This window comes from Homo sapiens, chromosome 9 (genome assembly GCF_000001405.40).
Source record: "Homo sapiens chromosome 9, GRCh38.p14 Primary Assembly".
NCBI lineage: Eukaryota > Metazoa > Chordata > Mammalia > Primates > Hominidae > Homo > Homo sapiens.
In genome coordinates this window covers 41,605,455-41,666,402 of record NC_000009.12, presented here as the reverse complement: position 1 = coordinate 41,666,402, position 60,948 = coordinate 41,605,455, and the positions used below count along the sequence as shown (strand labels likewise).

At 43.2% G+C, this 60,948-nt stretch overlaps 2 long non-coding RNA genes across 4 annotated transcripts, besides 2 other annotated features; one reads left to right on the top strand and one right to left on the bottom strand.

Annotated features, from left to right (window-relative positions):
- Positions 1–13,397: 13,397 nt before the first annotated feature.
- On the top strand, positions 13,398–18,789 carry LOC101928906 (uncharacterized). Of its 3 annotated transcripts, none has more exons than XR_929671.4 (3): positions 13,398–13,486; positions 14,289–17,863; positions 18,380–18,789. It is a non-coding gene; the product is annotated as an uncharacterized LOC101928906 (long non-coding RNA). The 3 variants fall into 3 exon arrangements; XR_002956841.2 differs by having other exon boundaries at positions 14,289–17,992; XR_007061514.1 differs by having other exon boundaries at positions 14,289–17,992; positions 18,368–18,789.
- Positions 16,963–18,729, bottom strand: FAM27E2 (family with sequence similarity 27 member E2). The gene has a single exon (NR_103714.2). It is a non-coding gene; the product is annotated as a family with sequence similarity 27 member E2 (long non-coding RNA).
- Positions 22,446–22,695: an enhancer, noted in NCBI's record as "active region_28430". NCBI's record gives its function as "activates an Ori minimal core promoter by ATAC-STARR-seq in GM12878 lymphoblastoid cells {active_cell/tissue: GM12878}" and the evidence as "EXISTENCE:reporter gene assay evidence [ECO:0000049][PMID:35858748]".
- Positions 22,494–22,674: a silencer, noted in NCBI's record as "fragment chr9:46112998-46113178 (GRCh37/hg19 assembly coordinates)". NCBI's record gives its function as "represses an EF-1alpha promoter that drives an FKBP-Casp9 reporter gene in an ReSE screen in K562 erythroleukemia cells {active_cell/tissue: K562}" and the evidence as "EXISTENCE:reporter gene assay evidence [ECO:0000049][PMID:32094911]".

Here is a 60,948-nt window from a genome sequence, read left to right as displayed (position 1 = left end):
CTCATTGACCTCTCCATGTTTTTGGCAGAACTTTGCATATGCTACAAATCAACCTTCAATGGGTCGTTTTTAAAACTGTGTGGTCTTAAATGCCACCTTTCCCAGGAAGTAATCTCTTTTCACAAAGAGAAAGAGATGACAGCTCTCCTCTCCCCCAGTGTGGTGTCTGATGGTTCATTCCCTCCCTTCCTGCCTCCCTCCTCCCTACCACCCTCTACCACTAAAGTGGCTCTCCACTGAAACTTGGCCCTGTCTCTGATGAGATATGTGACCTTGAGCAAGTCATTTAACCTTTCTGTGTGTCTGTTTCTTCATCTGTAATTGAGGATCCTGACCTTCCTCCCATGGCTCTTCACTTATGCATTTGTACAGCAAGCATGTATTCTGTGCCTGGTGCTGAACCTGGCACTGTGGATCACACAAGACAATGTATGTGAAGTTAATACAGAGACAGAAAGTTACTGCCAAGGCCTCCTTCCTTGGATGCTGTTCTGGGCTGGGTGCTCCAACCCCCTCATCTGGCATGCCCTTGGAGGAACTGCTTCACAGTCTACTCCAAACCTCTCAACTTCTAGCATTGCTCCTGGGCTGAAGCCGATATCCTGCTCTGCATGAAGGGTCAGGGGGTGCAGAAATAGCCTATTTCCCAGGCTTTTTCATTTGGTTAGATCCTTAGGTACCACTTTGCCTACAAGAAGGAATAATGCTGAAATCTGTCTGCTGGTCTTTAGTCTGGAATTTTCAGTGTCCACCTCTCTTGCCCTCTGTGGGCCTTTCCCTGGGACTTGGGCTGGAACAAGGGGTAGGAAATGGATTCTATCCATGTCCTCACTCTGCTCATTTCTCTCCTTTCCTGAATCCCACGCATCCATGGAGATTGGTACAGTGGCTAAGATTCTGGGATTGGAAACTCACATTTGTCTCCCTCCAAATGTAAGCTGGGCTGTGGAGGAAAGATGGTCCCTTCTTTAAAATGAACACCACCATCTCAGAGTATACAGGAGCTTGCTTCAGGCAGAGGAGGCAGAGCTGCCTTCCAGAGCTCTTGGCAGGAAGCTGTCCCCACTCCCTGCCTGACCACCGAGGATTGGGTGAGCATCACTGGGAGGGAGCGGTGTTTATAGAAAAAACGTGCTGCTTCAGCCCTGGTCATTGCTGATGGACCATGGCAGCAAGGAAGGTCAAGTCCAGACTAAGGAGGTACTTCTCATTATCAGGGACTGGGTTTAAGGTGAGAGGTTGGTTGGAACTACTCAGACATGGTCTTCCCAGAGCAAGGAGGAAGGATGAGATGATCTGGGAGTTGTGAAGGACTCAGGGGTTCCATGATGTTGCAGAGCTGGCAGTGACTGGGAGGATGCCAGGGAGATGTCAGTTCACCCATGTCTAGAGCAGAAACCCCATGGTCAGAGACCAGGTATCTGGAACCCCAACATTCCCAGCATAATGCCTCGCACAAGGCTAACTGGAGACTGAGGAAGACAAGTCCTTCCCTGGAAGATGGTGCCAACACTGTGCTCACAGAAGGACAGCTACTTTAAAGCCCCAGCAGGAAAATGATCCCACACTGTGGGACCTGGAAGTACTTCTTCATGTCCAGCCTCAATCCTCCTTACCACAGCTCAATTGGATCTCAGTCCAACCTGTGGGATTTGTCCATGCCCAGAGGTGAAACCCAGCAAGGAATATGGACTTTGCTTTTAGGCCTACGCTGTTGGCTGTGGGAGATAGAACAAGTTGGCCAAACTGTCGAGTACCTGTCTCCACACCTGGGGAGTCCCCAGGAAAGTGGAGAGGGAAGATCTTCCAGGGAACGGCCACCCTCCATGAGGAGATAAGCAGAACAGCAGAGGGCAAGGAAGGTTCAGTGGCCAGGAGAGGTGGGGCTCAGGGAGTCCCTCCTGGCTGGGGGTGAGGGAGCTTCCTGGATGCTCAGCCTCTCCAAGCCCCTGAGGAAAGACTGTAGCTTCTGGAGGGCAGGAGCTGATCCTGCATCATCTCGGCAGACCAGTGCCCAGCACACAGCAGATGCTCAAAACACATGGGTTGAATGAATGAGCCTGCGGTCAAGAGCCTGCCCAGCCAGCAGGTGGAGTGGGTCTTTGGAGAAGGGATTCCCCTCTCTGGGCCTCCATTTCTTCATTTGTAGAATGAGGGGCTGCAGTAGATTGTCTCTAAGGTTTTGTCAGCCCCTGACGATCTGTGGTTTCCTGTTTCCCTGCTCTCTCGTCAATTCCTTGCCTATTCTTTTTCCCTCTACAGCTTCTCTTTTCCTTTCCCTTTAAGGCTTTTTCTTCCACTAACCCCCAATCTCTGCACCCCCATTTTCAGTCTCTCCCCTCCCCAGACAATTTCTCTGGCTTTCCCCTTTACAGGTATTTCTTCCTCTCTGCTTCTGATAACTGCCCCCATCACTACCCTTCCCTGATGCCTTCAGTGTTCTGCACCCCCTGCCCCCCAAAAGCCGCCCATTCTAGTGCCCCTTTCATCCACCTTAGATCCCAGAGGCGGGAGATTGGAAGAAAAGGAGGAGGGTCCTAAAGCAGCCACTCCCCTGCCCCTGCAATGGCCCCACCGCGATGTCCCCGTCCCCCCGCCCCGCCCCCCTCCCCGCCACGCCTCTCCCTCAGCAGCCAGTGCCGCACTGAGCCCTCGCCCCACGCTAATGCGATCTGGAGAGACCCGGTCGGTGCCGGCGGCGGGCAGTCTGGCCCAGCGTCCAGGGCGGCTTTGATGGATGGTCCCCTGACAGTAATCGCAGAATGAGGATGCGCAGGTGACGCTCCTGCCCGAGGCCCTGCTGTTTGGCTAGCCCAGGAGTCTCTCCCTCCGCAGCGTCTGCCTTCTGGGCGCTCTCAACTCACTCGGCTTTGCGGGAGGCTCAAAGCCTCAGGTTAGGGCAGAGGTGCGGGCTTCCTCTGCTCTCTCTCTCCCAAGACACTGGTTTCTGTTTGGGAACAGATCCCTTCTTGGATCCACGCTGCTTCTGTGATTCTGAACAAGCCACCGATCTCCTGGAGTCTCAGTTCTCCCTTCTGTATAATGGCCTTTAAAGCCTGGTGGAGTGTTGGGGGCACGGGAGATAATACTGAGGAAAATCACGCTCTCTCTTAAGTAGAAACCGAATTTCACTTTTAGTTTACAATGCTCAGAATAATCTGGGCCAAATGTGCGAAGCCAAGTAAGAGCTGAGTGGCTACTCACACACAGAATATATGTTTATACACATACACATAATGTTTTTAGCATACCAGGACTGCTTAGACGTCTTTAAAGAGAACGCTAGCCCAGGTACTTCTCCAGGGAGGCGACTGTCTCCAGCAGGACTTTTTCTCCCCTCTACTGAGGCCACCTACCTGTCTTAAGCCCCCAGACCCCATCCCTTCTGGAGTTCCCCTGCAATCCAGAGCCAGGCTGAGGTGGTATGCGGGAAGATCTCCCTTTGAAAAATGTTTCTGGATAATTTCCCAACTCCTTGACCATGTTCTCCCCACCTCACCCACATTCAGATAACACAGGTTCTAAGGCTCCTTCACTCCTCCACCCCTGGGGGATACTCCTTGGGCCTGGCCCTGTGGAGGGGCTGGGAGGTGGGATCCAGAACCAATTGCAATTCTGAACGCACACCCAGCCGCTTCCTCACTCCCTTTTAACCTTTCCCTCTAGTCAGAAGCCAAATTGAGATAGTCTTGAGTTTTGATTTAATTCCTGAAATGGAGTCATAATCTGCTTAGTGTCCTTTCTCCCGAGTCCTAGATACTGAAGTGTGTGTGTCTGTCAGGGGGAGTTAAAAGAGCAGCTCTGTGACCTTTGGAGGACCCTCACACTCACTCACCTCCCAAACACCACCAAAGAGCAGGAGACGCCATGGCACTGAGTTGCTGGGTAGTATGATGATGGTACTGACAACTCACATTTACTAGGCACTTACCACATGCCAGTACTGAGACAGGCACTATACACGCATTTCTCACTTAATTCTCACAACTACCTTTCAGGTAGGTACCATTCATATCCCCAACTTACAGATGAAGAAACTGAGGCTTAGCGAGGTTAAGCAGTTTATGTTCCATCCTGCAGTGATCACAGACGGTCCTCAATTTATGATGCTTTGACTTACAATTTCTCAGCTTTATGATGATGCCGAAGTGATATGCATTCATTAGATACTGTACTTCTAATACTCATACAACCGCTCTGTTTTTCACTTTCAGTACAGTATATTATAACATGTTGAATCTCATGTTGAATACATGAGATGAATAAATATCTCATGTTGAATACATGAGATATTCAACACTTTATTATAAAATAGGCTTTGTGCTAGATGATCTTGCCCAACTGTAGGCTGATGAACGTGTCCTGAGCACTTTAAGGTAAGCGAGGCTGAACTATGATGTTTGGTGGGTTAGGTGTATGAAATGCATATCCACCTTACAATATTTTCAGCTTGCTACAGCTTTATCGGGACACAGCCTCATCGTAAGTCAAGGAGAGTCTATTATTAAGCGGCAGAGCCCAAATTTGAAACTACACAGTCAGACTGCAGAGCCTGTGCTCTTAACCACTTAGTTGTGTGACACCTGGCAGGGTATTTAACTTCTGCATGCCCTGTTCCCTCATTTGCAAAACACAGATAAGTAGGGATGATAAGACATTCCCTTCAAAGAATTATGTTGATTAATTGAGCTAAGGCATTCACCATACTCACAGTAAGCATTCAGTAGTTTAGGTGCCCTACACATTGGAGCAGGGTTGAGGAAGGGAAAGAGTACAATCCAATGGGCTATTAATTATTCATTGTTACTGTTGATAATAATAGTTATCATGCATTGAGAGCCAACTGAGCATAGGCCACCCTACAAGGTAAAAATTATGTCTGTTTTACAGATGAAGAAACTGAGTTTCACATAAATTACGTAAATTACCTAAAGCTATCCAGTTAATAAGTGACAGAACAGAGCTCTTGTTTAAACACTGGGCCCTTGACTCCAAAGCCTGCAGTTCCCAGCACCCCCAGGGTCACCAAAACCTGGCCTCTCCTGGGGGAGGTCAGGGCTGAGGCCAACAAGCCCAAGTCACACCCTTTACCACCTGGGACCTGATTTTCTCCAGGTGAGCAATGTTTTCTTAAAAGAAGAGGAGGACAGTAAATAATTAACCAAGACAGTTTCTCCCTCCCTGAAGCCAAGGTAGAACTTCCCCACTACAGCCAACCCCCACTCTCCTCACTGCTGTTTCCTCTGTGTTCAAGTTTGTGGCCATTAAATAGAAGAGGAGAAAGTTTGAGCCAGGCATGAAATATTTATCAGTTAATTACAATATGCAGATTCTGTTCCTAGGGGTGATTTATCTTTTTGGAAATATAGGAAAAGATCCTGGAAACTTGTATCCTAATCGCTTGGCCTATTATTGTAGCAACCAGGTAGAAACTGCATTTACTATGTAACTACAAATTTTCCAACTACTAGAGGTATCTGCCTCTGCTTCTATCACTGGTGATCTGGGGACCATATGCTTTTCGGATAAGAGATGAGCCTCTTAGAGGTCAATTTGTCAATTCCTCTGTCTCCTCTTGGGGTGGCCCCTTTGTAAATTCTAATAGCTATAGGAAATGAAAAGGGTGAGAGTCTCTGAAATTCTGGGATCTCAAGAGAAGCTAATTCTAAGTGAAAACCTCCCGGACTGAAGCAGTGCCTGTGGTGAGGGGATGTCCAAGGTTGAGAAGCAGCTCTCAGCTGAGTATCCCTCCCCTCTCTTGCTCTGGCAGAAGTGTCAGCCCTCCCCTTATCTCTTGTATCATTTCCTAGGGCCTGCATCTCAACCTCTGGCTACACATTAGCAACCTGGGGAGTTTTAAAAATCCAGATGCCATGGTGTATATGTGCTACATTTTCTTAATCCAGTCTATCATTATTGGACATTTGGGTTGGTTCCAAGTCTTTGCTATTGTGAATAATGCCGCAATAAACATTCGTGTGCATGTGTCTTTATAGCAGCATGATTTATAGTCATTTGGGTATATACCCAGTAATGGGATGGCTGGGTCAAATGGTATTTCTAGTTCTAGATCCCTCATATACACCATGGAATACTATGCAGCCATAAAAAATGATGAGTTCGTGTCCTTTGTAGGGACATGGATGAAATTGGAAATCATCATTCTCAGTAAACTATCGCAAGAACAAAAAACCAAACACCGCATATTCTCACTCATAGGTGGGAACTGAACAATGAGATCACATGGACACAGGAAGGGGAATATCACACTCTGGGGACTGTGGTGGGGTGGGGGGAGGGGGGAGGGATAGCATTGGGAGATATACCTAATGCTAGATGACAAGTTAGTGGGTGCAGCGCACCAGCATGGCACATGTATACATATGTAACTAACCTGCACAATGTGCACATGTACCCTAAAACTTAAAGTATAATAAAAAAAAAAATCCAGATGCCCAGGCCCTACTACAGGCCAACCAAATTGGAATCTCTGGAGGTGGGACCCAGGCATCAGTATTTTAAAAAACTTGTGGCTGGGCATGGTGGCTCACACCTGTAATCCCAGCACGTTGGGAGGCCGAGGCGGGCGGATTACCTGAGGTGAGGAGTTTGACACAAGCCTGGCAAACATGGTGAAACCCCGTCTCTATTAAAAATACAAAAATTAGCTGGGCATGGTGGCAAGCACCTGTAATCCCAGCTACTCGGGAGGCTGAGGCAGGGATAATTGCTTGAACCCAGGAGGCAGAGGTTGTAGTGAGCCGAGATGTGCCACCGCACTCTATCCTGGGTGACAAGAGCAAGACACCATCTCAAAAACAAAAATGAGCAAACAAAAAAACTCGCTGGGGGTTCCAATGTGCAGCGAAAGTTGAGACCCTCTAGAGCTAATAGAAGAGTATCACTGCCCGGTAAATGGGTCCTGATTATCTGCAACACTGTGTAATTTTTATCCCTCCCTCTCTGGTGCTGGAGGAGGCAATTCCTTCACTTTTTAGAATCTGAAGAACATCTCTCTTTCTTCACAAGAAGCTTGTAACACAATAACTACCATTTATCAAGCCCCTGCTGAATGCTTGGATCTATGCAAATAAAATTCAATCTGATCTACAGAACAACTCTATAAGGTCAGTGGGTATGTCTATTTTATGGATGGCTCAGAGATGTTAAGTAATTTGCCCAAGTTTGTACAACTAGCGAGTGTCAGATGAGGGACTTGAATCACAAACCCATGCTTTTAACCCCTGTGGTACACTGCCTCTCACTTTCTCAAGGCCAGAAGGGAAGGGCTTCTGGTCCACCATATGAAGTGCCTACGGAATGTCTTGGGGAAGGAAAGAAGAGAGAAGCAAGAAGTATAGGGAAGCAGACAAGGGCTACACATGCATAGGGCATGGAGGACAGAATGGTGGCTGGGAAAGACTGAAGAGGGTTTGTAGGGCTAAGAGGAGGTACCTGAAGGAGGGTGTGGTAAACCAACACGTGCATGGGAAGGGGGCCGTGGCTACGGAGATAGCTGGGGAGTGGGGGAACGGGGTCCAGGAGTGGACACCGGCAGTTGGAACATCCAGTGAGCAGTGCCCATCGTGGACTGGGTGGTTGGGGAGTGGGAGGGACCTCGTGTCAGAGGAGGGGTCTTTGTGAGCGTGCAGCAGTGAGGAATGCTCCGCCATGAATACTAAGGGCAAGAAGAGAAAGGGCCAGAGGGGGCTGGGTGATGTTTAGCTGCTGGGGTGATTAATGGGGGTGAACGGAGGGTGAAACTCAAGCCCTTCCAACGAAGATGGTGGGGAATGGTTGTCCAAGAACAACAGTGCACTGTTTCAAGGAGAAAGCCAATGTCCAGGGGACGGGTGGCTGAGAAGGACGCTAGGCACAGTTGCTCCTTCCCTTTTTTCCCAAGTTCTCTTTATTTACCACCAAACAGTAAATTAAACTATATTAGCCAGTTCCAGGGGACCCTCTGAATGGGCTTCCTACCTGCCTCCTGGCTTAGAAGAGACCAAGGAATGTTGGCGTGGCTTGGAGAAAGAGTGAGTGAGGTCTGGGCTGAAAGTTGAGATGACTCCATGGACCACCCCCCTCGTGGGGCACAAAATGTTGATGTGCTGGCAAGAGCCACTGGCTCCCTCTGGACCAGACAGGCACTAGAGATCCATGGGTGTTGGGCCCTCAGGTGTCCTGTAGAAAGTGGTAGTGTTCTTAGAGCAGTTTTTAGAGCAGCCCCTTGGCCTCAGGGAGGGACACAGGGCTCCTTTTCTGTGAGAGAGAGAGAGTTGGGGGAACAAGGAGAGAGGGCTTCCCATGGCTCTGGTTTCAGGGTGTTGACCTGGGTTTGAAGAATGGAGATAAACCTTGTGGGAAATAACAGGTTTAAGCCACTCTCCCCTCATTTCCTACTTCTGTCTCTTCCTCTAGGTACAGCTGTTGGGAGATGCCTCTCCCGCCCTCAATCTCCCTGTCTGTGGTTCCAGAGGGAAGAAGAGTGGGGAAAAAAGGATGAAGAGAATTGTTTCAGTGCTGGGGGAGGTGAGCTTATAGCAGGGATTTAGATGGGAATTACCTCATGGGATAGGAGCAGTTTTCTCCCTCTCCAGGCCTCTCACAGATGTGAAACAACTGGCAGATCTGACTTTCCCACCCCTAACCATCGGAGGGGATGATGTGTCTTGAAACCTGTGCTTCTCTATTGAGAGGCTGGTGGGGGAAGAGAGGTCAGGAAAAGGGGCCAGATGTGTGTTCAGGAGTCCCCAGAGAGTTGAGGGAGACTAGCATCTCCTTAGGGTAAGGAAGGCAAAATGCCCATTCCTGATCCCAGATTGCTTGGATACTGTGCCTGGGAGTCCTCCCACCTCGCCTTAATTCCTGTCTCCACACACAGCTTGGCCAAGTTTCTTCCCCTGTTGGAGTCTCACTCCCAGTCCCCTACTCTATCCCTCCAGGAGCCTACAAAGCACTTTGAAATCCAAAGTTTGTGGGAGGTGGCTCTATCGCACAAATACTCTGAGGTGCAACATGACTTGACTGGTAATGAGGCAACCATCCCACCTGGGGCAGAGTTCAAGGACTGCCTTCAAGAGGGGCTGGCCTCGGTTTGCCTGTTACAGAAGCCAAGGGCTAACAGAGGCTGCCCTCTGCCTCACAAAGAAGGAGATAAATGGGTCCACTGGAGAGCAATGGTCACAATTAAGTCTTAATGATGAATTAATAATTCATAATTACCCCAGACTTGCAGATAAGCACAAGCCCACTGGAATTATTTCCCAGGGAGGAACACAGTCAGAAAGTGTGAGAAGGGGACTTCAGTATAGACATTACTTCCAGAGGCCGTTAAGTTCATTCCTCTGCTTCCCAACCAGAACCTGGAAGAGATCCATTAGCTTCCTTGGCTGATTCCTCCTAACAGCTACCACCCCCTGAGCTTCTAAACAGTGTCATATTGCCCCTCTGTTCTTCATAAGGCCAGAGGACCATTCCTGCCAAAGTGACCTCAGAGCCTGGACTCTGGATTTCTGGGGTCTCTCTGTTCTCTGCTCCCCATTCTGCTATTTACATATGAGGTCCCCTGTAGGAGGGCCTGGTGCTAGGTGTCCCGGCGAGATGTGGACATCTTTCTGGCTCTTATCCTTCTCTTATCTAAGTCCTCACATGGTGGGAAAATACCTATGTAATGCTATGTAGAAAGAGAAGCAGGGAGTGCCCCTTCTAGCGTGGATGCCTTTGGTTCCCAGATCTGGATTTGAGGGGCTGGCTCTATCTCTTAAGAAGACATTTACCTAGCGTCGGTAATGGAGATAGGGCCTTAATAGGGCTAGGGAGGCACACCCAACTCCAGACCCAGCTCTCTGCTATTCCCCTTCCCAGTGCACACAATCCCAATTCCCACTCCAGAAAATTTTTAAAAAACATATCTTAAAAAAAAACCTCGAAAAGCCAAGCAGACCCTCAGCTTCAAGGTATCTCCTCATTCTCTCTCTCTCTCTCTGAATCTACAAAGAAGGAGTGAGTTTTGTCTCTCCAAGTACTCAGAGCCTTAGATCCTGGTCTTTGGGAGATCTTTGACCACCACCTCTGCTGTGGCACGACCATTGTCAAAATGCTAGAAAGAAGAGAGACTGGCTCTTAGACCAAGGGAATTTGGGATTTGAAAGGACTTCCAATTCCAGTTCTATAGATTTCCTTCCCATTAGCCTCTTCATGTGTATCAAATGTAAATGGCAGGCTAAACCTACAGGATGAAGAGAGTTGAAAGACTGCTGCCTAAAAATGCCCTTTTCCAAATCTGTGGGTGCAGAAGCACATTGAAAGGCAGCTACCCAGCCTGGCGGTGTGGCACATGCCTGCAGTCTCACATACTTAAGAGGCTAAGGTGGGAGGACTACTTGAGCCCAGGAGATTGAGGCTTCAGTGAACTATGATGGTGCCACAACACTCCAGCCTGGGAAACAGAGCTGGACCCCATTTCCAAAAAAAAAAAAAAAAAAGTAGTTACCCAGGTAAGGTGGATGATCAAGTACACCCAGTGAGAAGCACACAAACCTTACCCTTTACCCAAACTCTCTCCCTTACCTGGCCCATTTCCGGTCTCTAGAGGAGGATCAGTTAGGGGGTGTGACCCAAGTTACCCAGATAATTAACTGTGGAAGCAAGTTTTTTTTTCACTCCTTTGGCCTCTAAATATGAGAGATCTTTACATCTCTTGCCTAGCTCCCTCTTATTCTCTACCCTCTCCCCAACACACACGCAAATCCTAACAACAAAAAATCCTAAATATAGGAAGACAAACCTTCCTGACCTACCATTTTGGCCCACCTGCAACCCCTGTCCCCCACCCCCTCCCCAATTTTTTTCTCTCCTGAGCCTCTGCTCTTCGCTTCTAAAATAAAAAAAAAGAAGAAGAAGAAGGAATTTTCAATAGTCCAACTTGTCAAGCGAAGACCATCTTTTAACCTTCAACAGCAGCGAAAGCCGTGTGAACTCTTGGTGAACCAAGACTGAAGTCATAAATCACGCGTACAAAGGCGGCTGCGGAGGCTGGCGCGGGCTGCTGCACCTTTAACGCTTTCTGGGGCTGACAGGCGGCGGCCCAGCTAAAGTTCACAGCGCCCCGGGAGGGCCCGCCTCCGCCTCCCCTCCCGCCCCCGCCTCCCGGCCCCGGACCCCGGCCCAGGACCGGCCTGCCGCGCGGCCGCCTGAGCTGCGAGCTGAGGAGGCCCGTTGGCTGTTCCCGCAAAGAGTGGGGGGCGCATTTTCTCTCCTGCCAGCCCGCTCCATCCTGGTCGTTTATTCCCGGCCTTCCCTCACCCCCCACCCCCACAGCCTGCTGTACGTAAAGAGGCAAATAGATCTACAGGGACACAATAATTTAGCTTGGTTGGTCTTTGGCATTTTCTACAAGACCCCAAGAGATGGACTTTCCTCTCCCCTTCCTCCTTTTAGAAATGGCATCCTTCATCTCTGTCTAGGCAGGCCCAATTATCCAGATACTTGGGGCTCCAATAGGGTCTGAGTCATTGGAACCAGGAACACCTGGCTGAAACATGCCACATAATTAGATTTTCTTTTTCTTTACCTTTTCTTTCTTATTTTTATAAGAGGCCCGGAATTAGCCTCTTCGACTGGGGCGGAGTAGCTGGGGTGTGGGAAAGGAACACCTTCATACAACTTCCAGCTTTCAGCCCCTTGGAGAGATTTCCAAATTCCCCAGAGCCTCTAGGACTTCCTTTCCTCGATCTCTCGGCCACCTCCTCCTCCTTCTCCGATCTGTTTTTTTTTCCCTCCTCCCACTGTCTTCTCTATGGTTTAATCAAAGTTCAGCGACTCCACTTGCCTCTCCTCTCATTTCTTTCGGAAAGGGGAAACCAGACGACCCAGCGGCCACGGGACGAGTCGCCCCAACTCAACCCCAGCAGGACGCTGGAGGGGCCTCCCTTGCCCACCTCTCTTCGCTGGCACTGGCCTCCTGCACCCGGGTCTGCAGTCCCTCCGCCATCTCACAAGTGTGCAGCCGCTAGGCCTGGGGGATCCGAATGACTGGGGCTGGATAGGAATGCCTTCGTGTTTCCCAAGACCCCCGGGCCTGCTCCACAAAGTTTGAAGGGTGGGTACACCCCGACCCAGGCAAGTTACTCCCCCAAACCCATGACTGACTAATCTGATATGACAAAAGCCCATGATGGATTTGGTATATGTTAATTCACAATGCCCTTTCCTCCAGAATTTAACTATAAGTTAATACACACCGGAAACCACGCGCATGCACGCTCCTTAATGGGCTTAGGTATTAGCGAGTCCTAACGATGCATACAAATGTGCTCTGCGCTCTGTAGACCCCTCAAGATTTATGGGCCTTGAGCTCTCTGAAGCTGTAAACAAGGAGAAAAAAAAAAGAGAAAGCGAAAGCGACTGGGGGGAAGAGACAGAGGCCTGACTCGCCCCTCCAGGTTTTGGAGAGAAGGGATTCTTTATGTATTTTCCTTTCCTTGCAAGCTCGGTGCGTGTGGGTTTTGGCGTTGGTGTGGGGGTGGTGTTCTGCCTGAATGCTGGTGTGCGTGGGCAGTGTGTTGTTTGCATGCTGGGGTAGGATGCCTGCCTCTTCGGATTGCTGTGCAGGGGCCCGAACACAGCAGGCATTTGTGAGCATATATGCGTGAGTGTGCACTGTGTTAGGGTGTGTGTGTGTGTATGTGTGTGTGTGTGAGAGAGAGAGAGAGACAGGGAGAGGCAGGCTTCCCACTGGGCCAGGCTGCTGTCCCTTGAACGGTGGTGAACAAATCTCTAACGACAATCTTAATAACAATAAATAATGAATAATAATAATAAAACAGTAGTTAACAGTCCCTGCATAACAGAATAACAATAAAATGCAAGAGGAAATATTTTGAGGTGGAGACAGAAGGAGTCAGGATCACAGCATCTGAGGGGGAGATAGGAAAGGAAGGGAGGAAGACAGCTTCTTAATATGCTCTTGGTGGGGCTGGGGTTGGGAACCCCTTTCCCAGACAAGGGACGTAAGAGGAGAAGGAGAGCCAGGAGGCCACTCTTTATTGCTTTTTTTCTCAGGCTTCTGCTTTGTGTGATCAGGGAAGGGATCCCACATATGGGAATGGTTAGTGGATTTTGGGACTCTCTAGGAGCCCCTGTTTTAAGAAGGAGGCCAAATGTGCAGGCTCAGGCCAAGCAGCAGAGATGAATGAGGTGATGACCACAGCCTTGATCCGGCAGGAGCTCAGAGATGCCCGGGAAGACGGGGGGCCCGAATGGAAGCAGAAAAACACTTATGGCCGCTGGGAAGTTGGGAGAGCCAGGCTGGGACTCCGGCAGGCCCAGGGAAAGTTCCCCTTCTAGGCTCTTTATTAAAAAATTTAAAAGGAGGAGTTGAGGCGCCTTGAATTTTCCTTCGCGAGTTTGGAGACCAGCCGATTTTTCACGAAGCAAGCAAAGACCGCGGTCCCGGATCCTGCAACATATACCTCATTTTCTCCAGGTACAGTTTTCTGGTCATTTAATTGGTTTGTTTTCTTGGGGGAGATGGGAATCACAGGCGTAGAGATAGTAAGTTGGCTAGAGAGGAAGCCACCCCACAGTTTCGGGTCTAACGAAATCCCTCCTTTAAAAACATTTGTACCCCCAATAAAAATAAAATTAAAGAGGAATATAGAAACACAAATTAGCCAACTTTTTTAAAAGAGAAAAAAGAAAAGAAAATCATCGTAACAGATGAGCGTGAGAACTTCTAAAAAATTTGTCACGAACCCTTTCAGAGGTCTGGATTCTTTTTCAGTAGCCGGTGACCCATTTGGTCTGAAAAGAGAAATACACTATCCACTGAGTCACTTATTTAAAGCCAGCACACACACACACACACACACACACGCACACACACACACACACACACACACACACGCACATTCAGAAAGCCCTGGGTGCCCTCGCATTTGAAAACAACACCGGGTGGAGGACGCTGCGATACCTAATTGGACAAAACAGCAATAAAATAAGACCAGTGGAAGTGCTGAGCACAGGGCGCAGGGCTAGGGCCCAGGTTTTGTGTTCCAGGCCGAGGGCGAGGCAGCGGCCCCGGGAGATGGGGCGCCGGGCAGTCAGGCACCGGCTGGCGACTCTGCTCGGCCTCCGCAGCCCGGCCTGCAGCCCCTTACCCCCAGCCTCTGGGCCTCGTGGGCTCTCTACGCTCCGACGCCTGTTCGGGGCTTCCCTGTTGAGAGGGTTTTAGGCCGAAGGGCTGAACGACTCAAGCCAGACTCTGCTTTTTCATTTTTCTCCCTTAGGCCTCTCCACTTGCCCGAGCTCTCAGCCACCAGGAGACAGACGGAAGGGGCTTCTGGGCTGTGTTGGGAGCGGGCATTGTCCCCTACCCACTCCTGCACAGTTTCCCAAAGTCCAGCCACCTCCGACCCTCCTTGGGGGAAAAAATACCAGTACCCAGACACCTCTGCACCCTGTTATATGACTGGGCTTGCTTCAGGAATATCTTACAAAGAAGAAGGAGGAGGAGGAGGAACGGCTTGGAGTCATGTTTACATCTAGTTCTACTGATCCGTTCACATCTGGAGAGTTTATTTATAACTCCCTCTATAACTCTCTGTTTGGAGGCACTGGTGGCTCTACTGACAGACTGATGTCTAGGAAATATTGCTCTATGTCTAATGGTACCTAAATGTGCTGTGGTTGTATTTACAGATTTACGTTTGAGGGAAATATAATTATTTCCATTGTATTTGTGCATATACAGTAGTTATAGGAGCAGATTTATATATGGGAAAATATGCGACTCCCTTACAGCCATCCGGCTTTATGTACATTTGATATCCTGACAGATTTATATCTCTGAACAGCTATATAGATAAAAACGTATATTGTTAGAATTATGTATCAGGAGATATATACTTATTGATTGCGAAATAGAGTAGTTAGAGCATTCACTTAGAGCCATATATGGCTATGGAGATATTTCTATATTATTATCACTGTATATAGGCATATCTATTTATAACTGCATAGTTATAAAAATAGACATAAGTAATTATAGTCCTATATGTGCATGCTGCAATCTCTCTCTAGAGTTATAGACACTTTCAAATATAACTCTATAGAGAAATCTGTATGTATATAAGGTGTAATTATCCAGTGATGTGTTTACGTTGGGACTTAGGCCCATCTGTCTAGAACAGACACATTTATATGTAGGGGCTGGGAGAGACTTATTCACAGATATCTGCAGAGGGCCGACTGGAAACACTGTATCTGCCCTCTAGGAAACCAGCTAGGAGAGTTGTGTACTTATGGAGGGATGGAGTTACAAAAGGGTAAATAGAGCTCAGGGAGCCTTAAGGAGGGGAGGTGAATGGAGGGTGGGTGGGCTCGGTTTGAACAGATAGTGGGAGGAAAGGGGTAAACACCAGCACCCACCAGAAGGCGAGAACCAGTTTTGTGAGGGGCTGGTGCAGATGACTGTGGACAAGGAGCTTGTAAAATGAGAAGCGGCTAACAGTCCTGCCACCTCACCCTGAGACACTCTCCACCGAGGAAGCAGCCTTCAGTTTGGCTTTTAGTGCACTGTAGGATAGGGACTGTCGTGTCACTCCTGTAGTCCTAGAGCGTTTCTCTTGAACCTTAATTTTTAGGTCTTAAAGAGTGGGCTTCAGAGATAAAGAGGTTTCGGCAGGGACAGGGCGAGGAGCGTGGGGTGTACTTTCGCTTTCCAATAAGTAAGGTAATCCAGGAAAGTGAGTTAATTTGGCCAAATAAAGCTTGTTTTTATGTGGGCCTCCTGTGCCCTGGTGGGGATGTAGGATGGGACCAGAATCTGGTGGACTGAGGAGTGAATTTCCAAGTATTGGGCCTGCTCTGATGGGGGCTTGGGGAGGTTGTCCTCACCACCCGCCCTCCTTCTCTGAGGCCTGAGTGGCCTAATTCCCTCTGGGTACAGAGGGACTCCTTCAGCTCCCTAACAGTGCTGCCCTGGGTCTTTTCAGGGAGAATTTGACTTTAGGAACAGGGAACATGGACTTACCCCACTAGATCTCACTTCTCCTACTCACAGCTACACCACTCTTACGTCAGCCTCCTTCCAGGCGCCACTCGGCCAGGGGTCCACAGTTCTTCCCCTGCTACCAACCAGCCCAGTGGGGAAATACCTCCCACGACTGCCAGTTTTTGTGTTTTTGTGTGTGTGTGTGTGTTTTTTTTTTTTTTTAACCAGGAACTTACAGATTAACTTCATTAACTGCGTGAAGGAATTGTCCTGAACTCAGTCTCTGTGGCCAACCTAGCCTCCAGGATCTCTAGGATGCTAGGAAGGGAGTGGAGACCCTTGGACCAGGCTAACCACCATGTGCCATCCTCCACACACCCCTGCCCACAGGACTAGGAATTCCTGCAGTGTAGGGACTCTGTCTGCTGCCTGGCACAGAATGGTTGCCCAAACATACTTCTTGAGGTAAATGGAATGGCAGTCAATACAAAAACTCACCCTCACTCTGCACACCACCATAGCCACTGCTGGCTAGCAGGCACCCTAGCCAGGCTAGGAGATAACATGGCGGCTGGCAGCAGCTTGGGCTTTGACCGGACCGGTGGTTAGTAGGGTGGGAGAGCATCCTGAGCCTAGGATGGGGCGGGGACTGGAGCAAGGCACCTGGAATCCAGAAATTTGGGGGTAAGCCAAGGCAGACCCACCGCCCCAGTGAACTTCTGTTTTCTATCTCCAGTCTCATGGCTCCCTGGACCCCCAAAAGTTATGAAAACTAAACCAGAGCTGAGAACTGGGCTAGGATGGAATTGCCTGTCAACCCGAGGGATGCAAAGAGGAACCACCGTTGGGTCCATTAAGAAATCCACAAATAAAATAAAAATAAATCAGTGTGACACAGACCACCTGGCTGAAGGAAAGGTTTCTCTCTATGCCTCAGCCCTGCTCCAGGGCTACCAAACAGATCAGGCTTAATATTTAAAATGTTTAATAGTTAAAATTTTTTAACAATTTAACTTTAAAAAGGTCACACATTTTCTGATCCAGCAATGCCCCAATCAGATTGTTTCATTTTATTATTATTATCAACACTGTCCCCTTTTTGGCACCTGTAAAATAGTTCCTTTCGGGAGTTTGGAGCCAGGCCAGGCACCGTAGGTGCATGGGATGAGATGGGCAGGTTTGGAGCTCCTCTGTCTAGTGAGGATCACGGTCTGCAGAGAAGGGTTGGCCTCCCCGTCTCCCATCAAGGCTTAAAGCAAGGAGAACCATCCCGAATTTGGTTCCTTTTCCACTAAGTATCCTTAGAGGCGATCCACCCTGTGACTAGGTGACTAGGTGAAGGACTGAGGTCCAGAAAGGAGCTATCTTAAACCTGGAATCCCATTTCCTAGTCTGCAGCCTTAAGCAGTTTCCCTCTCAGACAACTAGCCCTCTCCTTCCTCCGCATGAAAACCCATGGCTTACAGGGATGGTTGTTGCTTTCCCTAAAGAAATTCAGGAAGGGAGATGTGAGGGTCAGTTCTCAGCGGTGGCGTTCTTTGAAGGGGACGCAGCCTGACTGCCAGGAGGGGAGGAGTCGGCCCAGCCAATGCGCATGCGCGAAGCACAAGCGGTTTCTCCCGTCACAGTGGTTCCCACGGTTGTCTTAGAAACCAGTCCCCGAGGCTTGGCAAAGGGGGAGACTTCCGTGGCAGTGCTTGGGTGTCAAGGCTCTGAGGCTCCGGCCTGACGACTCCACTGGGTCGAGGGGAAAGTCTCCGGATGCCAAGAGTCACAAAGGGCCAAACAGGGTGAGGAAACCCGACGCAGAGTCCGGAGAAGGCAGCATGGAATCCCTCCCTCAGGCCTCTCTGGACGGTGTTGGTGGGGGTGAGTCTCCCCAAAAGTCGTGACGCGGTGATCTCGAGGACAGGACGGCCTGCGTGCCCCTGGGGTGCTCTCTCACCGAAGGGTCGTTCTCGTCGAAAGCAGAACCCCACAGCCTCAGGGGTTGCCTGGGTGTGTGTCTTTCAATGCCTTTGCTATAAGACTCTGTGTGTGTGTCTGTGTGTGTATGTGTGTGTGTCTCCCATTCTCTCTTCTCTCTCTGTCTCTCAGTCTCTGTGTGTTTCTTTCCCTCTCTCTGTCGGTTTGTGTGTGTGTGCCCGTGTGCGTGTGTGTCCTTGGCCGAATGTGCCCTGTGCACCACAAAGCTGTTTCTCGCATGGCGGCCTGTCTTTGGTGAGCCTGTTTCTGCCTCTCTGCCTGGGTCATGAGACCGGTTGTCAATCCTTTTCGCCGACGCGGTTCCGCTTTGGGTGTGTGAAGGCCTGGCCCACGTGAGGAGATTCTTCAGTCCCGGAGCAATTGAAATATCCTCCCCATCCTGAACAGCCTCTTTTCTAGGATCAAGATGAACACACTGCAGACGAGGACACGAGCCCCACAGGAGCTCTTTGTCCCGCAGGAGACCAGCGGACCCACGTCAGAGAAGATGCTTGTATCTTTTCATGGCTCTTCTCTGAGAAATGAAGCCACACCACAATAAGGTCTGGAAGAGGAAGCCGGGAATGGGAGATGGCAACAGTCCCTGTCACTGGAATGCTGGCCTCTCTGGACAAGCCACCCTTTTGGAACCCCACCCCTTATGACCCTGGCAGTGGAACGGTGATATATCCTGCCTGGCCGCCGGCGTCTGCCCTGTCCTCCCTCCTGCTCTGCCTCACCTGTTTCTCAAGTGCCTCAATGCCTCTCGCTGACGCCCAATGTCTTCAACAAAGATGACTTCCCAGTCCGTCAGGGAGACATTTCTTCGAGATCCGTGTCGTGATTGTTTCTCTCTCCAAACGTGTTTCTGCTTGATTGGGCAGGTCGCATGACCTGGGAGCTCCTGGCTTCCATTCGTGTCTCAGGCAGGGAAGCTTCCTTCTTCTCCACGTTTCCCCTCATGGGTGGGTGGATTGCCTAGAATGAGCGCTAGGCGACCATGACTGGCCTTGTCTTCCAGGAAAGGTAGTGTCGCATTTCCTCTGCACTTCCTGTCTCATTCATGAGGGACATCCTCTCCTCTGCTCCTGGGTGGCCTGACTCCCTTGATCTTCTGGCCGAAACGAATGTCAGGAAACCAAAGGGACTGGGCTGGGGCTGGGGCTGGGGCTGGGGCTGGGCGCAGCTGAAGTTGCGTCAGGGCTACCAGGGCGGTGGAGGGTTGGGGGTGGGGCGAATTTTGCAGAAACCTCTTTGCTCCTCTGGTAGGCATTTGAAAACGTGGCTTGGGTCAGGCACAGGACCCCCACCCCCCCGGTCCTAGGTGTTCTTCGATTTTCCTTGGCATTGATGGAAAGGTCAACCGTTTCCCCATTCAACCGGCACATGCCTGGACACCACCCTTTGTTTCGCCGTCGCCCCGTATGCCTCCAGTGACACACATTAACACCAACTGCTGTGGGATAGGCCAGTGCCACGCGTGGTCACATGGTCTCCACCTCGGATTCGCCCCTGTTCCTCTATGCAGGTGTCCTGTAAAGCACGGTGGGCTTTCCGGAACCCCAGGGCTTTTAGAAGCGGGGCAGGCCACCGCTCTTTCAAAGGAGGAGGGAGGCAGAGGGCTGACGGATAAGTGAATTTGCAGCTGACACTAGGCCTTGAGACCTATGGGATCATTCTGCGCTGCAGCGAGGCCCTGCCTGCCTCACCAGATGTGGTGAGCCCATCCTATTTCACTCGAAGGGGGCCAAAATTGGATCTGAACAGGAGTCCGGAGAACACAGCAGGCGTCCTGAAGCTCCCCCTCCCTCGGTGGAAGTCGGCTCAAGCAGGTCCTGAGGTGAGGACTCCTCGGGGTTTGGCCCTGGGACAGGAGAAGACACCCACGGCCCCCTCTCCCACGCCGCCCTAAACTGGACCCTGGATCTAGCCGCCGCCGCGGGGCTAGCAGGAGCCTCGCTGCTGCCGCGCTCAGAGGTGGCAGTATTTAAAGGGGACACAGCCTGACTGCCAAGAACGGAGCGCGAGTCGGCTCAGCCAATGCACATGCGCGAGGCGGGAGCGGCTTCTCCAGTCACAGTGGTTCCCATGGTTGTCTTAGAAACCAGTCCCCGAGGCTTGGCGAAGAAGGAGCCCTCCGTGGCAGTGCTTGGGTTTCCGGGCTCTGAGGCTCCGGCCTAACCTCTTCTTGGGGTCAACGGGAATGTCCCCAGATGCCAGGAGTCGCAAAGGGCCGACTACCATGAGGAAAGCCCAGCGGAGACGGGGGAAGCAGCACGGGATCCCAGCCTCAGGCCTGACCGGACGGTGTTTGTTGGGGTGAGTCTCCCCAAAAGTCGTGCCTCCGTCAGTGATCTCTAGGACAGGTCGGCCTGCATGCCCCTGGGCTGCTCTCTCACCCGAGGGTCCTTCTCGTAGAGAGCAGAACATCACAGCCTCAGGGATTGCTTGGGGGTGTGTTTTTCAATGCCCTCCTCCTTAGAAAGAGCAGTGGCCTGCCCTGCTTCTAAAAGCCCTGGGGCTCCGGAAAGCCGACAGTGCTTTACAGGACACCTGCAAAGAGGAACAGGGGCAAATCCGAGGCGGAGACCATATGACTACGCGTGGCACTGGCCTATCCCACAGCAGTTGGTGTTAATGCGTGTCACTGGAGGCATACGGGGAGAGGGCGAAACAAAGGGTGGTGTCCAGGAACGTGCCGGTGGAAGGGGGAAACGGGTGACCTTTCCATCAATGCCAAGGAAAATCGAAAAACACGTGGGACACGCGGGGTGGGGGGGGGGCCTGTGCCTGACCCAAGCCACGTTTTCAAATGCCTACCAGAGGAGCAAAGAGGTTTCTGCAAAATTCGCCCCACCCCAAACCATCCAAGGCCCTGGCAGCCCTGACACAACTTTGGCTGCACCGAGCCCCAGGACCAGCCCCCAACCCTAGACCAGTCCCTTGGGTTCCCTGACATTCTTTTCTGCCAGATGATCAAGGGCTTCAGTTCACCCAGGAGCAGAGGAGAGGATGTCCCTCAAGAATGAGACAGGAAGTGCAGAGGAAATGCGACACCACCTGTCCTGGAAGACAAGGCCAGTCACGTTCACCTAGCGCTCATTCTAGGCAATCCAACCACCCATGAGGGGAAACGTGGAGAAGGAAGCTTCCCTGCCTGAGACACCTAAGGAAGTCAAGAGTTCCCGGGTCATGAGACCAGCCCAATCAAGCAGAAACAGGTTTGGAGAGAGAAACAATCACGGCACGGATCTCGAAGAAATGTCTCCCTGACGGACTGGGAAGCCATCTTCGTTGAAGGCATTTGGCCAGAGCTAGAGGCATCCAGGCCCCTGAGAAACAGGGGAGGCAGAGTAAGATGGAGGACAGAGCAGAGGCCGGAGCCCAGGCAGCATACAGCACCGTGCCACCGCCAAGGGCATAAGGGGTGGGGTTCCAAAAGGGTGGCTTGTCCAGGGAGGCCAGCGTTCCAGGGACAGGGATTGTTGCCATCTCTCATTCCCGGCTTCCTCTTGCTGACTGTATCGTGGTGTGGCTTCATTTCTCAGAGAAGAGCCGTGAAAAGACTCAAGCATCTTCTCTGACGTGGGTCCGCTGCTCTCCTGTAGGACAAAGAGCTCCTGTGGGATTCTGCAGTGTGTTCGTTTTGATGCTAGAAAAGAGGCTGCTCAGGATGGGGATGAGACTTCAATTGCTCCGAGACCGACGCATCTCCTCACGTGGGCCAGGCCTTCACAGAGCCAAAGCGGATCCACAGCAGCAAAAACGATTGACAACCGGCCTCATGACCCAGGCAGAGACGCAGAAAGAGGCTCAACAAAGACAGGCCGCCATGCGAAAAACCGCTTTGTGGCACACAGGGCACCTCCAGCCAAAAACACACACGCACACGGGCATGCACACACAAACCCACAGAGAGAGGGAAAGAAACACACAGAGACTGAGAGACAGAGAGAGAAGAGAGAATGGGAGACACACACACAGACACACACACACACTCACACACACACACACACAGAGAGACACACACACAGCGTCATACAGAAGAGGCATTGAAACACACACCACCAGGCAACCCCTGAGGCTGCGGGGTTCTGCTCACGATGAGAACGACCCTCGGGTGAGAGAGCAGCCCAGGGGCACGCAGGCTGACCTGTCCTCGAGATCACGGATGGCGGCACGACTTTTGGGGAGACTCACCCCAACCAACACCGTCCGGGCAGGCCTGAGGCTGGGATCCCGTGCTGCTTCCCCCGACCCCGCCTGGGGTTTCCTCATCGTGGTCGGCCCTTTGTGACTCCTGGCATCCGGAGACGTTCACGTCGACCCCGTGGAGAGGTCAGGCCGGATCCTCAGAGCCCCGACACCCAAGCACTGCCACGGAGGGCTCCTGCTTTGCCAAGCCTCGGGGATTGGTTTCTAAGACAACCGTGGGAACCACTGTGACGGGAGAAACCGCTCCCGCCTCGCGCATGCGCATTGGCTGAGCCGACTCGCGCTCCGCTCCTGGCAGTGTGGCTGCGTCCCCTTTAAATACTGCCGCCGCCTCGCGGCGGCAGCGCGGTTCCTCCTGCCGCCATGGCGGCGGCTGGATCCGGGATCCGGTTTGGGGCGGCGTGGGAGAGGGGGCCGCGGGTGTCTTGTCCTGTCCCAGGGCCAAACCCCTAGGAGTCCTGTCCTCAGGACCTCCTTGAGCCGACTTCCACCGAGGGAGGTGGAGCTTCAGGATGCCTGCTGTGTTCTCCGGACTCCCGTTCAGATCCGATTTTGGACCCCTCCGAGTGAGATAGGATAGGCTCACCACATCTGGTGAGGCAGGCAGGGCCTCGCTGCAACACAGAATGATCCCGTAGGTCTCAAGGCCTACTTGTACTGTTGTACATAATGTATATAATTGACTTTTATTCACTCGACAAAATTTCCTAAAAATACATCCAAATGATTGCATTAATTAATATTTTGTTCCTTTGATGACTGAGTAGTATTTCATGGTTTCTGGTATAAATTCATCACAAATTAAACATTCACCTGGGCTTATTGACCTTTTCAACTGTAACAAATTAAGCTGTTGTAGACATTCGTGAACAAGTTTTTGTGGGACCACAAGTTTCATCACTCCAAATTAAACACCCACAACTGCAATTGCTGGGATCTATGGTCTATGCATATCTGGTTTTTATTTTACTTTAAAAAATTTTTAATTATTTTCTCAAAATTTTATGTGTACACTGAGTGCCCACAGAAGCTAGTAAGGATACTGGGGCATTGGAGAGGAGGTAGAGAAGGTTAATCAGCACAAAAAAAAAAATGTGGAAAGAATGAATAACATGTCTGTCTTTTAAAAAAACTGTCAACTATTTTTCAGAGTGGCTCTATTATTTTACTTTTCCACTAGCAACTTATGAGTGATCGTATTTTTTACATCCTGAATAGCTTTTGCTATTGTCACAATTTTTAAAAGTCATTTTGATAGGTGTGTAGAAATATCTCACTATGGTTTTATTTGACATGTCCATGATGATTAATAATATTGAACATGTTTCATGGATTATTTGACATCTGAATATTTTTCTTGTTAAAACGTCCATTGATGTCTTTTGTCCATTACCTAATTGGATCATTTGCATTTTTTAAAAAATTTGCTGTTGTGTTTTGTGTCATCTCTATTTATTTTTGTTGGTTTTGATAGATGTTTATCAATTGATTGATTTTTTCAATAAACCAGCTTTTTGTTTCACATTTTTTTCTGTTTTCAATTTCATGAATTTTTGTTATTGTGATGATTATTTTTCTTCTTCTGCCTGCTTTCGGTTTACTCTGTTCTTTTTCTAGTTCCTTGAGATACAAGTGTAAGTTATTGATTTGAGATCTTTTCTTATTTTTAATGAAGCATTTAGTACTATAAATTTCTTTCCCACCACAGCCTTAGCTGTATTTCCTATATTTTGATATGTTGTATTTTTCTTTCATTTTTTGAAATATATTTTTAGATTTTTATTTAAGACTTTATATTTAATCCATAGATCATTTGGAACTGTGTTGCATAATTGAAATGCATTTAAACATTTTCCTGCTCTCTTTCTGTTACTGACTTTTATTTTAATTCCACTATGGTCAGAGAACATACTCTATATGACATAAATTCTTTTAAATGTATCAGGGTTTGTTTTATGGTGCAAGAAATCATCTAGTATTTTAGTTAATATTTCATGAGCTCCTGAAAAACTGTATATTCTGCTGTTTTTTGTGGACTGATTCTATATTTAGAGAGAGAGATATATATAATTGACATATATATTTATCTGTATATGTGTGTCTGTGTGTGTGTGTGTTTGTGTGTGTGAATAAAATCTTGTTGGTTGATTGTGCTGTACAGATCTTCTACATGCTTGCTGATTGTTAAATTTTTGTCCAATAATTCTATCAATTGCTGAGATAAGGCTGTTAAAACCCACAACTATAATTTATTATTTTTTAGTTCTATAATTTTTCTCTTCATGTTGTTTAAGACTTTGTTATTTGGTGCATATATATTTGGAATTGTTATGTTTACTGGTGAATTGATACATTTATTATTAGTGTTGCAGTCTCCTCACTCCTTAATTTAGTGAGGTCCAAGATCTTGTCCCACAACCAAAAGAATGAGGCACACAAATACCAGAGAGTGAGTAAGGCAAATTAGCATTCATTAAGCAACAGAAAAGCTCTCAGCAGCAAGAGTGGACCCAAACAAGGGTTGCCAGAAATGGGGCTGAGTTCTGATCCCTTTATGTGACAGAAACAAGGAAGTCCTTTGTGGGTCCTGCCTTAATGGAAGGGGTAAAATTCCCTGCTGGGAGTGTGCTGTCTGTGCATACCTAGGTTTGGCAGTAGTGACTCCATCTTGATTATTAGTCATAAGTGCCTAAGCAAAATTCATGGGGGCACCAAAACTGCAATGCTAATGATATTACAATTAGCTCTGGGTCAAGTTAAGGACATTTAGTTGATTTATTGAAACATAATTGGGACAGTCCCTTCTGAGAGACATCTTGGTATAAGAGGAAGTTGTTAACCACATTTCCACATTCTAGCTACACCACAAAGGTAGTGCAGGTGCATTCCCATGGGTGCTGTCTTTCTCCCAAGACCCTTCCTCTCTATCTGCCCAGCCAGCCTCTAACTGCCTCTTCTGTTGTTAGTAATGTTCTTTGTAAGATTTTTGAATCTAACTTCTAGATTATCAGATATTAATATAGCCACTTTTGCCCTTTTATTGATAAATATTTCCATGGTATGTATTTTTATATTATTTTACTTGCAACCTACTGATACTATTGAATTAAAGTGTATTTCTTACTATAGCAATAGTTAAGGTTGCATTTTTTTATTTATTCAGCTAATTTCTCTTTTGATTGGTGTATTTATGTCACTTATATTTAATGTAATTATTAATGTACTAAAACCTAAGCATTTCATTTTATTATTTACTACATATTCATTTGTTTTGTTCTCATTTTTCAGTTTTCCTTTTTTTTGGACTTACTGTGTGCTACTCGAGCTTTCATGTTGCTTTACTTACAATGTTTGAATACATCTACAATATACACTCTTTGCTTTGGAAATTTGTATATACTTTTTATGCTACTCTTCATATTTTAATACCTGATTTAATATCCGATTTATAAAACAATATATAAATACCAATGGTTTTACACTTTTGATTAAAGCAAGGAAGCTCAGCTTATATTTATTTTCCTTTATCTTCTATACTTTTAAGTATCACTTCCTTTAGTATCAAGTGGAGTTATAATTTTTGTTTCTATCATCAACTATGATTTATAATACTCACTAGGAAAACACATCTATTGGATGTATTCATATTTCTGCTAATTCTATTAATATATCTTCCTTCTTTCTTGATGTTCAAAATTCCTTTTTTTTCTTTATTTTGTTTGAATAACAGTTTTAGTAAACATTTAATGGTAAGCTTGCTAACAACAAATTTTTAAACAGTTCAAAAAATATAATTTTCCTTTACTCCAGAAGCATAGTTACAACATCTGTAGCATTCAGAGTTGGCAGTTCTTTTCTTTCACTACCTGAAAAATATTGTGTAACTTGTTTCTGACCTCCATTGTTTCAGATGAAAAAACGTATTTTCATTTACATTGGTTTTCCTCTATAGGTGATGTTTCACCTATAGTTGACTGTTTCTATCTGGCTGCTTTTAAGACTTTGTCTTTAGTTTTGTCAACAACCTACATTGGGGAAAGGACACAATCTCCAATACATGCTTCTGGAAAAATTGGATATCCATATGCAGAAGAATGAAACTAAACTCCTATCACTCACCTTATACAAAAATAAACTCAAAATGGATTAAAAATTTAAATGTAAGACATGAAAAATTAGACTACCATACACTGTTGTTGGTAAGTTAAATTATTTCACTTATTATGAAAAGCTGTATGGTGGTTTCTCAAAACCAAAATAGAGACACCATATGATCTAGTGATCCCACTACTAGGTGTTTATCCAAAGGAAAGGAAATCATTACACTTAAGAGGCATCTGCACCTCCATATTTATTGCAGCTGTCTTCACAATAACCAAGATATGGAATTAAGCTAAATATCCATCAATGGATGGATAGATAAAAAATGTGGTATATACATATACCAAATTTGTATATACATTCATATATATATATATATATATGAATAATATTCTGCCATAAAAAGAATGAAATTCTGTCATTTGCAGAATCATGGATAAGACTAGCGAACATTATGTTAAGTGGAATAAGTCAGACACAGAAAAATTAATACTGTCTGTCCTTACCCATATGCAGGAGCTAAACAAATTTGAGCTCATTAAAGTAAATGGTAGAATTGTGGTTATTAGATGTTGGGAAGGATGTGGGAGCAGAGGTTGGTTAATGGACACAAAATTATAGCTATATTGGAGGAATAAGTTCTGTTGTAGTGCTCTATAGCTGGTCACATGGAAATAACCATAATTTATGGTATATTTTCAAAAAGCTAGAAGAGAGGATTTTGAATGTTGTCAACACAAAAGTATGATAAATGTTTGAGGTGTTTGAAATGCTAATTACCCTGATTTGATCATTACGCATTGTACACCTGTATCAAAATATCACTCTGTTTCCATAAATATGTACAATTATTGCATGCCAACTAACAATAAAAGGACAAGATAAAGATTCAAAAAATAGGAAGAAATATCATTTTTCTGATACAATTTCTTCTCGGTGTGCCCATGTTGTTTTATGATTGCAAAGCGTTCTTTTAAGTGCTTTTAAAGTATTGTTTTCATGCTTCTTAAAATTGCTTCCAGAAGTAATGTCAAACTCATTCACCTATAGTTTATGAGATCTATCTTCCTTTAAAAAACTAGTACACTGCCCATTTCTTGTCTTCTAAAACTTTTACTATTCTCCATAATCCTCAAATATATCTAGAGCAACTTAAAAATCTCTTTCCTAAACTTTCTTATTGTTTTGGAATGAGTTCTACTCCAATGCTAGGGCCCAGGGCTCATAGTGCCTCTTCGTTCATCTTGAGATTTAATTAAAAGCAATGTTGAGTCTTCTCTTTTGGATCTAAAGATCTATTTGATGAGAAAGACTGAAGAAAAATAAGGATAAGGGTATTTCCTCCATGTTTTCATGGCACAAAATCTTTGTTTGCTAACTGTGATAAGCAGAATAATGCCCCCCCCCCACCCCTCACAAGACTGTCCCTGTCCTATTCTCCATGTCAGGAAGGATATGCTATGTTATATAAGAATATATGATGTTACAATGCAAGAAAGTATTAAGGTTGCACATGACATTAAGCTTACTAAACAGCTGAACTTAAAATAAGAGATCATACTTGATTATCTGGGGGGGGCCAATTTAATCACAAGGATCCTTTAAATGTGGAAGAGTGTGGTAGAAAATATTTAAAGATACTACATTGCTAATTGTACTGGAGGAAAGAACCAAGAGACAAGGAATGGGGAAAGTGGACAAGAGACAAGAAATGAAGACAGCCCCTAGAAGCTGGAAAAGGCAAGAACATGTATTCTCCTTTAGAGTCCCCAGAAGGAAAGCAGTGCTGCTGGCACCTTGATTTTAGCCTAATGAAAACCATTTAAGATTTCTGACCTTTATAATTTTAAAGTGGTAGATTTATGTTTCTAAACTACCAAATAAAAATATTTTGTCTTTAGTTTTTAAAAGTTTAATCAAAATATTTCTTGAAATGTGTTTATTCCGTGTAGGGTATCTTAGGCTTCTTGAATCTATACATTTGTGTCTTCTGCAAATTTGAGGTTTTTTTGAAGCACTATTTCTTCAAGTATTCTTTCAGCCTCATTTTACTTTTTTTCTGGTACACGTAATAAAAATGTTGGATCTTTTGTTGTTGCCTCACACATACCTACATCTCTGTTCATTTTATATATCAGTCTATTTTATTTATGTTGTTCAAATTGGTTAAATTCTACTATTCTGCCCTCACATTCAATGATTTTACCTTCTTGCATCTCAATGGCACTATTGACTCCATCCAACACATTTTTCATTTCTGTTACCATGTTTGTTTGCTTTTATAATTTACATTTGGTTCTTTTTTTTGTTGTTTTTTTACAAATCAAGTTTGGTTAATATTTTGCGATTTTGTTATATATTTTAAGATAATTTCTATTTGATGTTGAAACATTTTTGCTAGATATTTTAAAATCATATTCAGATGATTCCAACATCTGATGCGTTTTGGTGTTGGTGTCAGTTAACTGTCTTTTTTCACTCAAATTGTTATTTTCTTGGTTCTTTGTATGATCGGTGATTTGTAATTATATTCTGGACATTTTGTCTATCATGGCAGACAATTCTGAGCTCTATTTAAACTGTTCCTTTTGGCAGGCAGTCACACTGTTTAGCTTTAGCATGTACATCCTGGGTGTGGGGCAGGTACACTGTGTACTATTTACTAGCTTGTCTGAGTTCAGTTAAACAGAACACACTCATATGCAACAAATTACATAAAGCAGATGTATCATTTACAGACAAACAGCAAGAGACAACAGGTACCTATGTGAGCCGATCCATTACGAGCCAGTAGCCCAAGGCTCAACAAAGTTGCCTGAAGTGGATGGAATGCATGTGAAGTGCCTGAAGTGGATGGAGTGATTGTGCATGGCCCACTTGTACCACAGTTGAGGGACCCCACAAGACAGCTTGCCCTAGGTTACACACCTCAGGACCAATGGGAAACTATGGCCTAAAGTTTTGAAGAACATTCTCTGTCAAGGGAGAGAGTAACAAGGCCTAGGCTGTTTCAGGCAGTTCTTCCCTGTCTCAGGATATTGCATTCTCAGCATATACTACAGTTGCTCTTGACAACTGCAAGCAAGAAAGGGGATAATTGGGTCAGTCCAAGGACGCCTGGAAAGTTGACCTGCAGTCTCCTGCTCCAACCAAGATATTTCCCTTAGAAAAGCTGGTGTATTTCATATGCCCATTGACCTCTCCAGATCTGGAGGTGGAGGTTTGTCTTGTCAGATCAATGTAACACCTTGGCTGACTCTGTCTCAGTGAAACATCATTGAGTCATAGCCAGAATACATTTTACTAGTCCCAGGAGGACTACTACCACTAGCAGCACAGCCAGACCTCTCTGCAGTAGTAATCTAGCCCTGGGTCTCAAAGATCTAGGTAAGAGGTTGCCATAGAGGTTAAAGAAGGATTCTTCAGGTGGCCCCACTGTCTACAACCAATGGGTCAGCTTCTGGATCTCCTCTACCTATGTTTCTACAATACCTAAGATGTTTATCCCAATACAGTAAGAGGTGCTGGCAATTGTATACACTTCTCCCAGTTGAGCTAAAAGAAAGTCTGGAGGGCCGAGTGCGGTGACTCATGCCTGTAATCCCAGCACTTTCGGAGGCCAAGATAGGTGGATCACCTGAGGTCAGGAGTTCGAGACCAGCCAGACAAACATGCAGAAACCCTGTCTCTACAAAAAAAAAAAAAAATACAAAATTAGCCAGGAGTGGTGGTGCACACCTATAATCCCAGCTACTCTGGAGTCTGAGGCAAGAGAATCACTTAGACCTGGGAGGCAGAGGTTGCAGTGAGCTGAGATCATACCACTGCACTCCAGCATGGGCAACGAGAGCGAAACTCCATCTCAAACAAAAAGAGTCTGGAACAATTCTGTTGTTTAAAATAACTTTCTGGGTGGATCTGGGAGATGTTTCCTTGGCTTCTAAGACAGTGGCAATGGAGGAGGCAATATTTGCCATGGTTTGGGACAGGTTTATTTTCATTTTTTTATGAGCAATAACTCCTATGAATGGTACCAAAGATCTCATAAAAGACGTAAACCCAAAGTCAGTTACACATCCAGTCAGGTCTTTGGTAAGTCTGGTATACAGCATTAGGCTCCTGAGTCAATGGAGCACTTCATTTTGGGGGTGAATTCTAGGAGCATCCCTAGCACACTCAATGGGGCAGGACCTGTAAGTTTTCCAGGCATGACTTTGCCCACCCTGCATTTCAGTCACCCCAGATTGCCCACAGATAAAGATGTAGCCCTCTGGCACACACAGACCCCCTGTGCTAGTATTATTTATGAGGATGAAGGTATTGGCACTCACTAGCTAAGTCTCATTGATGGTAGTAGTTGCCTGAGTTTTCCTCATACATTTTACCCCATACAATCCTAAAGCCTCTACGCAGAGGGCTAGCACTCTCTGATACTTCTTCTCTTCATCATCATGAACACACATCTTTGTAATTAAAGGAGCCTGGTGCATCAAAGCACCTGCCCACCAAAGATTCATTAGTTGTGGTCATGACATTTTTCCACAAAGTTATTTAAGTTAAAAGATAGCACCTTTGAATTCTTCCTATGTGGCATGTGCTAAGTCCTCACTCAGTAAGCTAGGACTTAGGGTCCATTACTGTACTCTGTGGCATTAGGAGTGCTGGAGTAGTTAACCACTGGCAAGATGAAAGGATCGTTCTAGTCAATGAGAGAACGAGGTCGTGGATGGAGCATCCAGCACTTTGTCAGGTTACCCATGGTGTAACCATGGCACTTTGGAAGAGGCCACTAAGGCATTATGCTCACAGGCCTATAATGCCCCATCCATGTGGAAAAGCAGACTGACAGTTTAATGCCCACCTCTCACCCTTTCCAGGGTCTCAGATGTTCTCTACCTATTGGATAAGAATTAGGCTGAGTTGGTATAGCAACCCGGTCTGTCTGTTTTAGTCCCAAGCTACTTCTGCAGACATCCATTGCCCTTGTTGCTTGACTCAAACCTTTCTGCCTCAATCATCCACTCCAGTACAAAGTTGGTATATCTCATAACATCATCCACCCAAATGGAAGGATCAGAGGCATCCAGCATCATTAGAGGGATTCTAGCAGTCTGTCATTCCTTAGTCCTGTCCCCAACCCCTGTGGAATCCCCTTATAGGGGAGGTACCCAAGGGAAGTATAAACTCCAGATTAGAGACAGGGTGGCCTCTCTGGGGTACTATGGCACCCTGAACTGCAATTCATCCCCAGGACATGTACTCTATAGGGGAAAAGGAAAAAGAATGGTTGAGAACCCAGACTGAGACTTTACAGGCACAGACAGCCTAGTCAGGTGGGTTTCTCATCCACCTCCAACCCAACCAAGCTCAGTGTCCCTCAATATGCACTGCAGTGCTGTTTCCTTTGCATTGGTGCATAGTGTTTAGTGTCCCTATTGCCCTAGTCAGATGGGCTACCCCCTCACTAGCAGGACATCTTGATGTTCTTTCTTCAGTTGCTTTGTGAGTTCCATTATTCAATAACTCTATTGGCCTGAGGATGACAATGTACTTAAAAAGCCCATCTTTTTTCACTAATGTGTACCCATTATCTAGTTGCTTGAATAGTAAAAAATATTCCTCGGTCCAAGTAAAATCCCATGGGCTATGTAAAAGGATGGCATAAATTCCTCTCAAGTGTGGCTATAGTTGCCTCAGCACCCATATGATTGACATATATTTGTCTTTTTCAGACAACAAGCTGTTTTTCTTAGTCCTTGTCCTCACGTGGATATCATCTAACAGTCCAATCCTTCCATTGCCATTGTCCTGATCAGATGGCTAGGCTTTTGGCAATGGCCCATAAGTCACTGAAAATATAGCAAGATATGCGATAGAGGTAGCCTGCATGGCCATCACCACTGCATTTAGTTTGGCCCATTGGGTAGAATGCCCATGTCCAGTCTCAGTCAAAAGATAGCCAACCACTGGCTGAATGGTGGTCCAGTGCATGTCGTCTGGCAGAGCTATCAGTAAACCATGCCTGTCAGGCCTCTGAGCCCAAGCTAAGCCATCATATCCCCTGTGACCTGCACTTATACATCCAGGTGGCCTGAAGCAAGTGAAGAATCACAAAAGAAGTGAAAATGGCTGGTTCCTGCCTTAACTGATGACATTACTTTGTGAAATTCCTTCTCCTGGCTCAGAAGATCCCCCACTGAGCACCTTGTGACCCCCGCCCCTGCCCAACAGAGAACAATCCTCTTTGACTATACTTTTCCACTACCTACCCAAATCCTATAAAACGGCCCCACCCCTATCTCCCTTCACTGACTTTCTTTTCAGACTCAGCCCGCCTGCACCCAGGTGAAATAAACAGCCTTATTGCTCATGCAGTGTCTGTTTGGTGGTCTCTTCACATGGACGTGTGTGACATTTGGTGCCTGTTATCACTCCCCTGCTACAGCATGGGCTTGTAAAACCTATAAACTCTCCTTACAATTCTCCCATTTTACCTATTCAAACTCCAGACAAGTCTTACAGGTTAGTTCAGGATCTGCTCTGGCCATCATGTCTCTGTGCAGCAGTTGCCATCACCCTAATTCTTTTAGAGGCCCTAAAAATCACAAACTATGCTCAACTCACTCTCTACATTTCTCATAACTTCCAAAATCTATTTTCTTCCTCACACCTGATGCATATACTTTCTGCTCCCCGGCTCCTTCAGCTGTACTCACTCTTTGTTGAGTCTCCCACAATTACCATTTTTCCTGGCGAGGACTTCAATCTGGCCTCCCACATTATTCTGGATATCACACCTGATCCCCATGGCTGTATCTCTCTGATCCACCTGACATTCACTCCATTTCCTATATTTCCTTCTTTCCTGTTCCTCACCCTGATCACACTTGGTTTATCAATGGCAGTTCCACCAGGCCTAATTGCCACTCACCAGCAAAGGCAGACTATGCTATGGTATCTTCCACATCTATCATTGAGGCTACCGCTCTGCCCCACTCCCCTACCTCTCAGCAAGCCAAATTCATTGCCTTAACTCGAGCGTCACTCTTGCAAAGGGACTACACATCAATATTTAAACTGACTCTAAATATGCCTTTCATATCCTACGCCACCATACCATTATATGGGCAGAAAGAGGTTTCCTCACTGCGCAAGGGTCCTCCATCATTAATGCCTCTTTAATAAAAGCTCTTCTCAAGGCCACTTTACTTCCAAAGGAAGCTGGAGTCATTCACTGTAAAGGCCATCAAAAGGCATCAGATCCCATTGCTCAGGGCAATACTTATGCTGATAAAATAGCTAAAGAAGCAGCTAGCATTCCAACTTCTGTCCCTCACGGCCAGTTTTTCTCCTTCTAATCGGTCACTCCCACCTACTCACCGACTGAAACTTCCACCTATCAATCTCTTCCCACACAAGGCAAATGGTTCTTTGACCAAGGAAAATATCTCCTTCCAGCCTCACAGGCCCATTCTATTCTGTCGTCATTGCATAACCTCTTCCATGTAGGTTACAAGCTGCTAGCCCACCTCTTAGAACCTCTCATTTCCTTTCCATTGTGGAAATCTATCCTCAAAAAATCACTTCTCAGTGTTCCATCTGCTATTCTACTACTCCTCAGGGATTATTCAGGCCCCCTCCCTTCCCTACACATCAAGCTCAGGGATTTGCCCCCACCCAGGACTGGCAAATTGACTTCACTCACATGCTCTGAGTCAGGAAACTAAAATACCTCTTGGTCTGGGTAGACACTTTCACTGGATGGGTAGAGGCCTTTCCCGCAGGGTCTGAGAAAGCCACCATGATGATTTCTTCCCTTCTGTCAGACATAATTCTTTGGTTTGGCCTTCCCTCCTCTATACAGTCTGATAACAGACCAGCTTTTATTAGTCAAATCACCCAAGCAGTTTCTTAGGCTCTTGGTATTCAGTAAAACCTTTATAGCCCTTACCATCCTGAATCTTCAGGAATGGTAGGACGGACAAATTGTCTTTTAAAAATACACCTCACCAAGCTCAGCCTCCAACTTAAAACTTAAAAAAGAGGACTCTGTCAAGGATAGAGCCCCAAAACTCACCAACCAAACAAGTAATTATGCTGAACCCCCTTGAGCACTCTCTAATTGGATGTCCTTGGTCCTCCCAATTCTTAGTCATTTAATACCTGTTTTTCTCCTTCACTTATTCAGACCTTGTGTCTTCCGTTTAGTTTCTCAATTCATACAAAACTGCATCCAGGCCATTACCAATCATTCCATATGACAAATGCTCCTCTTAACAACCCCACAGTTTCACCCCTTACCACAAAATCTTCCTTCAGCTTAATCTCTCCCACTCTAGGTTCCCATGCCTCCCCTAATCCCACTCGAAGCAGCCCTGAGAAACATCACCCATTATCTCTCCATAGCACCCCCCAAAATTTTCACCACCCCAACACTTCAACACTATTTTGTTTTATTTTTCTTTTTAATATAAGAAGACAGGAATGTCAGGCCTCTGAGCCCAAGCTAAGCCATCGTATCTCCTGTGACCTGCACGTATACATCCAGATGGCCTGAAACAAGTGAAGAATCAAAAGAAGTGAAAATGGCTGGCTCCTGCCTTAACTGATGACATTACTTTGTGCAATTCCTTCTCCTGGCTCAGAAGCTCCCCCACTGAGCACCTTGTGACCCCCACCCCTGCCTGCCAGAGAATAACCCCCTTTGACTGTAATTTTCCACTACCTACCCAAATCCTATAAAACGGCCCCACCCCATCTTCCTTCACTGACTCTCTTTTTGGACTCAGCCTGCCTGCACCCAGGTGAAATAAACAGTCTTGTTGCTCACAAAAAACCTGTTTGGTAGTCTCTTCACACTGATGCACTGATGCATGACAATGCCATGCTGTCAGTAAGCATGTCTATGAGTCCTGGGCCCCAGGTTGCCACAGGAGAATCCAATGGATCCTTACAGGCTGCTTAAAAGGGATAGTTTGTTGTAGTCCTGAATTAATAAAGTAATGTCCTATTCTCCACTTACCATGTAGTACTGCTTTTGTTAAATAATCCACTGGGGCTTGGGTAGTTTAGGTGGCAGGCAGGATATGCCCCACTGTTATGGCTTGAATTCTGAGTTGTCAAAGAGTATGTCCCCTCAGGCAATGGTGATTTTTGTGCTACAAGAAGTCGGGGGGTCAATACCAATAATGCACTCACAAGTGAGAACCATGGTTACTGACATCCAATATGGACCAAAGCCATATCACAGGTAGATAAGCACTACTGGTCAATGCATTCATTCTAAAACCTTCCAGTGTCACCAGTTTTTCTCCCTAAGAGGACCTGGAAGTATTATGTGGACTCCTGTATCAAAAAAAAAAGTCTGAATTTCTTTCTTTTCTCCTCTTATCTTGACAGAAATATAAGGCCTTTGGCCTCCATTTGGGGACCCCGAGAACTTGGTCCCATTTCTGACTCTGCCATTCAGCCCAAGACATTGGATTTGCAATGTCCTTTCATCAAAGAAACATGCCTGGCCTTTCTCTGTATCTGTCCTTTAGATAATGAGTCTCCCTTTCTGTGAAGGCCTTTATCACATGTATTGATTCCTTCTCAGATGCCTCAAGGAAGATCTGAGGACCCCTTTCTTCTTTCCCTCTCAGGTGCCTTAGTGTCTGGTTGAGTACACACTTCCCTCACTCTCTGCCCCCATGAATGACAGGGTAATTAAATAAATATCCCCAACCAAGGGACCTATGCTCCTCTATTTCCTCATTGCCTTTTGTTTGCCTTGATCCATGCAGCCATCTCATTCACATCTGTGGGAAGTGGCAGACCTAAATCCGACTTATCACCCTTCCTTCCTCTGAAAATATTCAATCCCCATGCCCCCAGGCTGCTGTCTTTCCCCTGGGCTGGGTACTAGGAAGTATCACCCCTCCTGCTTCTCAAATAAGCTATGATTACATTAGATGGGGCCCTGCTTGCTGGACGCATTTTGTGGATTAGGTTTACTGTGTGCTGCTTACCAGCTTGTCTGAGTGCAGGAGACAGAATACACTCATATGCAACAAGTTACACAAAGCAGATTTGTGACTTACAGGTAGGCAGCAAGGGACAAAAGAATGCTAGGATCTATGATGAGCTCGTTCCTGAAGACTCAAGAAAGCTGTCTAGGGCACATCGAGTCTCAGCTGTGCATTCCCCACTTGCACCACAGCTGAGGGGCTTTTTTTTTTTTTTTTTTTTTTTTTCGAGATGGAGCTTGGTTCTTGTTGCCCAGGCTGAAGTTCAATGGCACGGTCTCGGCTCACTGCAACCTCTGCCTCCTGGGTTCAAGCGATTCTCGTGCCTCAGCCTCCCAAGTAGCTGGGATTACAGGCGCCTGCCACCACGCTAAGTTTTTTGTATTTTTAGTAGAGACGGGGTTTCACAATGTTGGCCAGGCTGGTCTTGAATTCCTGACCTCAGGTGATCCACCCACCTTGGCCTCCTGAAGTGCTGGGATTACAAGGCATGAGCCACCACGTCCAGCCAGGACTCTTTAAGACAGCCTGTTCAGGGTTATATACCTCAGAGCCAATGTGAAACATTGACTTAAAGGTTTGAGGGACATCTTGCTTCCAGAGGAAAGAGCAACAGGCCCAGGCTAGTCCAGTCAGCCCCTCCTTATCTCACCATAATGTATTCCCAGCACAATCTACAGTAATTATTAAGACCTACAAGGAAGAAAGGGAAGAGAACTGGGTCAATCCAAGGCCACATGGAGAACTGTCCTGCACTGGCCAATTGTTTTGGCTGTAGTTTCAATACCAAGTTAATGTTTAGAGCTTTTGCATTGTGATTTCAGACTCTTTGATTAATATGGTGCTGCTGGGAATTCCACTGCTCCCTGTTAGTGCTGCCTATGGCAGTGGAAGCAGTTTCTCCAGGTTAGGCTACCAGGTGTCTGAGGTATGTGGTGAGGGGTGTGGTAGAATCCCCCAACCAATGTCCCCTGGCTACTCTGGGGTCATTGGGAAGAGAGTCTTAGGCCTGCAGGGACAAAGCAGCTTCTTAGGCCAGGCCACTTTCTCTACTAGGTCCCTCTTCCTGATTCTATTTTCCCACCTTTGTGCTTCCTGGTAGAAAAGGAAGCCTCAAGCTGTACTGGGAAGGAGAGCACCTCTCTTAGCATTTCTCCTAGCTGCTTCTCCTGGATGGTGGTGGGTGTCTCAAGCTAGTGGCTCCTGATTGATCCAAGGGAGGAAGGAGCTTACTTGAGGTATCTTCTGTTGCTAGATTGGGGGATTAGGAAAAATAAGTCTGAAGGCCTTCTTCAGGACTTCAGGGTACACAAGATGCCTTGCTGTTGTGCTGTTTCACCATTCCTTGCATATCAAACTAACTCTTCTTCTGTTTACCTCCATCTCTTAGAGCTTTTTCATGTTAGTCACATGTGTCATTTTCAAAATATACAGTTGTGCATAACAAAAAGAGGCGGGAAAAACATGGATCTGTGCCATATTGTCTGAATCCGAAGTTCCTTGCATACTTTATACTAAATAAGCTTTATCTGTGAGCTATATTACTAGTATTTTCTTTGCCTATAATTGTTTCAGGTGTCACATTTAAGAGTTTGCTTGATTATGATATTTAAATATTACAGAATGTATTTGCAGAATATATTTGCAGAATAACAATATTCTGCAAATAATGCCCTTGATATTAAAATTGAAAATCACTTTTCGTAATAGATCAAGGAAATTAGAACCTAATGATTTAATGGTGTACACAATTGCAGCATTAGTTTTCTATTCAAAGCAACATAAAATAAATGACAAATTGAAAGAAAAATAGGACTTTATTTACTCTATTCAAATATTAAAATAAATAATAATATGTCTATTGAAATGTCATAATCAGGATATCATTTATTCCAATTAATTGATTAAATATGTAATCAGTTAAATGTCATAGATTTTATTTTTATTTTTATAGAGGGAAGATGTCATTCTGTCACCAGGCTGGAGTACAGTAGCTGGATCATAACTCACTATAACCTCAAAAAAGCCTCCCAACTATCTGGGATTACAGGTGTGAGCCACCACGATAGGCTAATTAAATTTTTTAATTTTCTATAGAGATGAGGCTCTCCCTGTTACCCAGGCTTGTCTTGAACTCCTGGGCTCAAGGGATCCTCCCACCTCAGCCTCCCAAAGTGATAGGATTACAGGTATAAGCCATCATGCCTGGCCCTAGAATTTTTAAATTAATGGTGGTTGATACACATATTTACATTGTATTTTAGCCAGATTTACTGAGGTATAATTTACTTATGCAAAATTTACTAATTTATTTATTTATTTATTTATTTATTTATTTATTTATTTATTTTTTGAGACGGAGTCTGTCTCTGTTGCTCAGGCTGGAGTGCAGCAGCGCAATCTCGGCTCACTGCAAGCTCCGCCTCCTGGGTTCACGCCATTCTCCTGCCTCAGCCTCCTGAGTAGCTGGGACTACAGGCACCTGCCACCATGCCCGGCTAATTTTTTTTGTATTTTGAGTAGAGACGGGGTTTCACCATGTTAACCAGGATGGTCTCAACCTCCTGACCTCGTGATCCGCCCGCCTCGGCCTCCCAAAGTGCTGGGATTACAGGCGTGAGACACTGCGCCCGGCCGAATATTTCCATCATAGCATATACTCGAATGCATCTTAAAGTATTTATAAAGGTAATACTCATTGTATTTACTTATATGACTTTTTAATTAGATTATAAAATCCAGTTACCTTTTAGTATGCTCAAAATTGTGTCAAATAATATTAATTCTTGAGTTAATTATGCATTATAAATTATTGTCTCTTAATAAAATTTCACGTACACTTTCACTCTGTAAAGCTGGAATGCATGTGGAGTTGCTTCAATTTTTCTTTTTTGTTTGTTTGTTCGTTTGTTTGTTTGAGACAGAGTCTCGCTCTGTCGCCCAGGCTGGAGTGCAGCGGTGGGATCTCGGCTCACTGCAAGCTCCGCCTCCTGGGTTCACGCCATTCTCCTGCCTCAGCCTCCTGAGTAGCTGGGACTACAGGCGCCCACCATCGCGCCCAGCTAATTTTTTGTACTTTTAGTAGAGACGGGGTTTCACCATGGTCTCGATCTCCTGACCTCGTGATCCACCCGCCTCAGCCTCCCAAAGTGCTGGGATTACAGGCGTGAGCCACCGCGCCCGGCCTCAATTTTTCAATTGTATTTTCACTTTTCTCTTTTTATGCCTACCTAAATTTGTTCCCATAATTGAATTTATCATTTAGGAGTGAACTTTTGTTTAGGAAAATGTAATCTTTTTCATCAGCATACTCAATATTTCAATTTTCCATTATAGATTATAAGAATAAATCTTTAGGTAATATAGGCAAACAAAATTTAATATATAGAATTAGTTTCTTACACGATTGGAGAGTTGGTGGAGCAGGTCTTGGGCTGATCTTCTAAATGATTGCTAGAACTCCTCCAGAAAAACGACAGAGCTGGGACTGTTGCTCCTTTTGCCATGACTGAGAAGCTGGAGAATCAGGATCTCCTGTGCAACCACTGGCACTAAAATTATGCTAACTTTGCTATTTGTTTTTTTCCCAGTTTCAAAGTTTATCTTATTAACTTAAAATTTAAACAAAATTGTTAGTCTAAACATCATTAAATGTACTAATGGGAAACATATTTACATAGAGAATAATAAAATAATTTTTTGTAACTTGAGGCACATTGTCCATTTTACAAATGTACTTTTAGAAAAACTGCTTTGAGAAACAATAATTTTTTCTGTCATCCTTCATAAAAGCTAGACACACATTTCTAATGCAAATTTCTTTTTTTTTCTACTTTGATGTGGAAGCTGGGAAGCTCGAATGTTTGCATTTTAATTTAACAATACGAAGAAAAATTTCATCTGTTTCTCTCTACATTGTTGGCCTTAGACTTACTGTAGCAGCCTCCATTCATATCTCTTACAGGGGTACCTTATAGTTTCATATCAGGTCATTCCTGTTCCTCTTTCCTTTTGTGATGCACCTCTTCTTGCTAAAGATTTTGGTCACTATCTTTTGTTTTGTGTTTACTTATTTTAGCTTGTATATAAGTTCTGTTCTACACAACATTTCTGATTTACATGGCAGGAAATGTGTGAAACAGTTTGCCACCTTCCTGACTGATCTGGGCCTAAACTGTGCCCCTATACTTTGAATAAACAGTTGCATTCTCTAACACATATTTTATTTGATCCAAACAATACATTAGTCCAACTACCAAACACACATCTTAGATCCTCTGTAGCTGTAACATTTTCAACAGTCATATTTATGGAATCCATCTCCCTCTGTTATGTTTTTATTGTTATCCAAATAGAGGAGATAGATATAAATGAACTCACTCTGGTCAGCCAGGGACCACACAGTGGCTTAAGATATCTTAATCCAGGTATCTGCAGACTAACCCTAACCTAACAGTGAGTTGCTACCTTTGTTTTTTTTTTTCTCTAAGCATTAAAATACTTCTGTCATAGCTGCTTGCTTCTTGATCATAGGATCTCAGCCATGGTTCATATTTGAATAACACAGAATGTTGGCCACAGAACTAAGGACTGGACATTTGGTCATTTGTGACTGTCGTTACAGGAAAGTAAATGGTTTTGTTACACTGCTTGTCAGGAAAAAGAATAGGAAGGCACCTTCTATCTCAGGCTCTTTTCCTTAAAGAAGGTAGGTTTAATGTAAAACCTGAATTGTGAGTAAGCCTGGGGATATCATTTTTAGCTGTTCCAAATTGAGCAAGTTCTTAGTCAAACTACCAGAGTTTTGGAATATACCTGAGTAAGCCAGTCTGAAATAGCCGATGGTCCAGCTTAAGACTATTCAATATCCATGCACCTGCCTTTTCTAAAGCTTAAACTTCAAAAGAGTAACAGTAACAAGTACATGATCCTGTCAAATATAATTCAAATATATGTTGCACAAATTAAAATGCAGTGGTCCTATCCAAAATAGGTATCCATGATATTCACTCCTCTTCGGATTCAGTCTCAACTATGTCTTAATATCCTGAAATAAGATAATAAATTATGAAGTTATTCAAACCAGCCTACCCTAAAAATGATGGGAAAAATGGAAGATAAAATAAGACAAACAATTATATACATGACAATGCAGAAGAGAAGAAAACCCAAGAATGTATTACACACTTAATTTTATAACTGATCATGGAACTGTGGATGGTATTTGTACCATTCTTTTTATATTATTCATTCCACACTTCTCTATAGTATCCTAAATTATCCAAGTTTCCACAGCAAGAGCCCACTCTTCATGAACAGTGCCCTTAGTTGTCTTGTCAAATTGGAGTTGTTTTAATCTTCCATTAATGTTTACCACTTGACAGAAAATCCAAAAGGCATCTGAGGAGTCCAACTCCAGGCAGAAACCCTATGTGTAACCTTTCAGGCCTAACCATAGGCCATGACAATGGCTTTACCTGGCAGGCCTCACTAGAGAAAGATACTCTCCCTATACCAGAATTGGCAAACAGCCAGTGCATTACAATATCTAATGGGAGCTGCAGTCTAGGACTCATTCCCTGCTAGCCAACCATCCTCCTGTGCATGTCTGCCATTCAAGTCTCAGGCACCCCCATCTGAGCTATCCTTATTAGGGACCCTCAATAGAAAACCTTTGCAGAGAACTCCTTATGATAGGGAGAGAGGGATAAGGGAGAGGAGAAAGGGGAAACATTGAAATCATTATTCTCTATTCTGAATCAGAACTCAGTATTTTCCCATTCTTAGCCCTTCCTCCTCTTTCTGTCCCAAGGACCCAGGTCCATAAGATGAAAGGAGCTTTTTGTTCATGGCTCCTTGGTCAAAAGATCCTTGCTGAGAAAATTCGCACATCTGCATTTGTGCTGATCTACATGACCTTGGCCTGGAGCTGTTTCATGGGACAAAATGGAACATTGGAGGAGCTAGTGATCTTTCCTCTTTAGTTTCTTGCTTAAACTATCTCAGTTAGTAAAGATTTGACTGTTACTGTCATTTTGGCTTATTGTTTTAATTAGCTATTTCAACTCCATGGCAGCTTAGCTCTTGACAGCATTCTGGAAAGTACATAGGATTCTAGACATTTTTACTGCTTTTGTTATATGAATTACATGTCTTCATAATAAGGAATTAAGGCTGGGAGTGGTCACTTGTAATCACAACACTTTGGGAGGCCAAGGCGGGTGGATCAACTGAGGTCAGGAGTTTGAGACCAGCCTGGCCAACGTGGTGACTGAAATCCCATCTCTACTAAAAACGCAAAAATTAGCCAGGCATGGTAAAGTGCGCCTGTAGTCCCAGCTACTCGGGAGGCTGAGGCGGGAGAATCACTTGAACCCAGGAGGCGAAGGTTGCAGTGAGCCGAGACGATAGTGCCATTTCACTCCAGCCTGGACGACAGAGCAAGACTCTGTCTCAATAACAATAATAAGAATAATAAGGATTTAATATCCAAACCATTCTTGTAACATATTTAATATTGCCATTCAGTGGTAAATAAAAATAATATACAATCATGCCCTGCCTAATAAGAACATTTCAGTCAATGATGAACTACCTACAGAACAGTGGTCCCATAAGATTATAATGAGCCAAACAATTCATATATATATATGGAGAGAGGAGAGAGAGAAAGAGTTAACCATTAAACAGCCTCAGACAGGTCCTTGAGGAGGTATTCTATAAGGAAGCATTGTTATCGTAGAAGATGAAAGTTCCACGCATGTTATTGCCCTGGAAGACCTTCCAGTGGGACAAGATATAAAGGCAGAAGACAGTAATATTGATAATCCTGACCCTGTGTAGGCCTCAGCTACTGTATGTGTTTGTGTCTTATTAATAAAATGTTTTAAAAGTAAATAATATAAATTTAAAAACTTTATTTTTCTTTTTTTATTTTATTATTATTATACTTTAAGTTTTAGGGTACATGTGCACAATGTGCAGGTTAGTTACATATGTATACATGTGCCATGCTGGTGTGCTGCACTCATTAACTCGTCATTTAACATTAGGTATATCTCCTAAAGCTATCCCTCCCCACCTCACCCCACCCCACAACAGTCCCCAGAGTGTGATGTTCCCCTTCCTGTGTCCATGTGTTCTCATTGTTCAATTCCCACCTCTGAGTGAGAATATGCGGTGTTTGGTTTTTTGTTCTTGCGATAGTTTACTGAGAATGATGATTTCCAATTTCATCCACGTCCCTACAAAGGACATGAATTCATCATTTTATGGTTGCATAGTATTCCATGGTGTATATGTGCCACATTTTCTTAATCCAGTCTGTCATTTTTGGACATTTGGGTTGGTTCCAAGTCTTTGCTATTGTGAATAGTGCCGCAATAAACATACGTGTGCGTGTGTCTTTATAGCAGCATAATTAATAATCCTTTGGGTATATACCCAGTAATGGGATGGCTGGGTCAAATGGTATTTCTAGTTCTAGATCCCTGAGGAATCTCCACACTGACTTCCACAATGGTTGAACTAGTTTACAGTTCCACCAACAGTGTAAAAGTGTTCCTATTTCTCCATATCCTCTCCAGCACCTGTTGTTTCCTGACTTTTTAATGATTGCCATTCTAACTGGTGTGAGATGGTCTCTCATTGTGGTTTTGATTTGCATTTCTCTGATAGCCAGTGATGGTGAGCAATTTTTCATGTGTTTTTCGGCTGCATAAATGTCTTCTTTTGAGAAGTGTCTGTTCATGTCCTTTGCCCACTTTTTGATGGGGTTGTTTGTTTTTTTCTTGTAAATTTGTTTGAGTTCATTGTAGATTCTGGATACTAGCCCTTTGTCAGATGAGTAGGTTGCAAAAATTTTCTCCCATTTTGTAGGTTGCCTGTTCACTCTGATGGTAGTTTCTTTTGCTGGGCAGAAACTCTTGAGTTTAATTAGATCCCATTTGTCAATTTTGTCTTTTGTTGCCATTGCTTTTGGTGTTTTGGACATGAAGTCCTTGCCCATGCCTATGTCCTGAATGGTAACGCCTAGGTTTTCTTCTAGGGTTTTTATGGTTTTAGGTCTAAGGTTTAAGTGTTTAATCCATCTTGAATTAATTGTTGTATAAGGTGTAAGGAAGGGATCCAGTTTCAGCTTTCTACATATGGCTAGCCAGTTTTCCCAGCACCATTTATTAAATAGGGAATCCTTTCCCCATTGCTTGTTTTTCTCAGGTTTGTCAAAGATCAGATAGTTGTAAATATGCGGCATTATTTCTGAGGGCTCTGTTCTGTTCCATTGTAGAAAAAAGCTTATATAATAAGGGTATAAAGAAAGAAAATATTTTTTGTACAGATGTTCAATGTGTTTGTGTTTTAAACTAAGCGTTATTGCAAGAGTCAAAAAAATTATAAAGTAAAAAAGATACAGTAAGCTAAGGTTATTTTATTATTACAGAATAGTTTTTAGAAATGTAATGTAGCCTAAGTGTACAGTGTTTATTAAGTCTACAGTAGTGTTCAGTAATATCTAAAGACTTTGCTTTCTCTCACCACTCACTCACTGTCTCATCCAGAGCAACTTCTAGGCCTGCAAGTGCCATTTATAGTAACCATCCTATACAGGTGTGCAACTTTTTATTTTTTATACCATATCTTTTTATTGTATGTTTTCTATGTTTAGATATAAAGATGTTTATCATTGTGTTTCAATTGGCTACATTATTTAATATAGTAACCTGATGTAAGGGCTTGTAGCCTAAAAGCAATAACTTCTACCTTATTGCCGAAGTGTGTAGTAGGCTACACCATCTAGGTTTGTAAAAGGACACTATGATGTTCACCTAGGGAACACATTTCTCAGAATGAATTCTCATCATTAATCAACTCAAGACTGTACTTATAAGTGAATCCACTGTCATTACTATAGTTCAGGTCACCTTAAGTTTCTTCTTGGACTTGCCAATGAACTGTGGAATTAAGAAGCTCTCTGCCTACAGTCTTGTTTATCTATTGTAATCTGTTTCTTGTAGTCCCTATTTTAGATCTCATTAATGTCTTGTCACTTCCATTAGAGTAAATTATAAACACTTTGGATGGCCTGAAGACATTTGTAATTTATCCTAAACTCATCTCTACTCTCATCGCTTGACATCTCCCTCTTCTACCCACACATATATATTTAAGCCCACGTAATTACTGCAATTACCCCAAATTCTGTACTTCTCACCAGTGTCTTGCAAAACCCACTCCATCTAACTAATAAGACTTTTCATTTAACTCTCCAGTTGTAGTTGATATTCTAGTTTCAAACTCTATTTTCTCTGTGAAGGCTGTACTGATATCACAATTTTGTTTCTTCAGTGTGAGCATTGGCAGCCTGTGGCCTATGGTTTTGGTACAGCCTGCAAGGTAATAATGGTTTTTAGAGATTTAAATGATTGAAACAATTTTTTAAAATAACATTTTGTAGCATATAACGATTGCAGAAAGTAAAAACTGCAGTGTTTTCATAAATAACAAGGTTTTTTTTTGGACACAAGATCATTCACTTACATGTGGTCTATAGATGTTTTCAGGCTATTATGTCAGAGTTGAGTGGTTGCAACAGAAACTGCATGATTGTCAAAGCCTAACATACTTAAAATCTGACCCTTTGTAGAAAAAGCTAACATTTGATCTAAAGTTTTCTGTAAAGATACATCTACATTATGTTTATCGTAATTTATATTTATCTGCCTACTGGTTGCAGTTTTGAAAAACTATAATCTTCCAGAAAATGGAAACTATAATATTTTTAATTAGACCTCAAGCAAAATTATTTTAAAATGTGGTCTCAATTTTTAAGAAAGTGGGGAAGTATGCTTTTTTTTCTTTTGTTAAACTTCTTTGCTTCCAGTCCAAGAAGTGACTGTCATTTATTTTTATCTTATTGCTTCCTTTCTCATATTAGCTTGATAAAAAGTAATGAAATAATATTCAGGTTTCTTAGTAGAGTCATGTTGTAAACATAAACTTTTTTTTTCTAGCCACTCTCAAAAAATGGAAAGCATCTGCTTTATGAGTCACCTAATTAATGACATTGAATTATCTAGTAAGTGGACTCTTCAGGTTAATTAAATATCTTCATTAACTTTTTCACTGCTTTTAAAAATAACATTTACACATTTATGCTAATAGGTTCATCATGTGTCCTTAATCAGTTATTTAGCTTTGGTGCAGAGTTAATAATTCCAATATTTGTTCAAACTGAAGAAAATCCAGGACTCAAAAAAGAAAGGATATTTTATTCAGGTTTTGAGAAAATCATAAGTAAAACCCCCAACTTATTTATCAATAATTGTATGTTACATACATTTCCATATTTACAATTTTGATAAAATAGTTAAAATTAATATTTATCTTTAATAATTTAAATATTAATTAGTTATGTATTTATTGGCTCATATTATTTACATTATATATATATTTATATAATTTGCAGTCTGACAATGCAATAGAAAAAAAACCAAAACATTTTCTGAGAAGAAATTCAAGCCAGCTGCAGAAATGTGCATAAGTAACAAGAAGCCAAATCCTAATCATGAAGACAATGGGAAAAATGTCTCTAGGCCATGTCCTAGGTCTTCACAGCAGCCCCTCCCATCACAGACCCAGAGGCCTAGGGGGAAAAAATGTTTTCTGGGGACAGGCCCAGGGCCCCTCTCTGTGTGCAGTCTAGGGACTTGGTGCCCTACATCCCAGCCACTCCAGCTGTGACTAAAAGGGACCAAGGTACAGCTTGGGCCAGGTTGTCAGAGGTCGCAAGCCCCAAACCTTGGCAGCGTCCATGTGGAGTTGAGCCTGCATGTGCACAGAAGTCAAGAAGCAAGGCTTGGGAGCCTCAGCCTAGATTTCAGAGGATGTATGGAAATGCCTGGATGTCCAGGAAGAAGTTTGCTGTGGGGGAGGGGGGGTGATCATGGAGAGCCTCTGCTAAGGAAGTGGGGAAGGGAAATGTGGGGTTGGAGCCCCACACAGAGTCCCCACTGAGGCGCTGCCTGTGCGAGAAGAGGACCACCATCTTCCAGACCCCAGAATGGTAAATCCACTCACAGCTTGCATATGCACCTAAAAAAACCTCAGATGCTCAACACCAGCCTGTGAAAGCAGCTAGGTGGAAACCGTACCTTTCAAAGCCACAGGGGCAGAGCTGCCCAAGTCCATGGGAGCCCACATCTTGCATCAGCATGACCTGGATGTTAGACATGGAGTCAAAGGAGATCATTTTGAAGCGTTAAGATTCAACTGCCTTGCTGGAGTTTGGACTTGCATGCGGCCTGTAACCCCTTTATTTTGGCCAATTTGTCCTGTTTGGAATGGGTATAGTTACCGAATGCCTGTACCCCCATAGTATCAAGAAAGTAACTAACTTTCTTTTGATTTTACAGGCTTATAGGTAGAAGGGACTTGTCTTGTCTCAGATGAGACTTTGGACTGTGGACTTCTGAGTTAATGCTGAAATGAGTTAAGACTTGAGGAACTGTTGGGAGGGTATGATTGGTTTTGAAACTTGAGGACACATTTAGAGGGGACACAGGCAAAATAATATGGTTTGGCTCTGTGTCCCCACCCAAATCTCATCTTGAATTGTAGTTCCCATAATTGCCATGTGTTATGGAAGGACCTAGTGGGAGATAATTGAATCATGGAGGCAGTTTCCCCTATACTGTCCTTGTGGTAGTCAGTAAGTCTCACACGACCTGATGGTTTTATAAGGGGTTTCTGCTTTTGCTTGGTCCCCATTCTCTCTCTTGCCTGTTGCCATGTAAGACATGACTTCTGCCTTCCACTATGATTGTGAGGTCTCCCCAGTCATGTGGAACTGTGAGTTCATTAAACCTCTTTTTCTTTATAATTTACCCAATCTCAGGTATGTCTTTATCAGCAGTGTGAAAACAGACTAATACACTGTCTTTAACATTTTTTCTATTGTTTTGACCTTGGAAACTGATGATTATTTGTCTTCAAGATGATCTTTTTGTGGAGTATCTTACTGAAGTTCTCTGTATTTCTTGAATTTGAATGTTGACCTCTCTATCTAGGTTAGGGAAGTTCTCATGGATGATATTTTGATCCATGAGATCAAAAATATCAAAAGTCAACTTTTGCTAAGTTGACTCCATTTTCTCTATCCTTTTTAGGTACACCAGTTGTAGATTCAGTCTCTACATAATCCCATATTTCTCAGAGGTTTTGTTCATTCTTTTTCATTCTTTTTTTCTATTCTTATCTGCCTATCTTATTTCAGAAAGCCATTCTTTAAGCTCTTAGATTGTTTCCTCCACGTGGTCTATTCTGCTGTTAATACTTACGATTGCATTGTGAAATTCTTGTGGTGTTTTTCAGCTCTATCAGGTTGGTTATGTTCTCTATACTGGCATTTTGTCTGCCAGGTCATGCAATGTTTTATTGTGATTTTTAGCTCTGTTGTATTGGCTTACAACATACTCCTATAGCTCAATGAATTTGATTACTGTTTATATTCTGAATGCTATTTCTGCCATTGCAGCCTCAGCCCTGTTCTGAACCCTGGCTGGAGAGGTGATGCAGTTATGTGGAGGTAGGAAGTTACTCTGGCTTTTTGAGTTTTCAGTATTCTTGCACTGATTCTTTCTCATCTTTGTGCACTTATCTAACTTCAGTCTTTGAGATTGCTTACCTTTGGACGGTATTTTGTTTTCTTTCATCCTATTTGATGATGTCGAAGATTTGTTTGTGTTATAAGGTAGATTCAGCTGACTGGCTTCATTTCTGGGAGATTTTATGGCACCAACACTCAGCTCCCAACTTCTGGACTGTGTGCTCTAACTCTGGGGGACTTGTATTAGGCCCCAGCTTTGTTCTCTTGTGTTGGGTCCATCCCGCACACTCTGGCTGAGCGACCAATGAAAAAAGTATTCAGACACAGTTATTTTGCCTGAGAATGCAGCTAGGGGACTGCACTGCTTAGCATCACCAATGAGAGTACAGTCCCACTAAGCCAGAGAACTTTGTATTAATTTAGTACAGATTTGAAGACAAAGGCCTGGAGCAAACATAATTTGTGGGAAATTAACATTGTTGACCCCCAAGTAGAGAGCAGTCTTGCACATGAATGATCAAAGGTTGGTTTCCTGAGACATAAGTAAACCAATTTTTCTAGATATGTTTCTTTACATTCCCTTGTTATCTAACCTTTGCCCTTAAGAGAATTTAGCTGCCTTCAGCTAAATTATTCTCCAAAGTTTTTGGCCTTCCAAGAAGGTTTGCATTTTTCCCTATAACTTTTCTTACATCTTCTCCCATCACCCTTGAGGCTGGAAATTAAAGAAAGAAAAGTAAAATTAAAAAGAGAAAGAAACAATCTTTCTGTATTAGGCTGACTCATCCCAAAGGCAGTAACAGGCAAAGCCCAGACCCAGACAAAGTCTCGATAGCATTATCTAAGAAGCTGGGGCTCAAAGAATGTGCTCTGGAGAGTCTCCCAGCGCTCCCTCAACATAGGGAGAAGAAAAACAAATTTTCCTTTCTCTTTTGATTCTGTTATTCATCTAAGCAGCACAGTGAAGATCATGAGACACCTGAGCAGGCCTGGATTGCAGTCCCCTAGATGCCATAGCAAATGTTATGAGATAAGCCCATGCAAAGCACTGGAACAAGCCTAGATAACAGCTATCTGGGCTGCATAGCAAGAGTCATATGTAAGCCTGAGTTGTGAACTTGTCGTAGTATGATTGACTGCCTTTGTTCTTCTTCTGTATCCTTGCTTTTGAATCATTATACTTTGCACCACTGTAAGCTTGTTTCAAGTTAGACCACCCCCTTTTAGAAGTGTGCGTAAAAGGCAAGTGCTGTCTTTGTTCAGGGTCCAGTCTTTGGATATTAATCTGCTGGTTCTGAGTGCACTCAATAAAAATCCTTCTGTTTCACCTACCAATCTCTCCAGTCTCCTGATTCCCACAACAACCTGATCGATCTCTTACACTGTGGCTCCTCGAGATTTGGAGTCCACTGTGCTGGGGATAGCAAACTGCAGTACCTGCAGCAAAGTACTAGTGGATATAGGGGTGTCTGCCTCTCTGCAGGTGTTCTCCACAGTATTGGAGGCAAGGCAGCTGTTGGGGGAGCAAGGGCCTTCTGCTGGAGACAGAGTGCACTGCTGCACTGTAGGTGGTGATGGCTTGGGGTGGGGTGCTGGCCAGTGGAGGTCTTGGCGCCTTATCTGTGGTCTGCAAGCAGGAGCAATTGCTCAGGTTGTGGGGGGATCCCCTGCTCTGTGTGCAGCACAGCACAAGGGCAGGGCACTGGTGTAGATGGGGCTTGATGACTCTGTGCCCAACAAGGATCCATCTGCAGTGGTGGTTGGTGGGGATTATGGGGGGCACACTGCATTCCCATGTGCTGTTGAAGCAAGTAAAGCCCACCCATGCAGATATATGCCAGCAAAGTGATGTGGGGAGTTGCTGTCTCATATCATTTTTAATAAATCTTCTGATATTGTCTCAAATCTTGGAAACCTATGTCAGCTCAAAAAGACATCCTTGTATAAAACTGAAATGCTTCTACCTTTAAAATGTATATGTGATAGATTATTTATTCATAGTAGCTGAATTTAATGCAATTAATGTTGTAATGAATACAGGACATATTAATATGCTAAGAGTAGACTACTTAAATGTTTGCATTTTCAGTAACTCAAATATAAGCATGTCTATACATGAACTAAAACAGAATTTTGCCCAAATCACTCAAAAAATTAGTTAAATTAAATATGTTTAAAATATACTTAAATACTTTGTATATAATAGATTGTCAAGTAATTAAAATAATTTACATGTTTTATTTAGGTGTCCTCAACTTTAAAAATATATATCTACATATAATTTACATTATATTACTGACCACATGGCTAAATATGATAGTTTTGCAGAAATCAATTCATATTAATTATGAAAGACCTACTTTTGGTAAAAATATTTCTCAAGTTTGATATCAATTCTGACTCTATTATTGACATTGATGTTAAATGTAAACCTCTGTTTTTGTCTAAAATTTGATGCTACAAAATATTTCTGTTGTCCATATTCTTCCAGGGACAGAATATCATGAATTAGCATTTTTTTTTACTTATATATCACAATATCACATACTCAGAAAGCTGTTTTGATAAAATACAACTTTATCAGTCATTGCCCAATACTGCAATTATATGTCACAAATGTATCTGTATAACGAAACGTAACATATGCAAATTTTTTTGCTGATTATAATTAATGAATCAACCAAATGAGAAAAAAACTCTCAATTCGATATTGACTTAAATTTTCCAATTTACTAAAAGTGTTGGTAATATTTGTTTTAAATATTTAAATGTTTGAATCATATGAATATGTGAAATGAATAAATATTAACGGTATCTTTTACAAGCAGACACTTCAACATTTTGGAGAGGTAAGTGCAAACATATTTTTTGTGTGTTCATTCACGTATAAACAATCTGTGATTAACTTTGATCATACTCCTAAAAAGACTAGGATTTTTTTCTGTTTTGTTTATTTTTATATAAAATTTACATAAAATAGGGTGAACAAATTTAAGTAATATTTATAAGTTTTGACAAATGCATATACATATATAATTAAAATATAGTAATGTTTACTATTATGTTGTAGTAACCATCATACCACAAAGTCCACTCATGTTCTTTCTCATTTAACTGCATCTCCATTCCCAAGGCAACAACTATTCTATTTACAATAGAATAGTTTTTGTCTTCCAGAAATTCATATGAATGGAACCATACAACATGTACTTTTGTGTACAGATTAGTTAAAATAATGTTTTTGATATTCATAAATGCTGTTGCATATATAAATAGTTGGTCTCTTTCAATAGGTAGGTGGTATTTTCTTGTGTGAATATACCAGATTTTTTTCTATTTGTTGTTGAACACATCAGCTTTACTATTTTGGGGTAATTAAAAGTTAATTCATTATTACAATTCTTATTCAAGTCTTTCTGTGGAGAAGAGTTTTTACTCCTTTTGAATAAGTGCCTAGGAGTGACTTGATTATAGGGAAGTTGGGTGGATGAATAATTACTTTTATAGAAAACAGCCAAATTGGTTTTCAAATAGTTGCAAATTTATTTAATTTAAATTGTCATTTTGTAAAAGTATTTTTAAACATATTTTTCTTTGGTAGGTTACATGTGACAGTACATGTATAGTAGTTGAATATCTGCTGACATCTTTATTTTTACAAAAATAAATTCTACTTCCATTCAAGTGCACAAATATGACCCAATAAATTTTCCTAATATCTCTTTCTAGTTAATACCTCTCATTAATGAAGCAACCACTTTTCTCATATCTGCACAGTAGTTGTATCTGTTTTTGGAATTAAAACAGTGTGCACTAATTTCTGCCTGGCATCTTTTGGTTCAACATGTGTTTGAGATTAATTGTGTCATTGTGCGTATCAAAAGCTCATTATTTGTTAATTGGTGAAAGGTAATCTCTCTTGTGTGATTATGTCACACAATGTTTATCCACTTTTCTTTGATAGACATTTAGAATTTTTCAAATTTTTGACTATCTTAAATAAAGTTTCCATATACATGTTTATACAACTTATGTTTGGTTATGTTTTTTCTGATCGAGGGCCTGTAAACACCTTATAATGGAGTTCTTTGTCATAGTATAGGTGTATGCTTAACATTATGAGAAAATAAGATATTTCCAAAGAGTTTTCAGAAGTTTTTAAAACATTTTACATTTCTACCATCAAGGTATGAGAGTTCCAGTAGCTCTAAATCCTTACAAAACTTTGTGCTGCCAGTCTCTGTGAATCTATTAAAGAAATTTTAACCTAACTACAGTTTAATATAATGGAAGTTTTTGTTAATGTTATCTTTGTGAGTGCTGGATATTTTGTATTTCTGTACAAAATATGAGCTTTTTCTCTAGGACACAGTTAATTTGTTCAAAACCGCTTGATCCTTTTAGATACTTCTTTTATGATTTTTTGATGCGTTCAACTCAGTACTCAGTTTAAATCTAATTAATTTCTACCCCTGAGGCAAGACCTTTTAAATTGCTTTACCAAATGCACTGTGAATTGAGCTTTTTTCTTTCATTTGGCTGGCAAATACAGGTATAATCCAGGTCATATGTGAATGTCAGGCACTGGTTTTTGTTGTTGTTATTGTTTGTTTGTTTTTAATCTTTGAAGATGCTTGTTTCCCTGGCAGTGAGCAGATTACTCACATGTATACACTAATCAGTATTCTGCTAAGCACTGAAAGGAGAACATCTGTAGATATCAGAGATTTCTCTCTTTGAATCTCTAGCTTCTCAGACCTAGAAACTCTAATTACCTTAGTCTCCTGGAACTCTTGGCTTTGTACAACTCTAGGAGCCCACTTTCTCTGCCCCACTGCTGGAAACTCTAGCCACTAAATTAGGGCAGTAGCAGGGTTTAACTCCTTTGTTTTCTGTCTTTCGGGAAGTACTTCATTCCCTCATATCCAGAGTCTTGTATTTCTGTGGGTGTTTCCTTGATTTTGTTTTTCAAGCAAGAAGATAAATCTAGCCTTCGGGTAGTCTTTCTTTAATAATTAGTGAGGGGTACTATTATACCTCATTACATATTTGTGTTTCTTCATTCAAAATATTTCTGTTCAGAGTAAATCCTGACATCAGAAGCAAGATATTCTGAACTATTTTGGGGTATTTTGAATTCAGGAACATTTCAAAACGGAGCAGCAGGCATGTTGATGGTATTTAACAATGTCATGTCTCTTATTCTCTGAATATTGTCGAAGTGTGAAATTCTCTTAAGAGTCACTTGAGAGCATAACAAAGCTAAGAGGTGGGCAATAAATATTAAATGTTCAAACTTGCCCTCTTCACATATTTAAACATAGCCTTTCTTTTCAGCTACTTCTAACACTCTTTTTAGAGTAAGTCATTAACTAGGAGGAATAACATCTTTGAAAAAGTGAAGCAGTGTAGGATAATGTTTCCCTTATGTTAAGTGTATCTGTTAGGTTTTCTGGTGTATTTTCAGCAGACTTCAATTAAAATATGTAAATAAAATGTTGTATAGTATCTTTCAAATATAGAATTCTGTTTTAATAAACATGTTTATCCAAACATATCATGAAGTAATTATTATAATTATGGCTGATATATCTTTGCTTTATTTAATAAAATGATTAATAACATTAACTTTCTGTTTTCAAAATTTAAAATATTATATGTTAGCAGAGAGAACAATTTATAGCGATATGTACATTTTTTTCCATTAAGTACACTGGTATAGTTTAATAATAATGCCTAATAAGATCAATGGAATTATTTCTTGTTCATTTATATGTCATTTACCTAATTATTCTCAAACTCAGAATGCAAAGGGAAATCAATTATGTTACTATGCCTTTGTCATAACTATTGCCTCATAAATAGCATGCATTTAGATACACGCTTCATACTATTGCAATTCAAATACTGTGAAATACCAACTCAATTTACCGTTGTTTTGTAATTTTTTGGAAATGAAAAATTTCTTATCCACCTAAATGTAATCTTAACTAGAATGCTTTGGTAAACTTTCTTAACAAATTTTTCTTCATTATACTTACATGTATTTTGTGATATAATACAATGTACGTACAGTTTCAGTTATATCAGTTTTTAAGAAGATTTGTATTTTCCCCCCGATATAATGAAAATTGATTTGGCAGTGACTACTAGCATTACAAAGGTGGTTGGCATTTTAATAACTTGAATGAGAAAATCTGCAGCTCCATATCAGTGTGTAGCAACACAAATACATTTTATCAAAAAAGAAAATAATTTGCCTGAACAGTTAACTGAAGTTAACATTATTTTTATTTTTAATCTTCAAGATTAAATCCGGATAAACAATACCACTATACTAAAAACATAATCAACATACTTGATAGTTTTATATATTAGGTAATAGATTTTTGATGTGAATACCTAAAATGGAAAAAAGTGAGTATTTTTAATTCTTGGATTATAAAGCCTTTATAAGATAAATGATTTCAAATTACTTCCTTCAAGTGTAGCACAAATTTTGAACTTTATCAATTTATTTCCTTTATCTACAGAGGTGATCAAACTCTTGATTTTTTGGTTTAATCTTTACTACAGGCTTATAGATTATATTATTTTTCTCAATTATTAAGTCTCCACCTGTATCAAAAAATGATGCATATCTACTTCTGTCAGGTAACGGCAGATAATATTAATAGATATATAAATATTTTATAAAACCTTCTTAAAGGAAGAAAATGGTAAGTATGTAAGGAATTACTTGATCAAAAATCACTTTGGGAGGTTGAGGTGGGTGTATCACGAGGTCAGAAGTTTGAGACCAGCCTGGCCAACATAGTGAAACCCCATGTCTACTAAAAATACAAAAATTTGCTGGGCATGGTGGTGAATGCCTATAGTCGCAGCTACTTGGGAGGCTGAGGCAGGAGAATAGCTTGAACCCAGGAAGTAGAGGTTGTGGTGAGCCAAGATCACACCAATGCACTCCAGCCTGGGCAGCAGAGCAAGACTCTGTCTCAAAACAAAAAGAAAGTATGAGAATTAATTAGGGCTAAAGTATCTGATATTTTTCGAGAAGGTTGTTTGATCCAGAAGAAACTCAATGGTGGATAAGTGAGAAGGCAGTAGTAGAAATGTCAGGCAAAAATGGGAAGTTTTCTTGGAAATCCACTTCCTAAAACCTGTGCTATTGTTTTAAAGGCCTGAAATATCAGAGTATGTTTAAAACAAACGATTACTGGCCCTTGTCCCTCCACTTCCGGGAAAATGTGTGGATTGCTGTCCTGAAAATGAATAAACCAGGTTAAATAGTAGAAATGGGAAAAGTTGTGGTTTTGAAGGATAGTCCACAGGCTGGCTGTCACAGCAGGAAGCTACTAATTTAATTTATATCGTTCTTAAAGTAATCTACAGAGATAACTAGTAAAGATAAAGAAAATGATTCTATATAGGAAGTCATCATTCCAGGATTTGAGGAATCCTTCCAAGTAATTTTGGCAGAAGCAGTAAGCATCATGCTTTCAAAGCTAATAAAGAATGCAAGGAAACAGGACACATTTTGCAATAAGTAGCAGGAAAAATAATGAAAAAAGTCACAAAAATTGCAGATCTGGTATTATTACAGACACATTGAAAAACATGTATTGTATTATGTTCTAAGAAGTAAATTTGAAAATATCTGCCAAATGAAAACAATACAATGTAATCTTTCAGTTTTAACATGAAACTAATAACAAATTTTAAAGATAAATGATATTATGACTAAAATTAAACATTAGGAGCATGAGTATGATAATATTTTGGACACAGCAAAAGAGCTAGATCACTGGAAGCTAAATCAGAAAAGCAAATGAGCACAGTTCAATACAGTGAGATGAAAAAATGGAAATGTAGAAGAGTGGTTATCACAAATAATGAGTTGTGTGAGGTGATATATTTAAATAGAGAGCTAGAATAAAATAAATGGAGCAGATAAATATGTGAATACTTAATGGTTTAAACTTTCCAAAATGATGAAAGATACACGTGTCCATTCAAGAAACACAGTAAATTTCAAGGAAAAAATAACCACTGAATTAACACTTAACAATAAATCTGATGTGAGAGAAAGAGAGAAAATGAGAGCTGGAAAGACAGAGAGTGACAGAGAAAAAGAAATCCTTAAAACAACCATAGGGGGAAAAAAAAAACACTTTAAAATGTGGCAGCCGTACTACTTATTAAGAGCAACATAGTAACCTAAATACGTTTTATAATTTACTTCCTTTTGTCACACTAAAGATATCTTGATTTACAATCTTGATTTTTAAACCCAATATATAAATCCTTAATTTATGAACACCTGATACTCACCAAGGAAACCCTAAAAGACAGAAGAGCCAAAATGGCCATCAAGACAGAGCCAGGAAGATCCTCCACTGAAAGAGCTGACTATCAAGAAAACCAGCACACTCTGAGCAGATCTTCAAAAGGAAAGCATTGAGAGTGGAAGGAGAGAGGATGGAGACACTGGGCTAAAGGATCAGAAAGCTGGGAACCCAGCATGGGGTTGTGGAGCACCAGGACTCATTCCTGGCCCTGAAAGGTGAGGGAGGGGGTGAGTTAAATACGATGGAGTGGCTTACTCTTTCCAAAGAGCTCCAGAATCCTAGCTTTAGGAGACTTCACAATCCCCATGGACATTCGAGCTAGCAAGGAGAGTTGCTTGGAGAAGTAGCAAAGACAGGATTCCAGTATGTGTAGAGCCCAGATAGTTTGACATAAGAATGGTTCCAGTGAAGCACAGCCAGGGACACCCATTTCCTAAGGCTTACCACACGCCTCTGAGTGACTTAGGTCATTATTGATTGTCAGACCTCCACAGAGAAGGGCTGTCTTGCCCATGGGATATGCCAGTGTGATTAGATGCTCTCCTGTCGACTGGACTCTCCTGGGGTCCCCGCCAGGCCATACCCTCTTGGAGGGCAGCTTTGCATGCCCAACGAGGGTGCTTCTCAGTGGCCATCACCATAGCAGCAGACTCTACTCTGCTCTCATTGGAGAGCTTCTGCAAATATACCTCCAACAGTGCACACCTACTTACAGTCCCCCCTCACTGCATTGCCGGCATGCACTGTGCACAGTCTCCAATCACTGTTTCGCCAGTGTGCACATATGCAGAGTCCTCACTGCAACTGCATGGGCCCCACTGGTGTGTGTGTATAAACCCTGACAACCTGCCACTGCCAGGGTGAGTATGAGTATAACATGCCACACTGCACCCCTGCTGCAGCTGGTGCACATGTGCGTAAGCATGGACCCCTCAGCAAATGCTCCAATGAAGCATTTTTGTTGGCATCCCCCGTTGGACTGTTGTTGCCAGTGGACTGAGAATGCTGTGGCCCTGTCAGTGCAGCAGGTACTTCATCTTGAGGGGGCATATAACAAAGCTGTGGGCCAGGTCCCAATCCCCCCAGTGTTAGAGCACACATCCCAGGAGAGCTGAGCTGAGCCTTGGCCACCTGAAATCATCCAGAGATGAAGCTAGTCAATTAAATGCAACTTATAGCATAGTAAACCCTTAACGGCATCAAAGTATACAAGTAAAAAGCCCCATCCAAAACAAACAAACAAACTAACTTCAACGATTAAAGGAACATTAGCTCACAGAGATGAGAAAGAACCAGAACCAGCATAACTACACTGGCAATTCAATAACCCAGAGTGTCTATTTTTAGATGACCACACTAACTCCCCAGCAACAGCTGTTAACCAGACTGAAAAGGCTGAAATAATAGACAGAATTCACAAGCTTGATGGTAATGAAGGTTACTGAGATTCAGGAGACAGTTAAAAGCCCATCCAAAGAATCTAAGGAATCAATTAGAAAGAAACAAGAGCTAAGAGACGATATAGTCATTTTTTTAAAAGACCCAAACTCTTGCCAGGCACAGTGGTTCACATCTGTAATCGCAGCAATTTGGGAGGCCGAGGCAGCCAGGTTACCTGAGTTCAGGAGTTCGAGACCAGGCTGGCCAACATGGTGAAAACCCATCTCCACTAAAAATACAAAACTTAGCCAGGCATGGTGGCACACACCTGTAGTTCCAGCTACTCGGGTGACTGAGGCAGGAGACTGGCTTGAATTCAGAGGTTGCAGTGAGCCGAGATCACACCACTGCATTCCAGCCTTGGTGCCTTGGTGACAGAGCAAGACTCCATCTCACACACACACACACACACACAAAAAAAAAAAAAAAAAAAAGGAAAGAAAGACAATGACCCAAACTCGTCTAAGAGCTGAAAAACTCACTATGAGCATTTCATTGTTTAACTGGAAGTATTAACAACAGAAAGGACTAAGCTGAGGAAAAAAACTGAGAGCTGTGAGATGGATTCATTGAATCAACTCAGTTAAACAAATATAAAGGGGTGGGTCACTGTATTAGTCTGTTCTCATGCTTCTATAAAGAACTGACTGAGACTGGGTAATTTAGAATCAAAATAGTTTTAATTGACTCACAGTTCTGCATGGCTGGGGAGGCTCCAGGAAACATACACTTATGGTGGAAGGGGCAGCAAACATGTCCTTCTTGATATGGCTGCAGGAGGGAGAAGTGCAAAGTAAAGTGGGGGAAAGCCCCTATAAAACCTTCAGCTCTCATAAGAACTCACTCATTATCATGAGAACAGTATGATCCCCATGTCTAATCACCTCCCATGATGTCCTTCCCCCAACATGTGGGGATTACAATTTGCATTACAATTCAAGATGAGATTTTGGGTAGGGACACAAAGCCAAACTATATTATTCTGTCCATGGCCCCTCGCAAATCTCATGTCCTCACATTTCAAAACACAATTATGCCTTTCCAAGAATCCCCCAAAGTCTTAACTCATTTCAGCATTAACCTGAAAGTTTGAGTTCAAAATCTCATCTGAGAAAAGGCAAGTCCCTTCCACCTATGAGCCTGTAACATCAAAAGCAAGTTAGTTATTTCCTAGATACAATGGGAGTGCAGATACTGGGTAAATACACCCATTGGAGATAGGAGAAATTGACCAAAACAAAGGAGCTATAGGCCCCATGCAAGTCTGAAATCCAACAGAGCAGTCATTAAACCTTAAAGTTTCAAAATGATGTCCTTTGACTCCATGTCTCACATCCAGGTCACACAGATGCAAGAGATGGGATACCATGGCTTTGGGAAGCTCCACTCCTATGGCTTGGCAGGGTACAGCCTCCCTTCTGGCTGCTTTCACAGGTTGGTGTTGAGTGCCTGCAGCTTTTCCAGGTGAGTGGTGTGAGCTTTTGGTGGATCTATCATTCTGGGATCCGGAGAATGACGGCCCTCTTCTCACAGCTCCACTAGTCAGTGCCCCAGTGGAGACCCTGCATGGATGCTCTGACCCCACATCTTCCTTCTGCACTGCCCTAGCAGAGGTCTCCATGAGGGCCCTTCCCCTGCAGCATACTTCTGCCTAGACATTCAGGTGTTTCCGTACATCCTTTGAAATTCAGGCTGAGGTTCCTAAAGCTCAACTCTTGTCTTCTGCACACCCACAGGCCCAATATCACATAGACTCTACCAAAGGTTGGGGTTTGCAGTATTATTAAAATGCTCATTCTGCCCAACCCAAGTTACAGATTCAATGCTATTCCTATCATACTACCAACAACGTTTTTCGCTGAACTAGAAAAAAAATTCTAGAATAAATTTGGAACCAAAAAAGTGCCTGAATAGCCAAAGTAATTCTAAGCAAAAAGAACAAAGCTGGGGGCATCACACTCCCTGGCTTCAAACTATACTACAAGGCTACAGTAACTAAAACAGACACATAGTGTAATGGAACAGTTTTGCGAGCACAGAAATAAAGCCATACATAAACAATCATCTGATTTTTAACAAAGCTGACAAAGACAAACAATGGGGAAAGGACATCTTATTCAACAAATGGTGCCAGGATAACCTGCTGACCATACACAGAAGATTTGAACTGGACCCCTACCTTTCACCATACACAAAAATCAACCCAGGATGGATTAAAGACATAAATGTAAAACCTCAAACTATAAAATCTCTAGAAGAAAACCTTGGAAGTAC